Below are 72089 nucleotides of genomic sequence, written 5' to 3'. Positions count from 1 at the left end.
CCAGTTTCACTCGATAATTACATTTGAGAAGAGCGCAAGTGTTTTAAATATTTTTGTAATTCGTAATTTAAATATTTTTATATCTCAAAGCCGATGCATCGTATCAAAAAGTGGTCAAAGACAAATTTGTAGGAAATTTGACGGACTTTCCGAAAAAATACACTGAATGAAATAAACACACCACTTTTATGAGATTTTTTTATTTTAAAGTTTAAAATTCAAATTTAAAGGTGAGCCCTTGATTTTTTTTCGTTCAATTTTTTTGTGAAAATAGCCTGAGATGTTACAAAAAGGCTCACAAAAAATGCAGGATGGAGCAATTCACCAAAAAAATCGAAAACTCATTTACTGAAACTGTTTTTTTGAAAAGTGCACCAAACGTCCAAATTTTCAAAAACCAATTACGGGAATCGATTCTCCAGACAATTTTACATAAATGTTTCCATATTGACCACTGTCCTAAGTCCAATCCTTGAGAAGTTACAGCGGTTTTCAAAATAAAAATGTTGATAAGATAGGTTTTTTGATGGTTTTTGACAATTTATATGTGACAGACTTAATTTTTCAGTCTCCTGAATAGTTTTACCGAAAAGCTCGTCCAATTTCCCATAAGATTGTCTCTGGTCGCATTTCAATTGTAAGTATTGGCTCGCAGATATTTCTAAATTTTCACAAAAATTTTGAACGAAAAAAAACCTGGGCACACCTTCAAATTTGACTTTTAAACTTTTTAATCAAAAATTGTAATAAAAGTGGCGTGTATTTTCTTTCAGTGTATTTTTTTGGAAAGCCCGTAAAATTTCCTACAAGTTTGTTTTTGACCACTTTTTGATACGATGCAACGGCTTTGAGATATAGAAATATTGACATAACGAAACACAAACATATTTAAAACACTTACGCCCTTCTCAAATATTATTATCGAGTGAAACTGGCTCCATATACACAAAAATGGCTTACATAAGCGTAAGATAACATGTCTTCATTGAAATCGGAGAGGGTCCGGTACAACCGATTCCCTATTTGGCTCAGGAATTTTCTGATCGATCTGGTGCCTTCGGCAAAGTTGTAGATATTCATGAGGACAATTTAGAAAATAATAGGTTCGCGCATTGTTTTTGCCGATTTTCACTTTTTTGTTTGACAAAAAATCAATTTCTCAAAATTCACATTTTAATAATTCAAATTTTGATATGTTTTATGGAACAAAAAACCGCAACTTTTCAGCCAGAGAGAAGTATGGACAAACATTCTGCCGAAGAGTTATGGTTTTATGAAAAAATGTGTTTTTTTTGCAAAAACTAGAAAATCCAATCAAAAGAAATTTTGAACATTTTCTGAACTATGAAAAAAAATAATCAGGGATGGTCAATCATGGACACTTTTTAAGAAACGGAAAACGTTTTTTTTTTCAGTTAAAATAAAATTTTAGGTGTCCATAGCTTGAAAAAGGTGCATTTTATCAAAAATTCTTTGATAAATGCTATTCGATTGCAAATTTGTTTTAACAAAACTGGTTTGACTGGAATTTTTTTTTCCAAAACGCATTTTTTTTCAAAAGATTACTTGGCGCCAAAAATTTTATCAAAACTTCTCTATTTTTCAACAGTTGCTGTTTTTTTCCTCTAAATCATATAAAAACAATTCAAACCTACATTTTTTTGTCGAAGACACCAAATCGATCATAAAATTTATTCAAAAGTACAGATTTTCGAATATTTACGTACTGTTCTGTCCATACAAAAATGGCATATAAAATTCAAAAATCTGTGTCTTTTGTAGGAATTTGTTGATTGATTTGGTGTCTTCGACAAAAAACATGTAGGTTTGAATTGTTTAAGTAAGGATGTGGACTTAACAGAAAAAAATGATAAACAGAATCTTTTTTGCTTTATTTATAAATCGCTTTCTGCCAGGAAAAAAATATTTGATTTTTTTAATTTTCTGGTGCGTTTTAGGGGACAGAAAACGCCCTCTTTTCATAAAATTCCTAAAAAGGCAAAATTAATTTCAATAGTGATTTAAAAAAAATTTCAATAAATGGTTGTCTTTATATTTTAATGTAAAATTTAATTTGAAATCCAAAATCAAGTTCACCGTTTTCATGCCATTCCTATTTTTAAGATATTTTTCTAAAAATAAGTTGCAGTTTTCAATTTCTAAGTCCCCGTTTTTATGAAAAAATATTTTCGATAGGCTGAGAAAATCACCTTCATTTGACTTCTTTGTACTTTGTTGAAATGACCTTTGGTTGCTGACAAATTACCATGCAAAGTTAAAAAGTAGGAAAAAATGATTTTCTTAGTGTCCCAAATATATAACAACAAAGTTCCTAAATGTAAAACGTAAGAAATTGTCAAAGCTTTTTGGAAATATGTTTTTCAAAATATTAACAATTATTTTAAAACATTTAAAAAACTTATTTTTTCTGTTACCTAAAAATAGCTCTAAGCGGATCACTTTATGAAAATTTCACTGAAATACTCATTTATTGCATTTTTAATAACATAACCCGTCCCCTCTTTTTTAACGCTACGCTTGAGATGGATTTTCTCTTCCTTCCGCCACAATTGCTAGCAAAAAAAGGGGATCAACATCACTGACCATAACCCATTTCCAACCATCGGCATCACTTCAAGACCGACCCCGGTACGAGTGACGAAAAGAAAGCTCTCTTGACCTCTAAGCTTCTTAACGGTGATAATGTCCTCCACCTCTTACGCTCCCCGCCAAACTGGACCACTGTTATAGGCGGGATGATTTTGGGGTGGGTAGGCTGTTTCGTGCGTGGGAGTACATTTTCTAGTTTTTTGATGTAAACCCATTTTGGGGCTGGTTGGCCAAGTATTGGACAGTTTATGGTTATTGCAAGGGTTAAATTTGATGGGAAAATATTTTTTCAGTTAGTTGGTTAAGTGAAAGCATAATTCAATTACCAAAGTGTTGTCGTAAACTTGATCAAATTAAGTTAGGTTTAAAAAAATATAGGTATACAAATATCAGGTGCTTATTTTTAAAGTAATCAATCACATTCTAAACTCCATTTGTTTCCTTCAAATAAAAAAAAAAACAACTTGTCCTCTGCAGTTGATCCGATTATCTCCCAGTCAGATTTGTTATTCCACTTGTGCAAGGATGCAAAACAAAACACAAAAATCCATTCATCCTGTCCGGAATCGATTCAATCAAACTGGCAACAACACCAGCAACAGTGAAGGGAGGGAAAACATCAAAGCTTCAACTAGATTATCTCCGTTCCACAGCATCCCCAAGTCTAGCAGAGAGCCTGGTACTACAAAGTCCTCGATATCCAGTGAAGCAAATCAGGAGAGATTTTTCCCACTGGTATCGGGTGAGATCTACATTGGAAGGAAAAAAAATCCACTGTGATCAGCTTTCTTTTCTTCATTCCAACGCGCAACACTGCCAAACTGGACTTTACTTAGAAAAAAAACTCAAAGCTCCCCTTCTTTTTCTCTGTAAGCTCTCGTCCGCGTGAGATGAATAAATGAAATTGAAATCATCCCGCCGACCCTCGCCAGCAGCAGCAAAAAAAGAAGATGATTGAAAGTAGATTTCAAATTGGCGACGACCTGCGACGACGACGACCGGAACGTGAGAAGCGGATTTAATTTTCGGGTGGCCACCGGAATGCAATCCGAGGTTGGCCACGGCAGCGGTCAGTTAACTGGAGGACTGCTGCACGTTCAATCAGCTTGATTGTGGGTGGTGGTGGCGGCTTGGTGGGTTGATTCAAATCAAAGGACGATCTGTCGTTGGAGACATTCCTGGCCGGGCTATTAGTTGAGGAGATTAAATTAAGTTGTGGAACGGTATTTGGAATTCAGGATTGTTTCCGATTGAAATTTGAATATTTCGTGCAGTTTTGGCAATTTTTGATTAAAAATATTTTATCTGAGCACAGGGCGATTTTAATTCTAGTCATTTGGAAGAAAACTAAAATAATCGCTAGATAATCGAGTTTCAATGGCATTTCCATTCGTCTAAATTTATGCTGGCTAGACCAGCAGTGAAATGGGGTTAAATAAGCTTTAAATTTTTTAAGACTAAACCTCAATTCAAAACTCATTTTTAGTTCGAAACAGTTTATGGAATTAATTTTATTTTATTGCGAACAAATTTAAATTAAAATTCCTCAAAACATTTATTAAAATTTGCATCGCCCTTTCATAATTTGAAAAATACCGCTACTCATATTTTGCAAACTGTATATTTTTATCAAGCCTGAAAGCAAAATTCATAAACATTCGTGAAATTTCATGATCTTTTCGAAAAAAATATCAATACTTTATAATACTTTATTTTTTTGAAACAGGACTAACATTTCAAAATGGCCAAACATTCAACATTACAAAATATTGTTTCGAAAAGATCGGAAAATTTCACGAATGTTTCATTTGTTAACATTGAATATTGGACCATTAGTTGCTGAGACATCGACATTAGGCAATGGAGGGTTGTTTGACTTATGGTACGTTCGTTTGAAAAGTCGGTGCCAGTTTTGGTTCAATCGAACGTCATTTGTCAGTGCGCGTGGAACTCGCATGAAACTGAAAAAAATATCGAGTGCGGCACTAGAGTTTCAGTTCCTAGATGGCGGCGAAACTCGTGCGGAACTAGCGCGAGTTTCTTCAAAGAAACACTTTGACAGCTCTGAGTGCGGCACTCAGTGTGGAACTAGCCATCAAACGAACGTACGTAGTAAACTTCAATTTTCTTGTTTCTTCTTCTTTAAGCTGCTGTATCTCAGAGGTCCAATCATCAATGTCTCTTAGACAACAGAAGAGAAAATTTTCTGAATCTTCTTGCTCTTGGTCACTTCAAATCGAAAAACTGAAATATTTCACTGAAATCAAACTTTCGGTGGCTAGATCTTGAAAACGAAGCACTTTATAAAAAAAAATCAAAATAGTAGTTTATGCAACAAGTTGCAAAAAAAAGATTTTTTCAGCACGAGTCGTACATTTATCTAACGAGGTTCACCGAGTTAGATAAATACGACGAGTGATGAAAAATCAAGTTTTGCAACGAGTTCCATACAACGTTTTTTGTAATTCCGAAAACACCCTTTGGACAGAATTATAGGACAAATGTCCATGCATTGAGTCAATGAATCGTTCAAATCAAAAAAATGTTGAAAAGTATAACTTTTCCTAACAAGTGCTGAAAAGTTCAACTTTTCAGCATCCATTTCAGTGCTGAAAAGTAGAACTTTTCAGCATTTGTTTTGAAAAGGGTTACTAATCGATTCTATTATTTTTGGTGCTGAAAAGTAGGCTGTTTCGTCGTTCAAGAATGACAGGAAAAGTAAGTAGTTTCACGACGGAATTGCAAAAAGTACTTTTCGATTGCAAGTTCTAATTTACATAAAAAAGAGGTAAAAATAATACTATGTATAAAATTTTAACTTTTCCAAAATTTAGAAAATCAAAAAATAAAAATAAAAAGTGTGGAAATTGATTTTTTTTCTATGTGCCTATTTTTTCTGAACTTTCTGAAGATTTTCGAATATTTACGTTCCGTTTTTGAAAGGACAGCTGCCAAAATTGAATGGAGACTTACAGGCTGAACCAATTACACACAATGGCTTCTTTGGTCATAAGGAAGGCCCCTACAAAGTTTGAGTCAATTAAAAAAAAACTGGTCGAAATCGGCCGATGGAGGATTGCTCAGTTTCATTTTTAGTATTTTGATTTGGTTGGTCAAGGAGGTCATATTTCAAAAAGTTTTTTTTTTCAACCGATTTTATAGCCTTCCTCAGAAGAACGCAAACATAAATTTGTCTTAATTTTAAGTCTAAGACATAAGGGAGTGTTCTTTTATTACGTAACGTAGTCGGGAAGGGGGGTTGGTGGCCCTGTTACAGTCCATAAAAAATATTAAAATTTGTATGGAAATTTTAATATTTTTATGGAGGGAGGGGAGAGGATCCAACTTTTTTTGTGTTACGTAATTAAAGAATGCTCCCTAAATTGTTTGTTTTATTCCATAATTTTTAAGGTCATTATCTGGGTGATGAATAGAGAGAATGCGTAACGTGATTTTCGAATGATCCCACTTTGTTTACATCTACAAAGTAGGAGGCTGTTCAAGCACAGCATGACTTTCTTCTTACTGGTAAATTAGATGTTTTATAATCCGTAGTATGTGTTTTATTTTGTCTAGTTTTTGACATTTTTTTGCTGGTAAATGTTGTGTGTTTAAGATTTAATCGGTTAGGAAAGGTTTTTCTTTTTACGAGCGACAAAGAACTACGGCGAGAATCTCATTCTGCGATGTCGCAGATATATTTCCTGGCTGATTTTGAAATCCTGCAGCTCTTCCTGGTCCAGCGAAAAAAACATCGCTAATTCTAGCGAAGCTGATCCAATAATCAGAGAAGATTTTCACTAAACCAGTAGGTTTTCAATCGGAATTAAAAAATAATGACAGCTTCTGGATGGAAGCATCGACTCCATAATCATCTTCCATTAATTCATAATTATACAAAATGACGATCTCGCCTTCAACTTTCTTAAGATTTCTTGACTTCAACTCCATGTCCTCAAAAGCCACACATTTTTTATTCTTGCAAAAAAAACAATTTTTAATGATCGATTACAATACTCTCTTCTTTTGGCGAACAGTAAATTGGTTCCACTTTGACAGTTCAAAATTGAGGCCGTTTTGCGAACCACTATTCAGCACCCAGGTCATTATATAAGGATTAAAGAGACATGAAGTGTTGTAAAATCGATTTTGGGTTTTTGAAAATAACTTTCAATTAAGTAATTTAACCCAAAAAAAAAAAAAGTACAATGCTTTAAGATTGGAAATTTAATTATAAATATTGAAAATACATTAATTTGATTATAACTTAGTAATTTTATCCAAAAATTAAAAGCAAATAAAATTAACAATAACTTCTGAGTAAAATTTTCACCAATATTCATAATGTGACTTTTTTACATCCTCTATAAACTTTGAAAATAATAAAAAGTTATTTGAATTCAACTTTTAACAACAATATTTACTCAAATACCATAATCCGTTTTCAAACCGACTATAGAGCTGAAATGAACCCCAAAACTCTGTAATGTACCGTCATCAGGGGTGACATTGTGTCTGGGGGGTGAGATTGGATCATATATAAATGCTGAAATTTGTATGACCTAATCTCACCCCCAGACTCAATGTCACCCTTGATGACGGTAATTCAAATGTACTGATTGTAACTTGAATAAAACAGACTTTGATTCAACTTTTTTTTTAAATTTTAATTGTAACTTTTTTTCCCGAATTTTTACTGCTGAATTGCACAACACTGATTTTTGGCATAAGGAATTTGTATGACCTAATCTCACCCCCAGACTCAATGTCACCCTTGATGACGGTAATTCAAATGTACTGATTGTAACTTGAATAAAACAGACTTTGATTCAACTTTTTTTTTAAATTTTAATTGTAACTTTTTTTCCCGAATTTTTACTGCTGAATTGCACAACACTGATTTTTTGGCATAAGGAATGACAATGTTTTATTCATGTTCAATAACATTTTCAAGCAGCACATAAGAAAAATAATGTCTGGAGAATTACTCTTTAGTTGCATCAAAGCACACAATAATGTTTGAGATTATTTACAGGATTTAATCGCGACCAAAAAATGTTTTTTTTAATTTCAAAAACAACATTTAGTCAGAAAAAATAATGAAAAGTTGGAGAAGTGCAGATGATACCGATAAATTGGCACAAAAAGGCTGCTCTACAAAGAAAAGTTCTAATTTTCTAAATATCGAGGTCGACCTTCACCAAATCTGCTCTTATTTGACATGGGGGTTATTTTGCATCAAAAACAAAGAATTCAACTATCCAACTTCAAACCTGATATCTCAAGAAATATTTAATTTAACCTCAGGTTTTAATTACATTTAATGTAAAAAACTCTCAGCAATCGCATCAATTTTTATCATATCTGGCAACACTGTGCGTAAATTTGGAGTTCGCCATTGGGTTCTACTTCAAAAATCTTCAAATTTGCATACCCAAAAGCTGACTTTTTGGTAAGCTTTCTCTTAGGAAATTAGGTTCAAAAATTAGGTTTTTTAAAAATCTAAGAAAATAGGGGGGTGCCAAGGCACTATGGGGTTTCAGGCGGCCATAAATCGAAAAACCGACATACTCTAATTATTTTTTTTTCGAAAATAAACATTCTAACTAAGAAAAATCCGGAGTTTGAAAGTTGTAGGTTCAAAATTCACTGAATTGCAGACCTTCAAGGGCGAAAATGGTAAGAAAAAACATGTTTTTTGACAAAAAAATGTTTTTTTTTCATAGTTGTACTGTGTAGCTGTTTATGTATTTTTTCCTGCATCATTATATATATTCAGAAAGGTAATTGATTCAACTTTTCAATAACATTTTACAAAACACACTTTTACAGGCTAAAAAAAAATAATAAAAATCAAAAAAGATGTATTTTTATTCAAAATTTAGTTTTTTCAACTTTGTTAAAGGAGTACTTTTTTTGTGTGCATTTGTGCGATCTGAAAATTTTGCAGCTTAAAATTTGAACCATGTCCTAACTTGTCTCCAAATTTCAAAGTGCACTTATGTGCACTTTTTGAGTTATGCCATTTTGAACATTTTGATTCATGCAAGAAAATTAATGATTTTGCGTATACGCTTGGTTAAAATCGCATTATTTACCTGCGGAGGCAGAAATGACGTACCTGCTATGTATGTTTTGAAATTGATTTGATATTCATGACTTTGTTGGTACTTAGGTACGTTTAATAAAATTAGAAATCCTATTCAAAGTATTTTACAGTAACAAGTCGTTGAATATTCATATCAGTTCGTTGTTGTGTTCTTTTGAAAGTATGGATAATACCGTAGTGTCTCTGTACGATATAACGAAGTACTATTCTGAAAACGTGAGAACTGCTTTCGAGTATATTTGTAAGAATTACAACATTGCAGAACCATCACATGATCAACTCAGGGAAAAACCACAGAGGAAAAACTACGCATGTTGTTCTGTAGCTTCAAAACGAGGCATACAAAAGCCCATAGAAGAAGTTCATATTTTAAGTAATCTAACGACAATCGGTTACATAGTGATTTTGATTTAGAAGAATTTATCGTGGAAAACGTGAATTTTGCAAGTGGATCAACAAAAATCGTGGACGAGAATCTATACAATGTTCCATAAAATAAACCGTCTAAAATTTAAAACACCGCAAAAATCAAATTTTACCTAGAAGGGGAGTGGGGGGGGTCTTTAAAGAGAGGTGGATTTTAACTCAAGAAGAAGGGGAGGGAGATTGAACGTAAATCAGAAACTTTAACATAGCATAAACCGCTATTCCGTGCATCAAATAGACAGAGCAAGAATATTAAAATTCACCACTTTAATGCATGTGACCTCAAATATATGTAAAAAAACGAAAATTAATTAATTTTTTTGGAAAAATATCAAAATTCATTTATTTTCATTATACTAAGTACAAACAACACAAAAAAGTCACAAAAAAGCAAAAAAATATTTTTGGCCGTTCGCTTGTATGAAAATACCCCATAGTGCAAGGGCGCGGGGTTGGACCAACTGTCACCAAATTTCGGATTGTTTTTGAGGGAAAAACAATCCCTATGGAAAATATGATCAAATTTAGTGATGGTCGATGTCGTGGTGGTCACTTGGAATGGAATGACTCATAATAATAATGATTGCAAGATCTTCCATGACTGAGAGATGATACGATTGAATTTGAGGAACCGTCAACAATACAGTCCAGACTCGATTATCCAAAGTTTCGACTATCCGAAGTTCGATTATTCGAAGGTTTGTATGAGACATTAAATAATCGAATCACGATTTTTTTTTCTATTTTTTTACATTTTCTTAGTTTTACAACAAATTTGAGCTCCGCAACCCCATTTTAGTAAAATTTATATGGTTTATTGCCTTAAAAATTGAATTTTTCAGTAATGCGCCATTTTGGTCGCCATTTTGGATTTCAAAATTTTAAATTACTTTAACTATTTTTACTACTATTTTTTTAGGACTTCGGAAAATCGAGTCTGGCTTGTTCATAAATGTGCATATAAAGTGAGAAAAAAGAGACGTTTAAAAACATTGCAATAATTAATTCTTAGTTTATTTACACACATGCAATATTTTCGATATCGTTTTTGAAGGAATAAAATCGTTTTTCAAATTGATGTTGCGATAGTTTTGGCTTAAAATTCTCAGTAACTAAGTTACCAAATACAAATAATCTTGGCCTAAAATTAGAACACTGCTTTTTAACATTTTTATAGTTTTAAAATTTGGTTACTGTAAGAATTATGTTTCAATAATTTGTGTAACAATATTTACTTCATTTTTTTAATGACTTTGGCATCCACAAAACCCCAATGGACCCATCTCGCTTCCAATCCCGATCATATTTTGTCATAGCTGTTGCACTCCAGACAAATTACACCTACGCATTGCATATCACCGGGCGCAGTGAAGTTTGCATGATCCCCAACCCACACGGTTCAACCAAAACACCACCACCTCCGATGGCACGTCTGCCCGGTCGATTCATCCGACCATTAATCCTGTTGGCCTTGGTCTATGAAGTCCGCAATCCAGAGTGCTCCGATAGTAGTGACACCATATTAGGGTGGTCCCTAACATTTGCTACAAATTAATTTATCATCCAAATTCATTTTGTAATTGAAATTTTAATTTTTTTGGAGCTCGCAGATTTTTAAATTTGTGGTCACCCCAATAACTGCCCCACGTGCAATTTGCCAGATTGCGCGCGTCCCCCCTCCTGGTGGCTTCGGATGAGGGAGGCTAATCCTCGACCTGTCACAGAGCGGCCCGTGTGGAATATGAGGGACATTCCGGTTGGCTGGCCAAATCACAATCACCGCCTCGTGAGCGGATGTTTATCCCTTTCTTTTCCTCCGGAATTGCCCCGGACGATGATGGCCAGTGATTTCGATCAGGCTCGGAATCGAATCTGCGGCCGTACCGCAGACATTCCCGACCAGAGTCCAGAATGTAGTGTGCGTTCCTGGAAGTCCCGGTCCGGCGGCGAAATTAATTTTTGGCGGAAATAGCGACGGGATTAAATTGTCGGGATTTATTTTAACCCCTCGGATGATTGATTGAGTCTAGACACCACCTCCTAGGCTGGAACTATTCCGGGGGGTTTCCTGGCGTGTCACGACCGGACCGTCGGGTCGGATGTCGTGCGTGTGCTCTGTACTGATGGATTACGGATTAGTTGATGATGCTGCCATGAAGGGTTGGGGCTTTGGTTTTTGAATTTCCTAGTCTAGGTGAAGAACTGCCTTTAGTTCGGGAGCTTGTTTTTATTCGTTTAGATTTAAAATAATTTCTAACATATAATTAACAATCTGATTACACAATTCCCGGGAAAATTCGTGACGTCTCACTACTTTAATTCAATGGCAGATCATATCGACGTCGTCGTGTTATCTTATCGCAACCGCCATTTCGACGTTCCGAGAAAAACGCGTTTTAATGTTTGACCTTGAATAAACGTAAACGAAAGTACGCAATGTAAACAATAACAAACACGTTTTGTTTGGCTGACCATTATGTGCATTGTCCCGAAGTTTGGTTGAAGTTGATTGCTGGAGTCCCGAGTTATAATTACAAATGTTTACGGTAGTCTAACTGTAACGTACGTCAAACGCGTTCTGACCTGAAATCCCTTTGGCCAGTTGTCGCACTTTCATCATAGCACGACAAGATTGAAACTAGGGGAGTTTGGGGTAATATGGACAGTGGGGGTAATTTGGACAACCCTTTAAAAATCACGTTTTCTTCGGATATAAAGTAAAAACGGCAATTTAAGTAATAAGGCTAGTACTAGTAATGGCCTAGGAGTATGGACAAACCAAAAAAGTTGGAATAGGTTAAGTAGTTTTGGTATAATATGTAAAAGTTTCCAAAGGCCGGTTGGCACTGCCTTAAATTCTAATATTTGGAGGTTGGGAAATAAGGTTTTGCAGGAGTTATATGGCAGAAAAGTGGACAATTTTTGTTGAAGGGGGTTGCTTGGACGATGCCTGAGATATGTACGTATAAAAATTGTGCATTTTATCCATTTTTATCATCAAAAATTGCAATTTATGATAGAATATGCTATGGGGGTAATTTGGACATGACTTGTGGGGTAATTTGGACATACCTGAAAGTCTACCTGTTAGGCAAAAAAAAGTAAAAAGCTGGTTTACAATAATATTGAAATTTGAAGGGCTACAGAATGTAAAATTTAAAAATGGATATTTTCAAGTTAATAAGTTCTATATAAAGATTGATTTATATAAATCTTAACGATACCTTAATCACTAAAAACTATACTTGTGCCTAATCCAGAATCAATGTTTAAATCATTTCAGTATTAATGATTAAATTATGTATACTTCACTGAACTATTTGTTATCTTCCTATTGAATAATAGTTCTAGCACAAAATCATTATTCAAACCTTTGATAAAATATTGTGAGCAAACACTTCAAAATATAATGCAATTGAAGGATAAAACATGCTCAAAAAATCAAATGTTAAACATATTCTTCAACATGTGTCCAAATTACCCCACAAAAAGTGTCCATATTACCCCACAAAGTATGTCCATATTACCCCACAAGGTATGTCCAAATTGCCCCATAAGGCATGTCCAAATTACCCCATAGGGGTGTTCATATTACCCCCACACAAAAAGGTGGGGGTAATTTGGACACCTTTTGATTATTGCGATAAAAATTGGTTTTTCATCAAAACTTATCGAAATGAATGACATTTTTCCATCAAATATGGTCTCTATTATCCTCTGGTGTCATCCACATTCCTTTAAAATATCCATACAGCCCGTGGCAGAGCAATTTCCTTAGGGTGTCCAAATTACCCCACACTCCTTTCATAATTAAAGTGACAAAAATGCACGGAGTTTTTTTTGGATTTCGTTGAATATCTCACGATTGAAATCGAATTTAGGGGATCTGTAAAGGTCAAAAGGTGAGGCATTGTGAGCTGCACAAAATGGCGTTCATAACTCAATTTGGTCCTAAAATGCACGTACGACAAGTTAGCACGACGGCGACGATATGCTGATTTACGATGGCAACTAAAATTTAGAACTTTAATTGTTTAATCCAAGTTTTGCGATCCTTATGTTTGACCCAATAATTATTTTTTATGTTAATGGACTGGCGTAACCCATTTTCAACCAAAGATCGAACTTTTTCGTCACCACGAAAAAAAATCGGAATGTGAGAAAAACAATTCTTCCTACAATTGCACCACCAAAGCGGTGAAACTGTTCGCGAACAAGCTAATGCACTTTCGACGTTTACCGACATCAACCAACCACCCAGCAGCCAGCCAACCCGTCGAAGAAGATTGATTAAACATTCATCGAGTTGGGAGCGCAGTTCCGCGTTCTCTCAATTCTCATTAATTATTCCGCAGGACACAGCGTGACAGCTTACATGTACCATAGAAGAAGTTCGTTGACTTGTTTCACTTCTGACGGGGGTGTAAATTGCTTACAACGACATTTTGTTGTGTTGGAATTTAATGAAGGAAAATTAATTCAATTTGAAGCCAGGTTTCAACATTTTTCGGTTAGTTTTTAATTTTGCTAAAAAGTCTCACCATACCAAAAACTCTACCCATCTGGTTAAGCTCATCACTCAACGCCACTGCCTTGGTGGCTTCCCACAAAATACCTTCAATTCATCAAAAGATCCGCTTCGAGGATAAACTGACTACTGCACCATTATGCACTGCAGCTTTGGAAACGCAAATCCTCCAGGCTGCCTCTTTCAGCAAAAGCTAGTCAAATGCTGCCGTTGCTGCTGGACTAAATGTAAAGTGAGTGACGACGGGGGAAGATTATCTTTTAACGACGATGGGAAACGATAAAGTGCTACGTTTACAAACCCGGACTAGGACCAGGAACTAACCACCAGAATTGTCGGGGAACCTGTTGGATGCCTACTTTTTAGTTAAACTAGTTTAAAAAAATATAATTTTCTTGTGAAAAACGATTCCAATATTGTCTTAAAATTAGTAAAACTTCAGTGATAACATACAAGAAACTGAATTTTGACATGGTAGTGAAGAAGTTGAAGTTGCGAAACTTCAAGTTTTTTACATTTGACCCAGCAGAGAAGGTCCCAGTAAAGATAGTCCTTCAGGGATATCCGGACCGCCCGATCTCCGTCCTGGAAGTAAACCTGACGTCAAGGTTAAGCCTCGAGAGAAAAAGTGCTCTCGAAATCGACAACGGTGACAGGTACGTACACCTTGTACCTCCTGTACTTCGATCGTGGGTCCGTCAAAATCCAGGACCTACGGTGGATCAAAGCACTGGACGGCTTCTTCGTGACGTGGCGATTCAACACGAAGAATCCGACCGACGCAGCGCAATGCCACCGCTGTCAAAAATTTCTACACGGTTCTAGAAATTGTAATCTTCCGCCCCGGTGTGTAAAGTGCGGTGAGACCCACTTCACCAAAAGGTGCAATCTTCCGCTGGGGGAAAACGCCCAGCATCACAAAGCGCGCGTGAAGTGCGTGAACTGCGGTGGAAACCACACGGCAAATTTCCGCGGCTTTGCCGCGTGGAAGATTGCCTTGAGGAGCAGGACAAGAAGAAGAATGCGCCAGCGTCCCGCCAACCTTTGAAGAAATCGAGCTCAACCGCTAAAGCAGCTGGCCAATACAGCGTTTCCTCCCGGTTGGGGAGGTTCGTGCGCTAGTTCACCGGGACAAGCACAAGATCTCTTTACGCTTCCCGAGTTTTTCACTCTTGCTGGAGAGATGCTCACGCGCTTTCGTGCCTGCCGACACAAGGCAGAACAATTCCAAGCTCTGAGCGAGCTTATGATGAAGTATATCTACAACGGATAAGCTGCCTTGTGTAGCGAAGTTTATCGACGTCGAAAGACAACACAAACTGTGATCTTGTTTTAAGCTTTTCTATTTCTATCCTTTTCCTTAGAAAATTTCGAAGTTTTATTTTTAAATAATTTTTCCTACTTTTGGCAAATCCATTGTTAGAATATCCAATTATATCAAAATGAACTATAGTACAAATCATAGTTGAAAGGTACTCCAAAACTCCATTAGGTTATAGGAATTTCGAAATTGTGAATTGATTATTTACTAATAAAAACTAATTGAATTGAATTATATTTTGAAAAGATAACATTTATATATAACATATATTTAAGATTCCGAAAAAAATTGTGAAGAGGGTCTTATCCACCAAAATTCTCTATAAAACTTCGAGGTTGGCAAGAGCAAGTTGCCGACATTGCCGATTAACAACAAAAAGAAAGGTCATGATATATTATCGAGAGAAAAATGTTTTTTGAATTCTAAATCTATGCATATTTCATTAATTATTTTAAAAAAAACCTGAAAAATATAATATTGTTCTTTTCCATTGAATTGTTAAAGCTATCACAACCGCTATAAAACTTATCAGCCAACACCCACATTAAAATCACTTAGTTGTAACAGCCTCCCCAGAACCTCGATAAACCCCACATAAACTCCAAAAGGACCTCCGCAAAAGGTTGTCACGTCCTATTTATAAAACCGACATAGGAGTTCAAGGCTTTACAATTGAATCCTAATAACATCCTAAAAACCTTTGTTAAAACCCAGTCAGGAGTTATGTCTTCAAACGTCTTATGCCAGACAGCTTTTATTCTGGCAAAAAAGTCTTCGATGGCGCTGATAAAATGATAGATATTGGAGGTAAATAAAATAATTTCAAAGCTTATGCCTCGCAATCCGTGCTTCAGATTCGGCTGCAGTTGAAATTTTATTGACAAATGTGGGGGAGATGCAATATTTTGCAAAAAAAAAAATGATAAAATTACTTTTAAACCTCTATGGCTATGCTAAAGATGTCAGAAAATCATCATTTACATAAGTGTTTTTTCATCAATCGGTCGGTCGGTCGGTCAGGTCAATCATATTCAATCAGACCACGCGTTTAACGCCATATTTAAGCATTACTATTTGGCTGCGTTAAATGCTCTTTTAGGAGCTTATGGTTTTAAGTGAGCTTTTTGCATGCCTAATGGCATTTTACAGCTACAATACCCTTGGTTTTAAAGAAGCATGCGATTAAACCGTTTGGCATGGCATTGTCATCTGGCTTTAAAGCCTTTATTGAAACTTCCATAAAACCTTATTAAAGGCCAGTTGGCTTTTATTTTCACCAGGTGTTATGTCAGAAGCATAATACCTTGTTAGAATCTATGTGTGTGTGTGTGTGTGTGTGTGTGGTAGCGTGGTTCACGGATATATGAAAAAGACAAAAGTGTTCTATTTCGTTTGCATCAACCGGAATTTCAAAGTTCTATGACCCCAGAAGCTAGCCTGAAAATTTAAGCTCATTTGGTTAAGGTTTAGTTGCTCCAGTTTTGATCTGAAGTTAGTATGGAACTTGATTCAATTTAATATGGAGAATTGTAACTTTTTACATGTTCTTATAGAAAATTTCCCAAAACCCTATCAAATTTTCCTATTCATAGGTTTCTTATAGGTTTTGATCCGGGGAACAACTTTGTAGAACATCGCAAAGTGCTAAGAATTGATCCTGGAAAGATACAGGATGTTTTTTAGAGTTTACTTTTTTCGGCAAAATTTCAAAATATGCTAAAAAATTAATCTGTATCTTTTCGGGATCATTTCCTAGCGCTTTGCGATGTTCTACAAAGTTGTTCCCCGAATCAAAACCTATAAGAAAACACTTACATGATAAAGTTTTATCGGGTTGAGGAAAACTTTCAAGAAGAAGAGTTAAAAAGTGAAAAATAAATCAATTAAATTTATTGAAATTCCATTCTAACTTCATATCAAAACTGGAGCAACTAAACCATAACCAAATAAGCTAAAATTTTCAGGCTAGCTTTTTGGGTCATAGTACTTCAAAATTCCGGTTGATGCAAACGAAATTGAACACTTTTGTCTTTTTCATATATCCGTGAACCACGCTAGTGTGTGGTCCAATCCAATACCCGCTAACCGGTAGCGATATTATGGGAAAGTATAGTTTGTATCAGACTTTGTATATGCCGAATGCTGATACAACTTATCTCAGTCCCGGGTATTAGGTAGTGATAGCCCTCGCGCTGCTTCCAACGACCCGTTTCAGAATGACAGAGCTCCTTGCGGTCCAATCCCGAGGTCGCTGGGCATTGTTCGGCCCCGCCTTAACATAGAAGCAAGCATCTGAAGGAAACTCGACCTATATTTAGACTTCCAATCCCGTCAGGCAAATCAGGGATCAGCGCGTATTTAATATGAGAAGATAACATGTTTCAACACTACGGATCAAATTCACTACTGGAGTGTAAACCTTCTGATGGCCGACAGCTTAGCGTCCCACACCACCAATCCAGAGGTGTGAGTTCGAATCCCACCTGATTCATTTTCATTTTTGTTCATATTCAAAGTTCAAATTCAGTGTGTAAGCTTGTGTAAGCTTAGTCTCTAATATCAGTGGGATTTCTTTCATTTTTATTCCTTTAGCACAGAACGACACCATTTTCACTTAAACTCCAAAATATGTAAGTTATGTACGGGGTTCCCGGGAAGCGGGCCATGTTGGCTGCTTCCCGGCCCGTGGGGAGGTTCGGATAATTGACTTCAGCACTGCACTGGTTGAAGGATGAAACTAGACTGCTTTATTATTTCAGAAAGAATGCTTCGTATGACAAGTCTGCAAGTGTTGGTGCAATACGGCTAGGGGTGCCAGGCCGTAACTACCCCATCGTTAGACTCGAATCGTCTCGATTCGACTTTAAAAAACTGTTTTAGTTTTTTTTTTCTGAGTTCCACTGATGTGCTCGAGTTGCTGCGGAGTTCGTCCAAGGGCGGATGCCTGACGTATCGAGGACATCACATTCCCAATGACTGTTCCAGGCTAGACGGAGTCCTGACGTGTCGAGGGCCTCACAAATCTAGTTGTCTGGAGCCCCGGGATGGCAACAGGAAGGATTCCTGACGTATCAAGGATATCACATTCCTAGCATTTGGTTAATGCGGCTCAGGCTCATAAGAATTATGAGAATTTTCTGGTTTGATTTAAACGATTTCTTGCTAACTTGTCCTACCAAACTTAATTCTAACAGCGATATTCGGTGTACAGTTTCTTAGTAGCATCCATCAGAATTTTCGCAGGTTAAGGCTTTTGGAAGGGACAAAAGCACTTGGGTTGAGGTTGAGCTATGTCTGCTCTCTCCTCAATCACGGCATAAAACCCTTTTTTTTTTTGTTCTTTTCGTTAACGCCACAATGATTACAAATTTTACAATTACAACTCATTCTTCATATCCATTACTACCTCTCCAACGCTGGTTAGGTTCATTGGGGAGAAATTAGCCTGGTTGTTTTGCACGTCTGCTGCTTTCCCTAGACGTGGTTACCAAGCGGGTGTTGAGTGAATATGGTGGAAGTCTAAAAGTAAAAAGCGTTAGAAATATCAAATAAAGGAAGGAATGAAGATGCTATTGATTTTTTTTTTTCGATGCTGTTTGCCTGCCAGTCCTCGGTTTCGGCTCGTGATTATCATCCTGATTCTCTATGGATCAAAAAATATTGGTTAATATTCGATGTTTATAGTGAAAGTAAAAGACAGATAACAGTAGAGATAGACAACTTACAACAAGTACACAAAATGTTACACAGAAAATGCCAATATAACGACTCCTCCATCGTCAAACAAAGGTGCATTTTCTCTTTCAGCGTTATGGTAGTCATGATGCTGTTTTTGTGTATTTGATACTTATTGTAAAAGTAAAAGGCGGATGAAAGTAAAGTAAATAGCTTACATTTAGTAAATAGAATGTTTAACAAAAATGCCAATGAAAATCTTCAAATTGGGGCTCCAATTGAGCAACACGACCATATGATAATATTGTGCGAATCGACTTCGGATAATTTGATGAAAACAGAATTAATTTCAGGAAAAATACATCATTCTTTGTAACAATTGCCCGTCCATTTTTTTTTTTTGTTCTTTTTTTTTGGGTTAGGGAATTTTAAAAGTATCGTGAAAACACAATGGTGAAAAATTGTCAAGCTAGTTCGTAATTTCAAATTACAAATTTCCAAGTTTGTAATACTAAATTACAAACATGAAAAAAAAATAAATATTTATATTGAATGTAATCTAAGATTACGTAATCCTCGATTACGATTCACTTGTACCCTTTGTATTTCCATGTAATAATGGATTACAATAAAATTACACAACGTCTCAATTTTTAATTTTTAATTTTTAATTTTTGATTTTTAATTTTTAATTTTTAATTTTTAATTTTTAATTTTTAATTTTTAATTTTTAATTTTTAATTTTTAATTTTTAATTTTTAATTTTTAATTTTTAATTTTTAATTTTTAATTTTTAATTTTTAATTTTTAATTTTTAATTTTTAATTTTTAATTTTTAATTTTTAATTTTTAATTTTTAATTTTTAATTTTTAATTTTTAATTTTTAATTTTTAATTTTTAATTTTTAATTTTTAATTTTTAATTTTTAATTTTTAATTTTTAATTTTTAATTTTTAATTTTTAATTTTTAATTTTTAATTTTTAATTTTTAATTTTTAATTTTTAATTTTTAATTTTTAATTTTTAATTTTTAATTTTTAATTTTTAATTTTTAATTTTTAATTTTTAATTTTTAATTTTTAATTTTTAATTTTTAATTTTTAATTTTTAATTTTTAATTTTTAATTTTTAATTTTTAATTTTTAATTTTTAATTTTTAATTTTTAATTTTTAATTTTTAATTTTTAATTTTTAATTTTTAATTTTTAATTTTTAATTTTTAATTTTTAATTTTTAATTTTTAATTTTTAATTTTTATTTTTAATTTTAATTTTTAATTTTTAATTTTTAATTTTTAATTTTTAATTTTTAATTTTTAATTTTTAATTTTTAATTTTTAATTTTTAATTTTTAATTTTTAATTTTTAATTTTTAATTTTTAATTTTTAATTTTTAATTTTTAATTTTTAATTTTTAATTTTTAATTTTTAATTTTTAATTTTTAATTTTTAATTTTTAATTTTTAATTTTTAATTTTTAATTTTTAATTTTTAATTTTTAATTTTTAATTTTTAATTTTTAATTTTTAATTTTTAATTTTTAATTTTTAATTTTTAATTTTTAATTTTTAATTTTTAATTTTTAATTTTTAATTTTTAATTTTTAATTTTTAATTTTTAATTTTTAATTTTTAATTTTTAATTTTTAATTTTTAATTTTTAATTTTTAATTTTTAATTTTTAATTTTTAATTTTTAATTTTTAATTTTTAATTTTTAATTTTTAATTTTTAATTTTTAATTTTTAATTTTTAATTTTTAATTTTTAATTTTTAATTTTTAATTTTTAATTTTTAATTTTTAATTTTTAATTTTTAATTTTTAATTTTTAATTTTTAATTTTTAATTTTTAATTTTTAATTTTTAATTTTTAATTTTTAATTTTTAATTTTTAATTTTTAATTTTTAATTTTTAATTTTTAATTTTTAATTTTTAATTTTTAATTTTTATAGAACTCTTTTGGTTTTGGATATTTCGTTTCAATCGCGTCAGCGCGACGACCATGTCAAAGCATTTTCTGCTGACCATCGTATCATCCACATATCGGCTACGTTCATACGCGGGGTTTTTTTTTCTTCACTTAAATTTACGGCAAAATCTAATTTTGCCCTATACTAAAACCTTATAGCCTGTGTCGACTACGATTTCGCAATATCGACACAGGAAATTGCTGGTTAACCAGACTTTTTGCCCTAAATTTATTGCAAAATCTAATTTTGCCCTATGCTAAACACTTATAGCCTGTGTCGACTACGATTTCGCAATATCGACACAGGAAATTGCTGGTGAACCAGACTTTTTGCCCTAAATTTATTGTACTAAAACTTAATAATTACTTACCTTAAGTCTCGGTAATCCTCCGAGACGACCGACTGCGCCAGTTATGTACGGGGTTCCCGGGAAGCGGGCCATGTTGGCTGCTTCCCGGCCCGTGGGGAGGTTCGGATAATTGACTTCAGCACTGCACTGGTTGAAGGATGAAACTAGACTGCTTTATTATTTCAGAAAGAATGCTTCGTATGACAAGTCTGCAAGTGTTGGTGCAATACGGCTAGGGGTGCCAGGCCGTAACTTGTATTCTTAGATTTTTCTTAAGCTTATGGCAACATTTCACTATGCTTCTAAGATATGCCCCGTGGCATTTTGGTTGAATCTGTGCATCGTAGCACTTACACCGAACTCTCAACTCTCAACTGCTAATTTCAACTTCCACTCTCAACTCTCTCCTACTTCCAACTCCCCTGATTCTAAATCTAACTTAGGCTTTTATACTCTGAAGCGTTTTTAGTCAAGACGCATGCGCAATATTCATCTCTACGGGAGTAGCTCAGCCACGTGCGTTTTGACTACACCGCGTTGATCTTGAAATCTTTCTGCTCGAAAATTCTCAGCAGGGATCCTGGCAGAGTTCATGACCCTTCTATTTTCGTTTTGTGCTTTTCCTTCCATCCTCCTACTGTGTATATTTATGTCTTAACCTACGTGCTCCTAGAAATATAACACTTGACTCGTGTCAACATGTGTTAATGAGTGCATCTGAAGATGTTGCACTTCGTCTGATTGTAAAGACTAATGTACTTCTGACAAATTCTTCCCTGTTGGTCGAACTAAAAATCTAAATTTATATTCTGATTAACTGAGGGTCGCTACATCAGTATTCCAAATTTCAAAGGTACCGACCGGGATTTGATCCCTGAACCTTCTGCTTGTGAGGCAGAAGCCGTAACCATTAAGCCACGGAGCCGGTACATAATACCTTGTTAGAATCTATTTTTTTAAAATTTCATCATCTCGGTACGAAAATCGAACTCACGACCTCTGGATAGGAAACCCAGCACGCTGCTAGTCGAAACTCATCCCCTACCGGTCAGTATTCCCAGTGAGCAGATTTACTCTTTTAAGGGATCTGACTCTGCCGAGCCAGACAGGAATCGAACCCGTCACCTTCCGCTTACGAGGCGAAACCCGTAACCTCACGGCCACGGTAGCTCGGCGAATGATTAGCTTTTGCTTATTGGTGCCAGCATCTGACTTTGTTATTTTATTATTATTATAGAGTTCTAAAATTTTATTAAAATTTTTGATTTTATTGTACGCGATAATACCAACTTTTCTAACGGCATGATTGACCAAAATATTTTAAAAGCTTTCTTTTAATGAATAAAAAAAAAGATTTTTGACCTTTCTGATAAAAATTGCCGTCGTTTTTTTCCGAAGGGACAAAAATTGGTCGACTTGTTGCTTTTTTTTATTTTTTTTTATTTTAATAAATAATATAAAATACTATAGTTTTTGTGATTCAAACGCGTTTCAACGTTTTTCATACAAATTTACAAATTGCTTTTAATACCCTTTTTACATATTCAAAAATAGATATCTTCATCTGCATTAATATTTTATGTGGCCTTTACAGGGATTGTTTTTTTTGTTCCGTAATGAAATTGCATGGCTTGCAACTTGCGACTAGAATGAGCAAATGCCACGCAGATTTAGGAGCTAACAAATGATGAGCATTAGTGAAAAGCTGTTCCAGCGGTATCAACATACCCTAGACTGAAATCTGTCACTGTCATTTGGTCATTTGGAAGGATTTCCAAAAAGCTTTCAAAAATGAGTGCGCTCAAGTTGCACAAGTTGAATGTAATGGTGTTGGGTTATGATTTATGGCTTTATTATTTAAAATCTTTTTAAAAAAAATCAAAAGACTCCATAGCTCGCCGGCAAATCACAGCACATAATCCAATAATTCATCAAATGCGAAAATGCGCCTCTCGATCTGCTCTTCCGGTTTGCTTCCAAACATCATAAATTTGGGTCATCGATTATATTAATCAAGTGATCATTTCCCTGCGAAAATTTTCCCACGCAAAGCCGGAAATGAGTGCATAAATTTCCGGTGTCGCACATCGAAACGCATTACCCAATTGCAGCATACTACACACACTCTGCCTCGTTCTACTGGTAGTGGTGGTGGTGGTGTGTATAAGCAAATAAATCTGCAATTTAATTTATGGGGCCGTGCTGTGCCGGGGCTGGCCTTGTTCGATAATAATTTAAAGTTCAACCTCGGTTCGTCCTGTGCAGAGGGGAACGTCCAAAGTCCACGTGGGAAGCTCATGGGAAAATATTTCAACAAGTCATCGAATCCAGGGGAAGGGAGAGCCAATTTTCACTTTTTGCTGCCATGTGACAGTTGGAGGAATTGGTAGACAAAACTGTAAAAAGAACTATTTTTTTGTTTTAATAGTAATTTTTGAGTAACTGAAATCTTAGTAAGAATAAAAATCATCAATGATTGTAAATTTCATTTTTTATTCTTACAAAAAATATATGATAGTAAAATTATTTTGTCCATCTCTTTCCCCACCGTCTCTCCATTGGTTTTTGCCACTCCTCGTCCATATGTAGGCGAAAACTGTTTTTGTTTACCAATGTTCACACGCTGCAACAACATAATCTGTGCGTGTGTGAGTGCGCGTCCTTGTTTGCTGTTCATATTTGCGCGCTGATCATAATATATGACATGCATCCAGCGCAGCACGGCTGTCAAACGCGCCGTGATTGAGACTGATGGTGGCGGGATAATTTATTGCACGGATATTTGGCGTTGGAGATTGGGGGGAACAAATTTGGTAAAGGGATTTTATTGGTAGGTAAGTTTGTTGATTGACGTTAAAAATAAAAATTTCTGCAATAAGTAGTTTTCCTTAAAAATGCATTCCAACAAATAAAATAAACTACGACCATTTCAAATATTTTTTGATCTCTTCAAAAAACTAATAATAGCAATAATAATAATAATAAAAAGAGAAAAAAGTTTTTTTTATTTTGTGGATTTTTTTACTTCGGATTATTGAATCTCAGGATAATTGAATCTTCGGATAATCGAATCACGATCTCGTTATCATATTTTTTTGGTCGAGCTTAAGTATGACCCATAAACTACAATAAAATGATAATGACTTTTTTTTATTAAAATACACTCACAACATAATTTTGACTAAAACGGGGTCGCATAACTCGAATTTGATGTTAAAAGTAAAAAAAAACGAAAAAAAAATTGTTTGATCTTGATTTTTCAAGGCTTTCAGATATTTTTCATTCCGATTTTCTGAAAAAATACGATTTTATGTTATATAACTTTTGTGTGTATGTGTGTATGTATTTGAACCTCAGTCTTGGCAGGACTTGGCCATGACCGTAGTATATTTCAACTGAGACCACAACATATTTCAAGAACCTTTGAAGCGAATACCTTTTTTCTGACCAACGATTTCGTCTGAAATTGTACAGGCATAGATCGGGCATGACTCGGGCCAGGCAATCCACGACACTCTCGTCCAGTTCATGACTATATGAGTTTGGCCCTGGGCTGTTTTTGAGACGGTGTTAGTAGTTATATAATGGTTAGATATGTTATACCTCGTGACATTATTTCGCCACCACGGATAAATTCAGTTCTTGAGCTTCAACTCCATGATGGCCGACTGTTTAGCGTCACAGACCATTAATCCAAAGGTGTGAGTTATAAGCCCACCTGATTCTTATAGGTTTTAGTTCATATTCAAAGTTCAAACCAACCAGGATTTGATCCCTGAACCTTCTGCTTTCGAGACAGAAGCCGCAACCATTAAGCCACGGATCCGGTCACGATTTTATGTTATTTAAATTTTTATCACTAAAGGTAAAATAAATAAAAAATACATCTTTTGAGCCATAGTGCGTGATGGTGCAATATCTGGTTTAGGAGATATGTATTTTTGAAAAACATGGGTTGAGAATAAACATTTTTTTAATGCAAAAATAAATTTGCTATCGAAAAGTCTCCTAATTAGCCTATAATTTTCAACTACTGTTTTTTTTTGTTTTTTTTTATTTGCAATGTTTAAAAATGCTTTTGTGAAATCTTCTCATCTTTTCAATCAAAATAATTTCAAAAACGTTACTTAATCCACCCTTAGGTAGTTGGGGCCTTCCTCACATTTAAAGGGTGCTATCCAAAATGCAAAAAGTGCTTATAACTTTTGATAGGGTTGTCAGATCTTCAATGTTTTGAACGCGTTGGAAAGCTCTTCTGAGTACCTATCCAACGATAGGTCGCATGAGAGATCTGGACAACGTTTTTATCAACATATCTGAGATCCGGCCTCCAAAATGCGTATAAATAACACTTAAGTGCTTATAACTTTTGATAGGGTTGTCAGATCTTCAATGTTTTGGACGCGTTGGAAAGCTCTTTTGAGTACCTATGCAAAGATAGGTTGCATGAGAGATCCGGACAACGTTTTTATCAACATATCTGAGATCCGGCCTCCAAAAAGCGTATAAATAACACTTAAGTACTTATAACTTTTGATAGATTTGTCAGATCTTCAATGTCTTGAACGCGTTGGAAAGGTCTTTTAAATACCTTTCTGAAAATGTATAGCTTGACGGGTTTTCTTACAAAAACCATCCTTTTTACAATCTTCCGGACTTTTGTTAAAATCGTTTTTTAACATAACTTTTGAAGTACTTAACTAAACTGCATAGTTTTTTATAGCGACTTATGGGACCCCAAGACGGATCGAATGACGCCAAAACGGACAAAATAGGTTCAGCCAATGTCGAGATAATCGAGTGCCAATTTTTTGAACAGCATCCCACCACACCACACATAGACAATTGAGAAGTTCATTTTTCGAGTGATTTTATAGCCTTTCCTCAGTAACGTGAGGAAGGCAAAAATTAAAATCAATCTTAACTTATGAGGTAAGGTATATATAAAGATTTTTATTCTAGTTTCATGGTTTCAGCCAGCTGAACCTCGCGGGCCATTTTGGCAACTTTTGTAGTATCGCGGGCCACATGTGAAAAGTAATTCAAAAATACTGAAATTCGCAAAATCTGTTTGAAACTTGAATTTTGATAATAACATACTTTTTGTTAATCTTAATCATTTGATTTTCAATTGTAATGGAATGATTTCCAATTTAAAAATTCACTTCACATCATATTTTTGTATGGTCTCTTGAAAATACTTTTGACATTTCAAAATCATCTTTGGTAGTAAAATTTCCCGTGCATTAGTGAAATTTTCATAGCTTTCGATATTTTTACCCTACTGAATAAATATTTCTTCAAATTTTAAGATTATTTGAAAAAAGTTTTGCAAACATATTAGGGTTGAACTTTCTGTTAAGCTTGAACCATTTTGCAACTTTTTCAATATTTCATTCATTTGATTTTGAGTTATTTTGAATAAATAAAAAAAATTGACGGTTGGAACGCAAATCAGTTCAATACGGAGCGTTGGATCAAGGTGCTCTTTATTGCATTGTGTTCGTATAAGTCCAAGGAATGTTTTTACGCCGAAAAGTGACAACTTTGATAAACCATATTTTTATTGGCTTTTAATCGAATCTCGATTTAAAGAGGTTTTTTTTAATAAATGCGATTCAGTTATGTTCTACATTTTTGCATTTCCAGAGTTTTTTTTCTAAACGTCTTAAAAGCTATGGTATTTTTGCAGAACCTTTTCAAAAAAGATATCTCCTGCTTGATTGTAAATATTAATCCTAGATAGAAAATATCGTTCAATTTGCTTTTTTTGAAAACATAAGATTCCAAGAAATCTAACATTCATCGGAATTGGTTTGTTTTGTATGTAGTTCTTACCACTTTATTGGTGTATTGATATTTGTTTTCTAATTTTGGGTTTCATACAAATAATTTCCCAAAAATTAGGTACGTTCGTGATTTAATTAATTAATCCATATCCAGAGCTTTTAACTTCGAGCATCGTTTTGCAAAACTTTTTTCAATTCTTTTGCAAAAAATGATTTTTCAAGAAGAATCCATAACACTTTCTGTTATTTTAACTGTATTTGTTATAAAAATGGCATGAATTTTGTTATTACCGTCTGCCCGGAATGAAACAGTTTTGAACAAGCTGTTTATTTTCGTTTGGGAGCAAAGGGTTGTGCATATATTACGTCCAAGGATTTTCGGGATGTCAGAACCCCCCCCCCCCCGCGTTCACTTTGTCACTTACTATTCCTGTATTTTTAACATGGGCCGCCCCAGACCTCATTCTCTCTCTATTCATGGACGTAATTTTGGAACGAACCCAGCCTAGAAAACAAACTATTTTATGATATAATACATGCTGTTGTAATTTTTTTTTCCGATTTGCAAATATTCAAATGAATTCTTTTTCATTAAATAGATCATCTAAAAAGAGTTTGTTTTAAATACAGCTCAGACTCGATAATCCGCAGTCCTCAGATTTTTATTTTCAGATTGAAATAAAATATTTATTTTTAAGCTCAAAGATCATAGATTGTTGTCCCCTTCTCTTGAACTCCGATGACAAGTGCATTTTAAGTGATTTTCAGGACATTCTTCGCAACCCTTTTTCGCCAACGACATCATATCCGCCAGTCATCATGTAGCTACATTGTTATGCCAATGCAATGCGACTGGTTGATGGATTTGTGCTGAAGTCGTAAAATCACGAATCAACTTGTAACCCAAAATGACATACGACCACCCTTACAGTGAGAAAAGGGGAAAGAAAAAGCAAAAGGACATAAGTGAAAAGATTTTTCCTGTTCCTTTGGGGTTGAGGTAGGGAATAGTAAATTTGCAAATCCACAAGAGGTTGGAAATCGAAAAAAGATGACGTAATCCGAGGAGGGGAAAACCTGCCACATCATCAGTCAAATCAACGGACATGGTAAGTTGAGTCATAGAATGACTTTTCACTATGGGTATTTATTCTTTAGAAATCGCCTTTCATATTTTCCTAACATAATTAGACAAAATAGTGTCTTGAAATGACTATAAGAAAACAGTTCTTATGAGCAACTCTCTACGAAATCGGCCAATTTCGACCATTTTTATTTTTTTCTATTTTTTGATTTGGCTCAAACTTTGTGGGGGCCTTCCCTATGACCAAATAAGCTATTTTGTGTCATTGGTTCACCCATACAAGTCTCCATACAATTTTGGCAGCTGTCCATACAAAAATGGTATGTAAACATTCAAACAGCTGTAACTTTTGAGTGAATTTTCTGATCAATTTGGTGTATTGCAAGACTAACATTTTAAAAGGGCCAAACATAGAATATAAAGCTCTTTTGAAATGTTAGTCTTGATTTAAAAAATTTCAAAATATTTTTTTCGAAAAGATCGGAAAATTTCACGAATGTTTCATATATTAACATTGAAAATCGGACCATGAGTTGCTGAGATATCGTCATTAGAAAAATGGTGGGTTGTTTTGGTGAGATTTAGAAAACTTCAATTTTCGTGTTTCTTTTTCTTAAAGCAGCTGTATCTCAGCAACCAGAGGTCCAATCTTCAATGTCTCTTAGACAATTTTATAGCAAATTTTCTGAACTTTTCAAAAAATATATTTTTAGAAATGGTCACTCATGGTCACTATTTTTAAAAATCAAAAAACTGCACATATTTCGCTAAAATCAAACTTTCGGTGGCTATATCTTGAAAACGGAGCTTTTTATCGAAAAATCTGTAAAGTACTTTTCGATTGCAAATTCAATTTTGCATTAAAAAATAATGTCAAACTTGTTTTTGCATGAAACTTCGATTTTTTTTCCAAAAATCACTATTTTTTCAAAACATCATAACTCGGCGTCAGATTTTTTGACCATGTTTCTCTATAGCTCAAAAGTTGCGGATTTTTATCCCCTAAAACATATCAAAAAATCTCGAAAATCAAAAAATACGTATTTTGGGAAATTGAGTTTTAGTAAAAAAAAAGTTGATTAAAAAATCTGCAAATTTTTTTTCCGTGTGCCTATTATTTTTTCAAAAGTCCTCAACAATACCTACAACTTTGCCGAAGACACCAAATTGATCAGAAAATTCACTCAAAAGTTACAGCTGTTTGAATATTTACATACCATTTTTGTATGGACAGCTGCCAAAAATGTATGGAGACTTGTATGGGTGAACCAATGACACAAAATAGCTTATTTGGTCATAGGGAAGGCCCCCACAAAGTTTGAGCCAAATCAAAAAATACAAATAAAATCCATTTCCGGTTTTGGTAGAGAATTGCTGTTATGAATTTTCACTAAATTTCAACCTCAACCTGGTAATTAAAGATAAATGCCAGATGGCTAACCTGTTTATCTATAGCTTCCACTCAAACTCCCATTAGACACGCTTAGTAATGTCGATAATTAGAACGGCAAATGTTGCCGGTCGTGCTGCATTTGACGGAACCGCAACGCTCTGTGCCATGTGCATCGATTCGATACGTCACTCAGAGGAAAAATGTAGAACAGCCGCTCAAGAGGCCGCACGCGACGGGAAAATGGGAAATTCTTTCGTCTTTTCTTCCCCCTAATTTTCCGGGAGTTTGCGAGAGAGGATTCCACCGTCACAGCAGAATCTTCGTGAATTTTGTTTTGATCTGGGTTTTCCCACTCGTTTTGAGTTCATTCATGAGAGGAGTTCATGCTTTGGGAAATCGTGCTGAATTCTGTTTACCGAGTGAATTTGTTTTTCACGAAACTCATGAAATCTATCAAAACATCACTGTCTCACTGTTCACCCCTCATACAGTGACGTTCACTCACGGTTGGCTCGGGAAAACTCGTCGTCGCATCGCGAGGTGTTCATTTCGGGCCCAGTTCATCCGAAGGCGGCCCTGACCGAATCGTGGCCGAACTGTTTTTTTTCCGTTCAACGTTGAGGTCGGTCCTTCGTGTGCGTCTGCTGGTGACGGAACGCGGTCAGTTTACCGCGTGAAGGTCGTCCGTCCGGTTCGGGGTTCTGGAGGTGGAGCGTTTTTCAGCCACTGGAATTTTCCTATAGGAGGTTTGTTTTGGTTGAGTTTGCATGAACTTTGGTAATGTCTAGCAACACAATGCAAATGGGCCTTTGTGGGGATGTAAACAAAGAGTGTGTCCAGCTCACACTACAGGATCTAGCATGACAGGGAATAATTGTTTTTGTTTACACACCCACAGTGGCCCTTTGGCAATGCTTTGCTAGATGTTTGGGCAAATAGTGTTTTGACGTATTCTTTCATCTGTGCTGCATAGAATACCATAATTGTCCCACCTGGATTCTTGTGCAACTGAGAAAAACGCATTAATGTCCTTCCAGAGGTCACATACAGAATTTCTTACAATGTTACTCGTTATTCGATTATATTATGTATGAAATAATACTTCTCTATTGTTCGTTTCTTGCAAGGCGTCATCCACAAATACCGTAGCATTGCGCAGGCGACCATTTTTTTTTCAAATTTTAGAACGCCAAATTTGAGACAATCGCAACCCCTCTCCCCAAAACGTATTGTGGTTTTTGGATGGTGCCTTAAAATGCTGCGTAATTTAAGGATAATGCTGAAACCTTCTATATCAAAATGAATGAAACAAAAACTAGGTTCCGACTTGTTGAACCAATATTGATGATTGAAAGCAGCTTGTTGGATGGAACACCCAAAACTGGACAGCACTCGTTCGAGAGAATTATGGCCTCAAGCCGAGAGAAGGGATATCAAATCAAAAAACAAAAAGTGTTGTATATGGGAATCGAAGCAGGATCCATTGACAGACTAACTAAATGGCTTTAGTGTCTCGGCGACCACAGCTTGGTGCAAAAGAATGGCCAGAAGTCTATGTATGAGGATTCTTAGAGATTTTCTATTTCATTTATCGAATGAACACATTTGATTTGATGGTGTGAGTTGGTGGCGTTATTATCTCAAGTTCAGCATTTTGTTCAAAATAAATTTTGGAGGAATACTTCTCTCGACCCTATATTTTCAGTGAACTTAAATTGCCCAAATTACAAAGGGGCCAGCTATGCGTTTATGAACAGAGTATTATACTGCCCATGTTCATATGCAAAATAAGCATGTAAAGAAAAACGCATTTGAAGGATTACGGTCATTCGATTTTTTTTGTATTTTTCAATCCGGCTGAAACTTGTTTTGGTACTTGCGGTATGCCCAAAGAAGCCATTTTGCATCAATAGTTTGTCCATATAATTTTCCATACAGATTTGGTAGTCCATACAAAAATGATACATGAAAATTCAAAAATCTGTATCTTTTGAAGGAATTTTTAATCGATTTTATGTCTTCGGCAAAGTTGTAGGTATGGATAAGGACTACACGTTAAAAAAAAATGGTGATTTTTAATTTCACTTTTTGTCACTGAACCTTGATTTGCAAAAAAAAACTATTTTAATTTTTTTTATATGTTGTAGGGGAAACAAACGTCAACTTTGCAGAAATTTTCAGAATGGGCCAAAAATTTTTTACCGAGTTATTTGTTTTTTAATCATTACTGATTTAAAAAAAATATATTGGTCGTAAAAATTTGCAATAAAAAAGTACTTTAGTACTTTGCATGGCAATATCTCAACAACTAAGTGTCGTATCAACAAAGTTCATAGAAGCAATATACAGAGAATTTTCTCAGCTTCTCAAAAAATATTTTTAAAATTAAGCAAACGTGGAACTATTTTTAAAAAATGAATGACTGCGACTATTTTCAAAACAGTTAAATTAAACAAGAGTACCTTTTGATTGCAAATTAGATTTCACATAGAAAAATGTAGCTGAAAACTTTTTTCGACTAATATTTCGATTTTTGTAAAAAATCAGTGACAGTGCGTGGCCGAATGGTTACGCTGTCCGCTTTGTAAGCGGATGATTCTGGGTTCGATTCCCATCTGCTGCAACCTTCCATCGGATGAGGAAGTAAAATGTTGGTCCCGGCCTTGGTTGTTAGGCCGTTAAGTCATTCCAGGTGTAGGAGTCGTCTCCATGCCATAAGTACAAACAACACACCAAACCAAGCCTACTCCGGTGGAATCACTGGCGGCGGTTGGACTCGCAATCCAAAGGTCGTCAGTTCAAACACTGGGGTGGAAGGCTCCTTGGAGTAAAAAGAGGTTTGGGTGCTCTCCCCATTCAAGCCTTCGGACTCCTAGGTTCGAGCAGAAACTTGCAGTAGAGACCACAAAAGACCCGGGGGTCGTTAATGTGGATGGTTTGATTTTTTGATTGAAAAAACCAGTATTGATTCGAAAATGTATAAAAATGATTTTTTGCACATTTTGGAAATTTCTGAAAAGTGTATAAATAGTGTTTTTTTGCAAATCAAGTGTTAGTGGCAAAAAGTGAAATTCAACTTTGCCGAAGACACCAAATCGATCCAAAAATTCCTTAAAAAGATACGGATTTTTGAATTTTCACATATCATTTTTGTAAGGACAGCTGCCAAATTTGTATGGACAAACTAATGATGCAAAATGGCTTCTTTGGGCATACCGAAAGCACCAAAAAAGTTTCAGCCGGAATAAGAAATACAAAAAAATAATTAAAAAACCTATTTCGTAGATAATTGCTCATTTTTTTAAAAGGCTATTGTCTTTCATATGTTTCAAATTCAAAGTTATTGGCTGCATAGTAAAAAAAATGGTAATATTTGATCTGAGAATGGAACTGAGAAGTTTACATCAATTTCTTTTGAACTAGCCTTTAAGCTTATTTATTTCTATAAATTTTAAAAGTAAATGTAAAAAGTACACAGTGAAAAAATGGTGCTATTAATTTATCTGGGAATGAGTACATTCTTTATGTCAAAATAGTGTAGTTATTAGGGTGCCCAGAAAATATGACCCCCTGCTCCACAAGCGAAAAACGGGTTTTTTGGGTTATTTTAAGCATCTTTGTAAATTTTGAGCGACATTGGATGTGATTAACCCATTGATACTCGAGCCTAAAGTTGGTGAAAAATATGTTTTTCATACAAAAATGACTTTTTTAAATCGCTAATAACTTTTCAGGATCGAGTTTTACAGTTTTGGCATGTTCTACAAAGTTGTAGAACAATAAATTTTCAATAAGAATCTCACTTTTGGGAATATTTGGATGGAAGTAGCGCACCGTGCAGACCAAACCGTAAGAAACTTGGGTTTTCCATACATTTTTTCGATTTTTCCCATACAAACTTCACCTCCAAGTATCAATGGATAAATGTTGACCGATTTTGCTCATATTTGGCCCAGTGTCCTAAAATAGGTCAAGGAACAATATTCAGCTTGTGGAGCGAAGTTTAAAAAAAAAGTCCCATATTCTGGGCACCCTAGTAGTTATCCATCTGAAAATGTTTAAATTTAATTTTTGTTTATATTACATCGTAAAAGAAGTAAACACTTTCCAGACTTTTACAATTTTCACTGTCAAAAAATGGCAAATTATCAATAAATACATGATAACAAATAAATATCTCTAAGTGTAATGTCTAGTTTTGAGCTGTTTATTATAAAAAATGTTTGAATTTGGAGTCATTTTTTAATTATTGCTTCATTTTGATGTAATAGTACCTGTACCTCAATTTAGACTAAATATTTCCTCTTTTTCGAACAGTATCATTCTAGAAATTTATTGAATCATGGAAAATGTTAGCTTGCTACCAACTGAATTCCATTAAATCAAGGTTGAGTTTTCGAAAGCCAGCTGTGTTGTACAGGATCAACTGGTATTTCAAGGGGAACTTTTTTTTGCCCTGTTACCTCCAGCTCCTTAAGCCGGGTGACTTAGTCAGATCAAACGAAAATCCAACCTCGGTTGTTGCAACGAAGGTCCCCCCAAAGTCTTTGCAACAGTTTTACTTTGCTTCCCTTCGATGAGAAAATCTCTCGGTGGGGGGTCTGTCGAAGGAAAAAGTTTTCCACGATTGCCACCCCGCTGTTTCTCTTTTTTTTTCCTCAAGGGAAAACAATAGATTTATCGGATCTTGGGCGGATGGAGAAAAATAAAACATGGAGCTTTACGAGAGGGGCGAAAGCACATTGATCAGCCACTTCAAGTGCTGATGATGAAGCGGCTGATGATGTCTGAAAGTGAATTTCCATAACAAAGGCGAACGGTTTCGGAAAAAAAACGATTTTTCTTCCATCGTTAAGAAAGGTTTTCTTCGTTTTTTTAATGTAAGTATTTTTTTCTTGCAAAAACATATTCTCGATAGGAATCTGTGTGCGGTCCACCCGCTCAAGAAATGCAAATTGAATTCAAGAAAAAAAAAAAAGATCCAAAAAACCTGGCAAAGGATACCCAAAAGCTGTCATCAGCATCCGGACGCACACCGGCTAAAGATGGAAATGACGCCTTCAGTAAGATCCAAACAGTTTATCTAAAGTTCATTATTGTTCGGATGAGGAGGGAAAAAATACCGGCTCCAAGGCTTGAGGAAAAAAAGATGATTGATTAGGGTCAGTTTTGGGTAGGAAGGCAGCAGCAGCTCCAACGGCTATGTTTCAAAATTGGTGAATGCTGTCGAAACATGACAGGACTACAGAATTTACAGATGATGAGGACACCGCGACATGTTGGCAAACGACGAGGAAGTTTTGAGGAGGATTTGTTTTGGTGTTTTCTTTTTTGAAGAAGAACAAGGTTTATACTGAGGATTCTGGTTTGTTGGAAGATATAGTAATATTTTTATTTGAGAATAACTTTTGAATAAATATTTTAAGAAATTGTTTACAATGTTCATGAAAATACGTTTCTTGGGTTTTTGTCGCAATTTACGATTTTGTATTTAAAATTATATAATCAATTACCTTGAATTATGGTAGACCATAACCTTCATATCTACCACTCAAAACAGAAGATGATTTTCTTCAGCCAAGAAGCCTCAATCGAGGCTTAGATGATGAAGTAGAGAAAATGCCGTTTACAAGCACCAGAATATATTTCCTTGTTCGCATTCCAAAGAAAAAAAAAACTCAGAAGGAAAATCTCGGAAATTCCCCGCAAAAATCGACCCACCCAATCAAGATCAAATCGGCGGCAAATTTCCTGGAAATTGCGAAATGATTTACGATGTTCGACTCGTCTGGTGGTACCAAAAATTCAAAGAACTCGTCGAACATCGATTTCAGATTCATATTGCATGAGATGAATCGTTGCTCAACTGGTTGAACATCAGCTAAAAATGTCTGCTTTCAAGTGAAAATATGTCGAAAATGGAGGGAATCAAGCTCGCAAAGAAAAATAAAACCCCCAAAAGATGGGCTCGATCCGAGAAAAGGTCAATCAAATTTCGTACGCAATCATTTGTGCGAAACTTTGCACTTATATTTGAACTCTCGTCTCACCCTAAAAAATAGCTGTGGGAGACAACGGGCGAGCCCGCACTTATCACACCCTTGCTCGCTGGGTTGGGCGCCGGGGTTCGAGAGGTCAGTTTTATTGAATTTTGCGACCAGACAGTGTCGGTAGGTAGGACTTGGAGGGTGTTTCTATTTTTTGCTGTAGGCTGAAATGTTTTTTTTTGTTAAAGAGAATCGTGCGGCAACAAGGGCGATAAAACACAATTTGACACTTTGAAGGACGCTGGTTGAGAAGAAAAGGGGATTGCGAAAAAAGGACGACCCTTGATGTCGGTTTGCAGATGGAGCAATTTCTTTTTGATTTGTTTTGAGGGAATGTATACTACTTCTATACCTTTCCTCAAAATAGATAAAGATACAAGAAAAGATTTGTATGTTTCAAACTAATTTAAACTAAGAATGTCAATATACAGTACTTTGTGTTTTTCGTAATAAAAATTGTTATATGATTAAATAAAATATTGTTTGTTGTTTCTTTTTGCGAAGCTTCAAAAGATCTCATGTACGGCTTTGCTTGTATTCTTTTTGAGACAAATTCATTCATTACATTTGTTTACTTTCATTCTAGATTCCATTGCTGCTAATTCGCCTCAAGCACGTGAAACACCCCCCCCCCTCTCCCTCAAAGTACAACTCCAACAAGCCTTACAATTGGTCTGCTACTGTCGTTCCAGTGGGTGAAAGCGCTCTGAAACGTGAACGTGCACGTGGGGTTGTTATTTTTAATCCCAAACTAAGCTTTACTTTTACATTCCTCTCAGAAGACTCCCACCGTTGGCGGTTGAGGCGGGTGCTGAAATTTTGTTTTCGCATGCACGATTCTGCTTTACACGTGGAAACGGTTGTGGGGCTATTTGTGCTATTTTTTTCAAAGTTGAGAATTTAAACACTTCCGGTTGATAGTTTCAAGAAAGCAAATTTACAAAAACAAAAAACAAAAAACAAAAAACAAAAAACAAAAAACAAAAAACAAAAAACAAAAAACAAAAAAACAAAAAACAAAAAACAAAAAACAAAAAACAAAAAACAAAAAACAAAAAACAAAAAACAAAAAACAAAAAACAAAAACAAAAACAAAAACAAAAACAAAAACAAAAACAAAAACAAAAACAAAAAACAAAAACAAAAACAAAAACAAAAACAAAAACAAAAACAAAAAACAAAAACAAAAACAAAAACAAAAACAAAAAACAAAAACAAAAAACAAAAACAAAAAACAAAAACAAAAACAAAAACAAAAAACAAAAACAATAAACAAAAACAAAAAAAAAAAAAAAAACAAAAACAAAAACAAAAACAAAAACAAAAAACAAAAAACAAAAACAAAAACAAAAACAAAAAACAAAAAACAAAAACATTAAACATTAAACATTAAACATTAAACATTAAACATTAAACATTAAACATTAAACATTAAACATTAAACATTAAACATTAAACATTAAACATTAAACATTAAACATTAAACATTAAACATTAAACATTAAACATTAAACATTAAACATTAAACATTAAACATTAAACATTAAACATTAAACATTAAACATTAAACATTAAACATTAAACATTAAACATTAAACATTAAACATTAAACATTAAACATTAAACATTAAACATTAAACATTAAACATTAAACATTAAACATTAAACATTAAACATTAAACATTAAACATTAAACATTAAACATTAAACATTAAACATTAAACATTAAACATTAAACATTAAACATTAAACATTAAACATTAAACATTAAACATTAAACATTAAACATTAAACATTAAACATTAAACATTAAACATTAAACATTAAACATTAAACATTAAACATTAAACATTAAACATTAAACATTAAACATTAAACATTAAACATTAAACATTAAACATTAAACATTAAACATTAAACATTAAACATTAAACATTAAACATTAAACATTAAACATTAAACGTTAAACATTAAACATTAAACATTAAACATTAAACATTAAACGTTAAACATTAAACATTAAACATTAAACATTAAACATTAAACATTAAACATCAAACATCAAACATTAAACATTAAACATTAAACATTAAACATTAAACATTACACATTAAACATTAAACATTAAACATTAAACATTAAACATTAAACATTAAACATTAAACATTAAACATTAAACATCAAACATCAAACATTAAACATTAAACATTAAACATTAAACATTAAACATTAAACATTAAACATTAAACATTAAACATTAAACATTAAACATTAAACATTAAACATTAAACATTAAACATTAAACATTAAACATTAAACATTAAACATTAAACATTAAACATTAAACATTAAACATTAAACATTAAACATTAAACATTAAACATTAAACATTAAACATTAAACATTAAACATTAAACATTAAACATTAAACGTTAAACATTAAACATTAAACATTAAACATTAAACATTAAACGTTAAACATTAAACATTAAACATTAAACATTAAACATTAAACATTAAACATTAAACATCAAACATCAAACATTAAACATTAAACATTAAACATTAAACATTAAACATTACACATTAAACATTAAACATTAAACATTAAACATTAAACATTAAACATTAAACATCAAACATTAAACATTAAACATTAAACATTAAACATTAAACATTAAACATTAAACATTAAACATTAAACATTAAACATTAAACATTAAACATTAAACATTAAACATTAAACATTAAACATTAAACATTAAACATTAAACATTAAACATTAAACATTAAACATTAAACATTAAACATTAAACATTAAACATTAAACATTAAACATTAAACATTAAACATTAAACATTAAACATTAAACATTAAACATTAAACATTAAACATTAAACATTAAACATTAAACATTAAACATTAAACATTAAACATTAAACATTAAACATTAAACATTAAACATTAAACATTAAACATTAAACATTAAACATTAAACATTAAACATTAAACATTAAACATTAAACATTAAACATTAAACATTAAACATTAAACATTAAACATTAAACATTAAACATTAAACATTAAACATTAAACATTAAACATTAAACATTAAACATTAAACATTAAACATTAAACATTAAACATTAAACATTAAACATTAAACATTAAACATTAAACATTAAACATTAAACATTAAACATTAAACATTAAACATTAAACATTAAACATTAAACATTAAACATTAAACATTAAACATTACACATTCTGTCTCTTTTCATTTCTCAGTAACCCAAATTGCCTTTAACCTTATTTAAGATATGCTTCTTCTTCAATTTTATTTTTTTATGCTAAAATATGTGATTATTTTTTTCCATTTTTATTTAGTCATGTCAGAATAAATCATGTGTTGAATTTTGTTCTAAGACTTTAAAATTGAATTGTTAAAGATTAATTTTAAAATGAAGTATTTTAAATACCTTTTTTCTTATTTTTAAACTCAACATCCAACTCAACTGGTTGCAAATTTCCTGCCAGTTTTCCACACTCCCCCGGCCGGAAGTGTTCGCTTTCCGGGGTGGTGAGGGAGGGGAGCAGCATCATGTATTTATTTTCCGCTGCCTGCGTGTAGATTTGCGGTTCTCGGGGACATTGCAATGGGAGTGCGCTGAGCGTCCGCCGGAAAATGTGGAAAACGAGATAGGGGAAAGAAAAGAAGCGCAAAAAAGAAGACTCTTCCTTCGTTCATTCTCTCTGTCTGCGGCTTTTCCGAATCGAGCTTTTTTTTCCACAAACGAGCACGAGCAAGGGGGGGGGGGAACTAGGATGCTGCCACGTTCGGAGTGTTGCATACCTTGCGGGCGCAGCCCAGCTGGCGTGAAGGAGGGGGAAAGCGGGTCGGAGTTGGTAGCTGGAGAGATGAAAACTCATTAGAATAGATGTAATCAAGGTGAATGCGGAATGAAGTAATGAAAGGCAAAATTTAATCCTTTTTTATGGCGGGCACAATCTTATCTGGGTGAGGAAGGACGTGGGAGAGGGGAATTTGCCAGCTTTTTTCTTGGCCGGGATCGCCCCACGACCTATTCAGGGCTTTGCTTGTTTTGTGTGGGCCCAGTTTCAATAAAATTGTTGAACGGAGCTTCATTGCTTTTCCTTCCTTTGAGTTTTATTTTCCAACCAATATTGCGTCTGGAAAGTTAATTTTTATTATTTTACGAGACTCTTTCCGGAGAGCTTTTAATTAGCAGGTCACGGGATGGGATCAAATAAAAACAGATTGGTTTCGATTCCGGGAGGATAGAAATCTTGCATTTGTATTAAATTTGAATAGCGTTTTGGTATGAGGAATGGTAAAATGGGCTTGAGCTTTGGAAAATTCAAAATATCATCAATTAGGATTTTTTTCAGGGCTCTATTGTCGAGTATCATTTGATCGACTTCAACTTCGGCTTCTTGAGATTTAGCAACTCCGACTCCAGCTTTCCAAAAATATCAGACAGTGTTGACGTTGACTTCAACTCCACATTTCTATTGTATTTATTAATGTAATAAATTGTGATACAATCCAAATTTTGTTCAAATTTTATTGATAACGATCAAAACAGCAACCAACAGGCAAATTCATTTACGCTGAAACATTTAAAAAAGATGAATACATCAGCAGCATAAAACAGCAGCTCTTCCCGGAAAAAGCACACACACGAGCCCAAGGATTCGACAGCGAAAAAAGGTGAAAACTTTTCCGCTTGTAAAACTTTTTCGGTGCGCGGAAAGCTTTCACCAACAAAGAGCCCCTTGCGAGGTGTGCGCGCATTTTGTGGAAACGGAAATCCTTAATGAAGTGGAAATTTAGCTATTATAAGCATCCTCCCAACAGGTTTTCCAAAAGTCTGTGAGTTCGTTTGTGGGCGAACTTTTCCAGCGCGAAATGAGGCGCTGGGTTTATTTTCCTGACGGATTTTTCGCATCGCTTCGGGATATTGTGGAGTTGGAGAAGAGGAAAAACGCGTATTTTATTCCGGGGTTGTACAAAGACACGACGATGAAAGAGGACTTGAGGTCAGTGTTTTTGAAGGATTACCTTTTGGAGCGAAGTAATGTCCGAAATGTTTGACTTTGAAATTTTTGTTTGTTTTTAGCTTTTTAATGTCTTGTGTTTCCCACTATGCATCGAAAGTAAGATAAATTGAATCCAGAATCATTAAAAACGTTAACCGAAATCTGATCAACTCTAAATATCTCAAATCAGAAATTGATATCATCAACCTCAAATATGCTTCAAGCTCAATTGGAAAATCGTTTCTTTGATCAACCGCAAAAAGTTTTCCAATCTCGCCGTTCCTTTGGAAAGCTTTTTGCAGGAAGTTGACCCAACACCACACCCCGGTCAGAGATCACTTATGTTTCAGGGTAAAAGTTACGGAATAGTTTTTTTTCTGCACCCAAAACTGGCAGCGCTAGTCCGAGGGAATGATGGTCTCGAGTCGAGAGAATAGTGGTACCATTCAAGGACGCAGAGAACACAGCTTGAGATGGGCGATAGAACTATTCTCTCGAGGTTCATTTGCAAAAAAAGTTCATCCGTCAAACAAAAAACCAAAAGTGTCGACAACGGGAATCGAACCAGAGACCTTTGACAAACCAATCCAATGACTTAGCTGCCTCGGCCACCACAGCTTGGTGACCATGGAGAAGTCAGAAGTCGATGTATGACACTTGTTGGAGATTTATTGATTCAACTAACGAATGAACTCATTTGTTATGATGGTGTGAGTTGGTACCATTATTCTATCGATTTTGGCACTGAGCCCTCAATAAATTTTGAGAGAACGATTATCTCGATTCTGAATTTTGGGTGTGCAAATAATAATTTTCATTACGGGTGATTTCTAGTGGTTGATTGAGCTTTGGTTCAATCAAACGTTGGAGGTTGAATTAAAAAAAATTGTTTTACAAAAATGAACCCTCTAGCCTTAAGCATATCCCAAGTTAAGACTACGATGGCTGCTGTCGCCCACTTTAAAGTGTGTGTGTGTGCGAGGGCGTTAACTTTAGCACGTCCTACCAGCTGCTTAGAAAGCGTCAGCAACAAACACGCCCCCGCTCTCACCCTGAATCTGATGGTGGAGACCAAAAAGATGCGGGTGAAAATTGCCACTCGTGGGTGTGGGTTTGGTGAAAATAGGTACGCTGAAAATATTGGCCCCAGACAGACGAGGGGATAAGCGGTTTGTGACGACGGATATTTATAGATAGTTGCTAATATTACTTCTTCATGTTCGACAGATCATATTTTTAAAACAAAGGTAAATCAAGAACATTTTAGGGTTTACATACATGTAGAAAATCGAAAAATTTCAGCTTACAGAATTTTTTTTCAATGCACTAAAAAGATGATTTCCAATCACTCCTGAAAGTTTCATGGCGTTATTTCACGAGGGTAATTCTCCGCCAATCACACAACAGTTGCCCCGACCCCTCTTCGATTTGAGTTAAACTTTGTCCTTAGGGGTAACTTTTGTCCCTGATCATGAATCCGAGGTCCGTTTTTTGATATCTCGTGACCCCTTCTATTTTTGAACTTGCCAAAAAGGGGTGTTTTCAATATTTTGCAGCCTGAAACGGTGATGAGATAGAAATTTGGTGTCAAAGGGACTTTTATGTAAAATTAGACGCCCGATTTAATCAGTGTTTTTTTTCGGAATTTTGAGTACGCCATCAAATCGGGCGTACAATTTTACATAAAACTCCCTTTGACACCAAATTTCTATCTCATCACCGTTTCAGGCTGCAAATTATTGAAAAACACCTCTTTTTTGCATGTTCAAAAATGGAAGGGGTCGTACCGCTCCTACGTCACGAGATATCAAAAAACGAACCTCGGATTCGTGATCAGGGACAAAAGTTACCCCTGAGGACAAAGTTTAACGCAAATCGAAGAGGGGTCGGGGCAACTTTTCCCGATTTCGTGTGAGTTGGTAGAGAATTACCCACGATTAAAGTGAGTAACAGTCGTTCCAAGGTTAAAATTTTGTCGAATTTAGCGAACTGTCAAGCTATCTGAGCATTTTTCTTGAATTACCGAGTTAAAGATAGGGCAGCGAATGACCAAGAAAGTTAAAGGTGCCAGATATAAATGAAACAACAACAATCGAATTTAATACCGCCATCTCGAGATTGGATGGACCAAATTAGTTGTAATTTGGGGTGGAGAATGTCAAGACATATCCCGTGCGCCCGATTTACAAACATTAAGATTTTATTTTAATGAAATACATGAAAATATTTTTAATCTTTTTTTAGTTTTGAAAGTTTGAAGTTTTTGAAGTTTTGAAATTTGGTCTTTGCGATGCACACGGGACTGGTTAGACGAGTCTTTACCAAAATGGTGAGCAGATTTCCCGAGCAGACGGAAATAACTTGGGAATAACATTATTTGATATTTGAAAATACTGGGCCAGTAACATTTTATGTTATTTATAACAAGATTTGTTATTCGTCGTTATGAATATTTTGTTATTGGATTGTTATTGTAATAACAAACTAATAACATTTTTAGTTATACTTCGATCAAATCTTTGTTATTATTTTTTGTTATTTTAACAAATAATCCGATCATCCCAATAACAGTTGGAGGTATTCTTCCTTAATAAAAAAATGTTATTTTAAAGTTGTTTTGGCTCTCAACCAATAACAAATTTTGTTATGATAACGTAGACTGTTATTGAACTCTTATGCAAAAATAGATTTTGCAGGAAAATTCCATAACACTTTTTGTTAATTTAACAGTATTTGAATTTTGTTATTACCGTCTGCCCGTGTTGGTCAAAGTAGTGTTGAGATATCGTGACACTCCTTTTGTCTGGACCAAAGAGCTTATGTCTGAAAATATGTTTTAAACCACCCTAGCACGGTGTAGGTCACCCTAATGGCCAAACAAAAAAAACTTTTCCAATCATTTTGGCCAGGCAACCCCCAAAAAAATTAGATGCCCGATCGGAGAACTTTGGGATTATGTTCTTTTCGAAAGGAATTGCTGTACCCTCTTCATTTTTTAACCGAATTCGATAGTTGAAAAATCGGTAATGTTTAGATTGGTAAACCATCTGTCAAAATGAACTAAAGTTTACCGAAATAACCGTTTTTTGGTAAATTTTAGCCGAATTCGATATTTTTCAGTTTACCGAACTGTTCAGGAGTTGAAAATTTGGTAAACTATACCGAATTCGGTAAAATAACCTAAGTGTGTATGTTGAAAATTCAATAACTAATAAACACATGGCACGGTTAAAATATTGCAAAATATTTTTAAATATTTGTTGACTATGGTTAATGTTTACGTGAATTTCACATTATGAAAAAAGTTTTTTTTAAAACAACAAAGTAAAGTTGTTGGAACCAACACTGGCCTCTCCACCCTAGATCGTCTAGTGCTGCATTCAGTGCAGTATAAACAAAAGCCCCCCGTCTGTGGAGTAACGAACACAACGTAGGATTTGTTATTGTTTACATCTGTGATAATTTGTGCTGTTATAAGATTGTAAAGTAACCTGTTAAGTAAAGTGTAATGAATCGATCTCTTCTGATCCAACCTCCGACCAGACAAGTCGTCTGGCGGAGCCACCAAAACAAGTTGTTTTCATTCAACCCGAAGTCTGGTCCGCTCGCCCTCATCGTTGCCGCTGGAAGAAGTTGGTCGCCGGTGGATCCGGTCCTCTCGGAGTCGGCCCCTGGCTGAACAAAAGTTGATATTTCGAAACAAATTGGCAATTTTTCGGTAATTTTTTACCGAATTCGATATTTTTCAGTTTACCGAACTGTTCAGGAGTTGAAAATTCGGTAAACTATACCGAATTCGGTAAAATAACCTAAGTGTGTATGTTGAAAATTCAATAACTAATAAACACATGGCACGGTTATAATATTGCAAAATACTTTTTAACAATGGTTAATGTTTACGTGATTTTCACATAATGAAAAAAGTTTTTTTTTTAACAACATTGGCCTCTCCACCCTAGATAGTCTAGTGCTGCATTCAGTGCAGTATAAACAAAAGCCCCCCGTCTGTGGAGTGGTGAATTGTTAACACGTCACCAAGTGACGTAACGAACACAACGTAGGATTTGTTATTGTTTATATCTGTGATAATTTGTGCTGTTATAAGATTAAGTTGAGTGTAATGAATCGATCTCTTCTGATCCAACCTCCGACCAGACAAGTCGTCTGGCGGAGCCACCAAAACAAGTTGTTTTCATTCAACCCGAAGTCTGGTCCGCTCGCCCTCATCGTTGCCGCTGGAAGAAGTTGGTCGCCGGTGGATCCGGTCCTCTCGGAGTCGGCCCCTGGCCGAACAAAAGTTGATATTTCGAAACAAATTGGTAAAAAAAAACTTGTTAGGTGGCCATCCATAAACCACGTGGACACCTCACAAAATACGCACCAACAAGAGAGTAGCATATAATTGCCAACAAATGAACAAAATATTTGTAGGAAAGCAAAAACAGAAGAAATGTTATTTTAAAAGAAGAAACAATGATCTTGGTATTTGATTCAAATATTATAAGTCTCAAATTATAAATTTTGTTAAAAGTTAGTTTTTTTAGTGTCGCCTATTCACTCTCATATATATTTTAAAATGTTAAAAATAAGTGATTGAAGCCTATTAAAAAAGTTATGCTTGGTTCTAAAAACTCATTTTTTTTAATATTTTTTTCACAAAAGCTTAATTTAGAAGCAATAGTTTCTGATGTATTGGACGTTCAACCCACCGGAAGTCGCATACGTGTACTTTGTACACATTTTGCAAGGGCACTTTTATGAAACCCCAAAACACGCGACTTCCATAAGGTTAAAAATGAGGGCCAATTAGATGACACTGAAAAAAACAAATTTTTCACAAAATTTAAATTTCTGATAAAAAAAAAACAAAATATAAAACGAAAATTGCAGAAAGTTTGCTTAGCTAAAACTTAACGAAATATTTTTCGCATTTCGCTCATAAAATATTTTTAAACTGAAAAAAACCGGAACATTTTTCGAAAAAACACCTTGAATTGCCTATAACCTGAAAACATAAAAAAAACTGTGGAAAGTCATTTATGATAGCAATTTGATTTGATTTCTTTATCTTATGATCACTTTTAGATATTTTTTTTCAAAAAAATATTTCTTTTTAAACAGATTTTGCATAATTCTAAACAACACAGAAAAAATGTTGATTTTATAAAGGTTGAAAATTTGGTTAGTTGAATATTACCTCTCTTTTTTGAGTAATTTTACATTAAAAATGTGTGAAAAAGTGAAACGGAATCGACGTAACACCTTATAATGTGGCCCTCTTAAACCTTGCGGTTTCGTCAACGGATCCACAGGCGTGTATCGTTCTTTTTGCGACAAGACTCTGCCTCCCGGGTCTCCTAAGTGTGAAGGTATGGGCACGGGGAGAGGGCACCGAATACCTATATTTACACTTAGAATTTTTTGCGTCCGCCCCGGGATTCGAACCGGCGACCTCTGGATTGTGAGTCCAGTGCGCGGTCCGATTGATCCACACAGGCAGACACGCCTGTGAACCTGATTGAAAATTCGTCATCACCAGTTCCTGATGTAATAGAACACATTTATTTTGGCATAAAATCTGCCATCATTCCCTGATGAATATTACCATTTTTTTCTGTGTATAGTGCAAAAGATGGCTTGTTGAGTCCCCTAGAACATATTAAAACAGTACATATTTTGGAATTTAACTTTAATAAAAAAGTCAAATAAAAAATATGGATTTTTTCCGGAACTTATTTTGTTTTCTGAAACGTCCTAATCATAAACAACAACTTTACTAAAAACACGAAATCGATTAGAATATTTCTTCCAAACGCAGAAAAAAAGTTTAATTTTGCAAGGTTGAATATTACATCTTTTTTGAATAATTTCACATAATTTTTTTTTATAAAGTGAACCTGATGAAAATTCATCATAAACTGATAATACACATTTTTTGACAAAAAATCTGTCACCATTTCCTAATAAATATATTTCAAAGCCCGCAAAATTGCATGGAGTCTTGTACGGAAAAATTAATAATACAAAATGGCTGGACAAAATTTCATTCAATTGATAAATAAAAGCAATGAGACGAACATAGAAAAAAATCAATGAGGACTTATAATTTGATATCTAAAATAGATTTATGCAATTTGATTTAAATGCTTTTTGATGACATTTTGAATAGTTATCAATTTCTAGTCATAATATTAAGAACCCCACTAATCATCGACAAAATCTATTGAGCATATTCAAATGTTCGATAGCCTCCTCTCTCCCTTTCTGAACCCATATCATTCGTCGATCCAAATTCAAACAACTGCTCGAATCATAACTCATCCTTAACAACCCCCTTTGCCTCCCCTCCTCACACGTGATTCCCGTGCTCGAAGATACCGATCGGATTATTGCACACGTAATTGCTTTTGCCGCGTTTTCCCTGATTTCCGGGAAAACGGGAAAAAACTCTTCCCGTTCGTTCTCCGCGGAAAATTTCCCCCCAGCACTCGAACAAAACCAGCTTGGCTAAGCACGAATTGGACGGAAAAATTTAAACGAACGACTTTTTGATATTGCTTTGCGAGCAGTTCCCCAACCAACTGTGTAGGGGCGCTCGTATATCACGTAAAATCGTAACCGGGAGGAACCTGCGAGGAGCGGCGAAAAATGGCGACTTTTGACATTCCTGAGTTAGAACAAAAAAAGTGGGTTTCAGAGAGTGCTTAAAATTCAATTTTGGGTTTGTTTTTTTGTTGGCCTCCCACGTAAATCCTTTTCCGCAAAAGTGGTTCAAAGGGACCGGCTTGTAGCACGTGGAGGGCACTCGAAAGTGCTGGACTGTCTGTCACGTGGAGTGTGGGCGGTCGGTGAAGCTGAAAGTGATTTTCACGTGCGATAGAAAATTATTGAGATGGGCTTGTTGGCGATGGAGAGGAAAGGTTCTTTTTTGTAACATTTTTAAACATTTATTATTAAAGTAAAAAAAATGTGATTTGTTATTTCAAATTGGTTTGAAGGTTTAATCAGAGTAATGCAACAACTTGAAACTGAACGTCAACGATTACGACAAACGAATTGCTCTTTTAAAATGTCATTGTTAGGAAATTGCCTTGTGATAAATTACAAATTTAATTCCCTCTCATAGTGTCTCACAAAAGTGTAAATGAACATCTAACTGGCAGGTAGCTATTTCCAAGACATGTTTTATGCAAAGAAACACATCTAGCGAAACTTTGCCGGGTTTTGCTTCTGTCTACATGTTTTTTTTTTTGCATGATGAAACTTCAAAACTCAGCCGGTACAAAAACCGAGCTCGTACAGCCAGCCAGTCGTCAGTGTGTGTGTGTGCAGAAGCAGTTTTCCACTCTTCCATGCGAAAAGAAACACGTGTTATGTGCACTTGGTTGTCTTTTTTCCCCGGTTTGCACTTCCTCTCTTAGTTTAAGTTGCATTCCTAGAAGTCAGTGTTGGCAAAATTAGTTTATTTGTTTTTTCATTAATATTTTTTGCGGTAATTTTTCAATATTTTTGAGTTACCTTTTTCAAAAAGTTACCATATCACAAAATTCGATATAAACCCCTGAAATTTCCTTCAAATGAACAAATGGGCACGATCTCTCGTGAATATGTGTGTGCATTTTAACACATCATGCGACATAGAGTCGCATGATATTTTCCACATGAGCTTTCGGAAAAGAAAACTTCTTCTCAGACACACATGCTGTGAGTTTAGCCGGGTGTCTTCCCCGTCCCCCTCTTTTCTTCACAAAGACTGTGCCGGCACGTTGGATTACAGTTTGAATAATTTATGGAATTTTCTTAATTAAAATATCAAAAATGAATATCACCATCCATCACAAGACGGCACCATTTTTTTTGGACAAGACGGTGCCAGAGCAAAATTCGTAAAGCATGGAAGTGTTTTCTGGCAAAACTTTCCTCTGAATGGCATAGTTTTTGGAGGTTGTTTTGTTAAGATCCAAAAACATAGCTTTATAGAGGGGAAATTGTTTTACGACAGTTTTGCAGCTGGGTTTATTAGCAACGAATAATGCCCGTTTGTAGGTTGAATTCTATGACTATGGTTTAGTTTATAAGTAAAAATTATTAAGAATGTTCCAAAAATATTTTTCCCAAAACTTTAATGTGTTTTTATATGAGAAAGGAAGCTAAAATGAAACTAGTTAATTTGAACTTAGATAATATTATAAAATTGTGTTTTTTGATAATTAAAAATAAATTCTAATTATAATTCATTGCTTCTATTTATCGTTGCATCGTTGAAAAGCTGCTAGTTAACTGAATGTATGAATCAGTCCCGTAATTTTTTGTTTGGCCAGTAGGGTGACGCGGCGCTAGAGTGGTCCCTAAAATCACAATTTACAAAAATCACAAAAACCTTTTTTCAAATCATAAGTCAGCGGTTCAAATGGCAACCGATTTAACTGTCTTGGACGCAAACGAAAGGTGATTCGTTGACTTTTGAAGGAAAAATAATTAAAAGTTTAAAAAAATCTACCCTAAAATTTGATAAAAGTTTACAGGATTCCTCGGATAATTTCACAGAGCATATTGAAGAATTGGAGATTTAAACACGCACGTTCTCCAGATAGTTTTATTGATTTTTCAAACTGGGGTGTTTAAACTTCAAAATTTTAAAAGAAGTAGAAGTCTAATGAGCAACTCTCTACAAAATCGGCCGATTTCGACCATTTTTATTTTTTGTATTTTTTTGATTTGACTCAAACTTTGTGGGGGCCTTCCCTATGACCAAATAAGCTATTTTGCGTCCTTGGTTCACCCATACAAGTCTCCATACAATTTTGGAAGCTGTCCATTGTGTGATTTAAAAAATTTCAAAATATTTGTTTCGAAGAGACCGGAAAATTTCACGATTGTTTCATGTATTAACATTGAAAATCGAACCATTAATTGCTGAGATATCGTCATTAGAAAATGGTGGGCTGTTTGGGTGAGACTTAGAAAACTTCAATTTTCGTGTTTCTTTTTCTTTAAGCCGCTGTATCTCAGCAACCAGAGGTCCAATCTTCAATGTCTCTTAGACAATTTTATAGCAAATTTTCTGAACTTTAAAAAAAAAATTCAATATTACGCCCATTTTAAATGTTAGTCTTGATTTAAAAATTTTTAAAATATTTTTTTCGAAAAGATCGGAAAATTTCACGAATGTTTCATATTCTAACATTGTAAATCGGACCCATAGTTGTTGAGTTATCGACATTAGAAAATGGTGGGTTGTTTGGGTGAGACTTAGAAAACATCAATTTTCCTGTTTTTTAACCTTTGCATGGCAATATCTCAGCAACTAAAGGTCGTATCAACAAAGTCCGAAAAAGCAAAATATAGAGAATTTTCTCAGCTTTTCAAAAATATTTTTTTCAAAGGTGGGCAAACATGGGCACCAATTTTAAAAAATGAAAAACTGAGACTATTTTCAAAAAAGTTACCTAAAAATGGCTATAACTTGAAAACGGTGCACTTTATCAAAAATTCACTAAAGCACTTTTTGATTGCAAATTCCATTTTACATCGAAAAATGAAGTTGAAAAATTTTTGCGACCAATATTTCGATTTTTTGAAAAAAATCTGTATTGATTCAAAAAATCATAACTCGGTCAAAGATTTTTTGCCCATTTTGGAAATTTCTGAAAAGTTGGCATTTTATTTCCTCTAAAACATATCAAAAAATAAAAAAAAAAATAGTGTTTTTTTGCAAATCAAGTTTTAGTGACAAATAGTGAAATAAAAAATCACCAAAATTTTTTTACCGTGTATAATTTTTTTCAGTGTAGTCCATATCCATACCTCGATCAGAAAATTCCATCAAAAGATACAGAATTTTGAATTTTCACATATGAGCAGTTCTCTAGGATTTCGGTCATTCGATTTTTTTTGTATTTTTTAATCCGACTGAAACTTTTTTGGTGCCTTCGGTATGCCCAAAGAAGCCATTTTGCATCATTAGTTTGTCCATATAATTTTCCATACAAATTCGGCAGCTGTCCATACAAAAATGATGTATGAAAATTCAAAAATCTGTATCTTTTGAAGGAATTTTTGATCGATTTGGTGTCTTCGGCAAAGTTGTAGGTATGGATACGGACTACACTGGAAAAAATAATACACGGTAAAAAATTTGGTGATTTTTTATTTAACTTTTATCACTAAAACTTGATTTACAAAAAACACTATTTTTAATTTTTTTATTTTTGATATGTTTTAGAAGGCATAAAATGCCAACTTTTCAAAAATTTCAGGTTGTGCAAAAATCACTGACCGAGTTATGAATTTTTAATCAATACTGATTTTTCAAAAATCGAAATTTTGGTCGTAAAATTTTTCAACTTCATTTTCGATGTAAAATCAAATTTGCAATCAAAAAGTACTTTACTGAAATTTTGATAAAGTGCACCGTTTTCAAGTTATAGCCATATTTAAGTGACTTTTTGAAAATAGTCGCAGTTTTCATTTTTAAATTAGTGCACATGTTTGCCCAGTTTTGAAAATATTTTTGAAAAGCTGAGAAAATTCTCTATATTTTGCTTATTTGGACTTTGTTGATACGACCTTTAGTTGCTGAGATATTGCAATGCAAAGGTTTAAAAACAGGAAAATTGATGTTTTCTAAGTTTCACCCAAACAACCCACCATTTTCTATCGTCAATATCTCAGCAACTAATGGTCCGATTTTGAATGTTAATATATGAAACATTTGTGAAATTTTCCGATCTCTTCGAAAAAAATATTTTTGGAATTTTCAAATCAAGACTAACATTTCACAAAGGCCAAACATTCAATATTACGCCCTTTTAAAATGTTTGTCTTGATTTGAAAATTCCAAAAATATTTTTTTCGAAAAGATCGGAAATTTCACAATTGTTTCATATATTAACATTGAAAATCGGACCATTAGTTGCTGAGATATTGACGATAGAAAATGGTGGGTTGTTTGGGTGAAACTTAGAAAACATCAATTTTCCTGTTTTTAAACCTTTGCATTGCAATATCTCAGCAACTAAAGGTCGTATCAACATAGTCCGAATAAGCAAAATATAGAGAATTTTCTCAGCTTTTCAAAATATTTTTTCAAAACTGGGCAAACATGTGCACTAATTTAAAAATGAAAAACTGCGACTATTTTCAAAAAGTCACTTAAATATGGCTATAACTTGAAAACGGTGCACTTTATCAAAATTTTAGTAAAGTACTTTTTGATTGCAAATTTGATTTTACATCGAAAAATGAAGTTGAAAAATTTTACGACCAAAATTTCGATTTTTGAAAAATCAGTATTGATTAAAAATTCATAACTCGGTCAGTGATTTTTGCACAACCTGGAAATTTCTGAAAAGTTGGCATTTTATGTCTTCTAAAACATATCAAAAATAAAAAAATTAAAAATAGTGTTTTTGTAAATCAAGTTTTAGTGATAAAAGTTAAATAAAAAATCACCAAATTTTTTTACCGTGTATTATTTTTTCCAGTGTAGTCCGTATCCATACCTACAACTTTGCCGAAGACACCAAATCGATCAAAAATTCCTTCAAAAGATACAGATTTTTGAATTTTCATACATCATTTTTGTATGGACAGCTGCCGAATTTGTATGGAAAATTATATGGACAAACTAATGATGCAAAATGGCTTCTTTGGGCATACCGAAGACACCAAAAAAGTTTCAGCCGGATTAAAAAATACAAAAATTAAAATTGAAGAAAAAAGACCGATTTCGTAGAGAATTGCTCATATCATTTTTGTATGGACAGCTGCCAAATTTGTATGGAAAATTATATGGACAAACTAATGATGCAAAATGGCTTTTTTGGGCATACCGAAGGCACCAAAAAAGTTTCAGCCGGATTAAAAAATACAAAAAAATCGAATGACCGAAATCTCAGAGAATTGCTCAAAAACGATCAAATCTCGTAATTTTTAATGTTTGGATTGATGGTCGGTGTAATGATTTTTTATTACATTTTTGTTTTATCAGCAATTAATGATTTGGCCTAAAAAAGTTGTTTTTGACAATTCCAGTAGGATAAAAAAAAACCATGTTTTTGTTCATGCATTCAAAATTCAACACTAATTTAAGCAACATTTCGAAAAAAAGCAAAAGCTCAAGCTTCTGTTCACTTTGCATACCGAAAGCTTATCCTGAATCAACAAAGACAACACCGTTGGAGGAACGGCTGCAGCACGCATATGGGAAAGCGTACGCCTGATTGCGAAAATTACCCAATATCCATTTTCGATTTGGCAATCGGGAGCTTTTCTTTCTTTTTTTTCTGCCGCCCTCCCCTCTGGAAAAGTGTTCATCTGTCTGTCTGCTCGAGTCCTTCTCCAGCAACAGTGGCATCCTTCGAATATTCCCAAAGTCCTGCAAATCCGGTGGAGAGATAGAGGAGGAAAATCGAAAACGAAAATATTCAAATTTAATAGCTAATGGCATTTGCAGCCATCTGCAGCAGGAGCTCGTTGGGCGAGGAATAGATTTGGGGGAGGATTTGCTAATTTGCGGGTGGTGCTGCTGCTCAGCAGTGGACGGGTTTGAATAAATTGCACAAATTGTGGCATTTCGATTGGGCTGATTTTGGCGTTGTTATATTAAATTTTGCCGGGATTAGTTTTTAAAGGTTCGATTGGGAGAAACGCGAGGCTTTTGTTACTGGATTTAATAAATTTATTTTATGATTTTCCATATGCTTTTTGAAGTCGTTTTCAAGCATATTTGTAACTCTATTTTTTCTAATTCAAACGGCTCTAACATCTCGAAATCAATAACAAATGTTCAAGTCTTCCCAACATTACCAACAAAGAACATTTCCTCCTGCGGCAATCCAACATTCCAATCGCTGAAATCGAAATCAGAACCAATGTAATATACCTAGGTAACAGTATTATCCAACCCGCGCCAGTTGAGCAGCTGAAACGAGCTGAGAAAGCCCATTTCACGGAACAATTTATTACCGGCCAACAATAAACCATTTATTGAATTCCATTCCGGCCTCGATTCCGGAGCTCTGATGATTCACGATGATTGTTGCTGGCTTAAGGATGCATTGCTTTTTTTGTAGTTGAGTTTTCCGAGAATTGAAAAATAACAAAATCTGTTATTTTTATGGGTTTATTTTCTGAGAAAAAATATCTAAATTTATATGAAATAGTCAAGTTTTTATCTCACTGTTTAATTGATTTTTTTATTTTTAATTTTTTTACATTTTTATGAATTTAGATAAAACGTCCCCCCCATTTACTCGAGTCCCTTTTATCTCTCCCCGGCTAGCCAAACTGTCTGGGGGCACTAAATTATGGCGAAATATCCGATGATAACTCACACATTCCTGCCAATAGTCTCTCCCACCAGAGGGGTGGGGAGGGGGGGAGGGGCGAATGTCACAAGCACAGTCACACACAGCAGTCATTAAGAAGACCGCAAGAAGATAGCATTTGTGACATTTTTCGAGTGGCTCCCTTCGTCTGGTGGCGGAAAATTGCTCACATCCACCCACTCATACTTGACATACTTGAGCCATTTCGCAGAACGAGCATCAGAATAAATCAATAAAATTAAATTGATACTTGGAAGAGGGACTGTTACAACGTCAATTCACTCTATGCCCGCATTGAATGGTTGTCACGGCAGCAGCAGAAACTATACGGTGAAAGCTAGACGGATTGCACTTTCGTTAATTGAATTCTTGATATTTGACCACTCGAGTGAGAGCTTTTTACGACTTGTGAGTTTTGATTTGATTCGCTGAGTAGAGTCGTTTATGACCCTTTGGACATTTTTTTGGCGATGGAGCGACATTTTCCGATTACGTGTGAGTTGGCGGAGAATTACACATCGAGCAATCCAAGAATGAACTTTTTAAACTTTTTTGTTTGGAGAAAAGGGTAATTTGTGACTATTGATGTGCTACAGTTCAAAAATAACTCAAACAGCTCTTATTTATGCTAATTTAAATTCTGCTGTATGTATATGTGTTCAGAGATATTCACGCTTGATCATAACTTCTTTCAAAATACTTTACGTTAAAAAAGTTTAATGTTTTTTAGTCCGGGGTTGCGAATGAGCGAGCGCTCACGGAAGGCATGCTCGCTCCAGCTAGAGCGTGAGTTTTTATCAGGTAGATCGTGCTCGCTCGCGCTCACCGGAGCGTTTTGCGCTCTCGTGACCTGGTGAGCCAAAGTAGGCCATACCCTTCCCCCCGGACCTGTCTCTGATTACCGTATTTTTTTTAATATAAGGCCTATTAATTCTAAAATATTTATATTGTCAACTTTAACTGTAGGTCTTCAAAATGATTTGACCCTTGTGAATCCAACCTATTTTTCAAAAACAAATTAGCTATTCCAATTACTATATCAAAAAAAAAAATAGTTCACTAAGTAATGTTTCCACTGCCCTGCTGCGTCTTAGGCAAAAAAAACTTTCTTGAAAACGTAAAACGATTGGCGATACTTCAAAAATAAGCGCTCTGTGAGCGAAATATGAACGCGACCGTGAGCGTGGAGCAAACGCGAGCGCGTGAGAATCGCAACACTGATATTTAGGCAATACTCATTTATTTAAAAGTGTGTGTTAACAATTTCTTCATTTTTTTGCTAAAATTCAGGAGGAAAACATGTTATTTCAGAACATGGAAGCCTTCGTTTGTTTTTTTTTGTTCAAAGAGGTGACATTTTAAATATTTAAAAATTTTGGAAACAACTTTTTTTTAATAATTATTAATATTTGTTTTTTTTTTCTTTACAGAAACATGCTGTGATCATGCCTTCATCCCTTTGTGATAGTCTTTGACCTCCAAGCTTGAAATTAAAGATTTAAGTTTAAAACTTGGCTTTTTGTAAGTGATTATGGGATATTTTGTTAATCACGGCGAAAGACAATGATTTTGTATTGAGTCGTAATTTTGGATTATTTTTAGTTAAATTTTAAGCATGAATCATAAGTTTCTGATTATGAATTACTTATAACTCTGAGTTATTTTTTGATATCAGTGTTACAAATGCACAAAAATTAAAATTTAAAAACTGGTTTTCTCCGCATTTAGCGGAATTAAAAATGCAGTCCCATTTTGCCTTCCTCTCCTCACTGAGGCGAGGCTATAAAATAACTCGAATTTTTTTCTTAAATACGACTCCTAGATATACCTTCACGTATACCTATCGACTCAGAATCAAATTCTGAACAAATGTCTGTGGGGATGTGTGTAGACATGATTTTTTTCTACACGATTATCTCAGAATTGGCTGTACCGATTTTGGCCGGATTCGCCCGATTCTGTTCGTTTTGGGTCCCCTAAGACCCTTTTAAATTTAATTCTGTTTAGTGAAGTACTTTTAAAGTTATGCCATGAAAAAGTTTTTTTTTGTAGCTACAAAAAAGGGTGATTTTAGCATAACCTCAAAGGCCGGGTCTTTCTGCTTACACGCGAGAGTCGCGCAGCCCGGTTGCCACATTGCCTAAGCAGTGTCTGCGTATCTTCTGGAAAAAGTCTGTATTAATTTTGTTTCTGAATACATCATTTTGTCTCGGTAAAGATTTACACGAACTTTTTACTGAAATATACATCTCATGAGACATTTTTTCTAAGACTAGGGGGACAGCACGCAATTCCATCGTGCACCTAATCTTGGCAGCCCCCTTTTCTCTTTTATTTTCTGCACAGACTCAACTCGAGGGGAAGCATGAACTTTGGGGTTCCCAGAATCACGTGCCCTTTGAATTTTTCAAAAAAATAGTTTGTCTGGACCGAATGGGTTTTCTCCAATGTTTGTATGGAGAATTATTGCTGTTTGGTTCTCCTACATATTGCAAGCAATTTTTGGGTTGTATGCAATAGCGACGGATAATGGAATATCGAGGCTTTGGATTACTACTCTTGTTTATCAAACCTAGAATAAATCCTGGTAATTTTCATCGTATGAAAATGAAATGTATTTGAGATTTTTTTTATTTGTTCAAAAACCATGCAGTCTCAACAACAATAACTCCTTAACTATTCTTTTAAAAACGATCTCACTCTTGTTCCAGCTTCACCATTCCTTCGAACTTCCTCGGTGCCTTCCCGGAATTAATCTGGAAATGGCTGACGTTTATCTTCCAGCTGGAAAGGTTTTCCCTTTTCCAGCATGTCTTACGTCAACGGCTGCCATCTTCCACCGACTCATCATCACCGCCGTCTCCACAAGGTGTCAGCGCTAAAGGAATGTTGCTGAAGCAGACCCCAAATTCGGCTTTAAATACCTACGAGACGAGTGGGAAGGGGATTAGAATACAAGGAGGTCCAGTAAATTAGTGAAAGCCACTAGGAAAAGCGAAAACGAGAGTCATTTTGGTTAATAGCTTTTCTCTGGTGAATTTTTCACCAACTAATGGCAAGAAAAGTGCCACGTCACACATCCACCCACACACTCGCCCTGTGACTATTCGGGAATTGAAACGACGAAATGTGGTCCGAAGACGCCAAGTCATGGCTGGTTTTTCGCAGCAAGAGTGTTCCGGTCCAGGTCTAGCGAACTCTCCCATCGCCGGGGGGAGGAAACAGAGTTGTTCCAAATAGGGCTGAATCACGCCTTGTCTAGTCGAGGAAGGTGAAAGAAGCAAAAGAAGCAGAAGAAGTTTTGTGGTTCATGAAAACTCTATTCATTTCTTTTCACTACTTTTTGTGGTCTCTTGGGGATGCGGGGGAAATTTAAGCTAAAAACCTACCTGAACCTTCCGTTAAATCCTGAAAGGTAAGCAATTGGAGAAAGAAGAAGCTGAAAGAGGGACGAATCCATTTGAATGTTGAATGTTGAAAGTAGAGACTGGTCGAAATTTGCATACATTAGGGAGCAACACTGTTATGTAAAACTGCTTCCGGGAAACATTTGTTGGAATTAAATTCCCAAACTGCTGACGAAGCAAAGCAAACTCCTTAGTTAAGCTGAATTCGTTTAAGCTTGCACCGCGTTAGTCAAATTGATTTATCAAACACAAGACATAAATCATACGGTGGTAGTGCTGTCTCAATCGGCCTTCGGAGAAGGCCACGGTTTTAATGAAAATTCATTACCGAAGCCAGATAAATCAAGCCATAATTTGAAGCGAATGGCGTCGCTGCGATGCCACTAGGCCGTTAATTATGGATCTCTTAAATAAGCCGTAAATTTTTGGTTCTGCTGCGGCGATGCGGAATTTATGGCCGATGCAGAGAATGATGTTTTGATTTATCTCAAGTTAAAGATTTGAATATAAAATGTAGGATAAGAAATTATTCGGTATTTGATATAAAACAGTGTTTTTCAACCGTAGAGAAATTTCTCTTTAGGGAGAATGTGAATGCAAAAAAATGCATTTTCTCTAAATGTGGTTGCAGAAGACATTTCTTTATTCTAGTTTTCTTTTTTTACAACTTGGGTTTTCTATCATACATTATTTCCTAGATGTTTTCACAATTTTTACAATTATGATGAAAAAAGAAAAATTTTTCACTGGCAAAAATGTCAAGTCTGTTTTCAGGGCATTAAAATATACATTTTCATTTAATTACAAGGTAAATTTGAAGACATTTGGTTTTGCCCTTGCCCCTTTTGCTATATTTTTCAGTTCTTTTTTTATATTTTTAGATTTAATTGACTGTTATTTACTTGAATCTTGAAATTTCTTGCAAAACTTTCAGGAGTGATTATCCTCTTTTTAATAGATTTAATACATTTTAAGTAATATGAAATTGCAAGATTTTCTACATGCATGTAACCCTTTATAGTTGTAATATGCCAGAATATTCAAAATTATTTTCGCATGTTTTTCGAATTTTTGAGTAAGTCATCGAGTTGGGCATCCAATTTCACATAAAAGTCCCTTTGATATAAAGTTTCAAAACCATCGCCATCGCAGGCTGCAAATCATTGAAAAAATGTCTCTTTTCGAATATTAAAAAAAAATGCAGGGGTCATACCGCCCCTCTGTCACGAGATATCAGGGACAAAAGTTACTCCTCAGGACAAAGTTTCATGCAAATCGAAGAGGGGTCCTTGCAATTGCTGTGTGAGTTGGCTGTGAATTACCCAAGAGTATTTTTTAGTAATATTAATTTTTTCATCAACTTTTACTTGAGTATCAATGCAATGATTTTTGTGAATTATAATTTGTTAAATTTTGTTACAGACGTTTAAAATATGTAAAACAACAACAGTACTGAAACCTCTGCTTGTGAAGAGGTAATTTTTTCCTAGTTACCATACAGAAATTATTTTCAAATTTTAACAAAATCTGTTATTTTGAGAACAATTATACTTATCAATTTGGAATCTGTGGGAAACTTGTAGATTTTAATGAAGGGAATAATAATTATTTGATATGTAGCAGGACGACGTCGTCGTGCTATTATGTCGCACCCGCCATTTTGACGTTGACCTGTTTACGTTATTTTTTGTATAATTTTTTGTATAACTACGTTATTTTTTGTATAACCCTTTCAGACCTGATGGGTCATATATGACCCAAAAATGAAAATTTCCAAAAGTAGCCTATAATTTTCGTATGGTCATAATAATCAGTTTCCCATAATTAACTCAATTTTTTTTTTCAAAATTCAGGCTTGATAAAATTTATTATTTGGGATAAAATGTAATTTATGAACCTGGAGAAGAAATTTCTGAACGTATTTTTTTCCGCACCAGTTGGTCACCCAAGTAGCAAGCTAAACATCGCTTTTTATTTTTTTGTTGAACAATTGCTGCACAAGCGTTTTTATACGTTGATTATTGAACAAGTGTCATAAAATTTGGTCCATTGTTCTCATTTTGATCACAAAACCATTGTTCAACATGGTTGTGTAACACAAATGCCAAATCTAGCAACAGATTACGAATAGTTCAATTTGAAGTTTATTCTGACTCAAATGGAACATGCTTTTAGAACTCAAAAAGCAAAATGACATTTACAGACATGATGTTCCATTTCAGTTTGCTAAACATGATAAGATAGTCGATCTCACCTTTGGCTTCAGCTGGGATTTCGCGTAAACGAGTTGTTTATTTGTAGGACACGTTCGTGTTTTAAAAATCGAGCAAGAAACAAGCACAGATAGTTCTAAAAATAGAAACAGTTAATGTTCAAAAGAAGTTTTGGCAAACTGTTAGTGAACTTGGTAAAACCTTTATGACCGCAGACTTCTTATTGACGTTTAAGCCTGCTCATCCAACATAACTGTGAATTATCTCGTGGAAAGAAGCAGACGCGCGCCCGGACTTGACATTTGGAGTGATCTTGGGTTCGATACTTGCCCTTAGCAGGAACCAGCAGCAGTATTAGAGCAAGCGATGTTAAATTAACACTCAAACATAATTGAAAAAAAAAAATCCCCAGAGGCATAATTAGGAAATTGAATGATTTTTAATTGTTGATATTTTTTATTATCCATCATTCATATTATTATCATTCATAAATGGCGTATCCCTGTCCAAACTAATTAATAACAAAAAACTAGTAGTTAAAGTATCGTAAAGCGACATTACTCACAAATAAAGGATTAAAATAAGAAAAAAAAACTTTTGAGCGAACACCTTAAACATATTTTATGAAAAGCCTGTTTAACATACTTGTCTGCCACGGTATGTTCTTGGACGGTTATAAAAACTTTTGCCTAACTCCCTCCTGAATCTTAAAGGCAGAATGTTGTTAAACGGTACTAACGACGTTTTCCAACTCGGTTCAGAATCTTATAGTCAAAAGTTCTTATGACATGTTCAACAAACGTTCTCTATGCAAGTAGGACGTGCGCTGGTAAAACTTAATTAAGCCACGCACATTTCTAACAGGTTAAGAGATGTTCAACAACAGAAAAACGTGCGTTTTTTCCAGCGTTCAAGAGTTCTCAGGGACGTTGGGAAAACATAGTAAATGAGTTCAACAACAAGTTCGGAAATCTTTTGGCGAACAAAGTGTGCTACTTGGGCAATTTTCTTCAATTTTTTTTATTACTAATCGTTTCAGTTTTGGTTTCTGGTTCGCACTACATAACATTTTTAGTGGAGGGAGGGGGTGAAAGGTTGTGTTTCGCTTCATGTGTTTAGATTTAAAAAGGTGGTTTTCTATGTGCCAACAATAAAGCGTCCAATAACCTGATGACGATATATCAGTAGCTTTTGGACCAATTTTTAATGTAAAAAATGTAACATTATGATGCCTCTGTACTGTCTTATGCTAACTAGATAGGAAAACCAGCAAGCTCAGTACAAGATGCTGTGATTTTTTTGCTTTTAAAAATCATTCAAGAAAAGCGTAAAAAAATATTAGAATCAGAATAAATCACGTTACAAACTTGTAGGTATTAAAATATTCAACTCATGAAACTAACGGTAAGCAACAAAAACATAAATATCACTGGCTTCAAAATATAAAAATCCGTCGCGACTTAATGTCCCAAACCGAGGCCAGAAACCTTGTCACATCCGACACCGCAGTTAACATTCCATCGCTCTCGCACACATTCGACGCGTCGCGTAAATATCTCTCGTCGTAATGTTTTCAACGTCAAAATGAAGGAATGCAAAGAATAAGAAATCCTAAACAGTTGGAAAAGTTTCCGAGTCAAAGAAAATCTCGTTCGCCTTCATCTGAAAGGCCTTTCCAGACATTGAGGGGGTGAGGGAAGGATGGGTGCAGGATCACTTTGATGGGGTGCAAATTCCGTCCCAAGACCAGCGAAAGGACGCGTCCTCTAGGTGTCCTTCCCTAATCAGACTAAACGAAGACATGCGCCGGAAGCCGGAATTTAAATGTGTGCGTGTGTGTGTGACATGCCTTTTATTTTTAATACCACTTTACGCCCTTTATTGGAGATGATTATCTGCCGGAAGCCGGATTTTGGTGCCCGAGGGAGGTTCCCCGAAATGGTTCCGATGAGGGTAATTTCCGTTTTCTCTCGTCGGAATTTTGGTGACGGAGGTCGAGGACGCTCATAAAGCCGTTTATGCGCGGGATATGCGGCACAGCTTTCACTGACAGTATGTGTGTGATGGGCTTTTCTTTAAAAATGGCCGAGGGTTGATATTGTTATCATCGTCGTGGTTGTTGCCGACATTGACATAATGCTTCCTTTTACTGAAAAATGACGCCAGAGGCCCTGAGCCATCTTTGCAAAATATTTAGGTTTTGAGGTAACAGCATTGTCTTATTTGAAAGATATTGTATATGGCAGATTGCCAGTTTTCAAGGAGAACGCCATTAATGCACTTTTAAGATTTGAGAAAAGTGCTGCTCAAACTTTCGTTTTAATGTAAATTAGAGTGACAAGGAAAAAAAAATATTTTGGAAAATCTCAAGAGATACCCTGGCTCGATTCTTTAGACAATTCGGGATTAAAAGCTCAATAATTCCGGCAGATGGCGCAGAGCATCGAAGAATGACGATTCAAATTTTCGCTGTTCGGTTATATAGGAATGCAAACTTAAAATTAAATTACAGCTCTTAGAACAACTTTTGAGAAAAAATTCAAGTAGTACGGAGCTTTTAATCGCGAATAGTGAGTAAATGTGCCAATTTTAAGCCAAATCGGTTTAGGTTTAAGGGTCGCTTTTTATCGTTGAAATTTATCTGGGGAAAGTCGTGAAAATGTGGGTATGTGGGGAAAAACATCGCTTCAGTTTTTTTTTCTGCCAGCTGGCGTGGGTCTCGAACAAAATTGCCCAAGCGTGAGATTCTTCTAAGAAATTCAATTCACTACAACTTTATCGAAGGGTGCTAAGAGATCCGTAATGATCCTAATGAGTTACTAGCATTTTTTTAAATCACCAAAAATAAGGATTTATTCGGAGCGTTTTGCAAACTTCTGCAAAGTTGTAGGGAATTGAATTTCCTACAAGAATCTCACACATGGACACTTGGGTGAGACCCGCGAAACCTGGAAGAAAAAAACTGAAACGATGTTTTTCTGCATACATTTTTGAGATTTTCCCCACATAAACTTCAACGATAAAATGCGAACCCTAAACCTTAACTGATTTGGCTCAAAATTGGCACAGATTCTTATTTTACGTAAGGAATCGAGTCAGTGATCCCTGATGTCGATTTTTTTATTGTCACCCTAATGTACATCGTTTCGTTCTAGAACAAATTTGTAAATGATTATAAAAACCCGTTTTAAATAGATTGCTCTAGAGCAATTCTCAGGAATTTCATCAACCATTTTTTTAAGCACCAGAATATTTCTGTTAACGATTTTGATAAAAAAAAATTATCTTAGCCAAGTATTTCTTTGAATATTAAAAAAAAATCAAGCACATTATAATGCTTTCGCAGCTCAGCATGGCATGTATGTAGATAAAAGCCAATATAACGAGTTTTTGCAGTCATTGGGTATTATTTAAATTTTATTGAACAAAATATAATCAGCTCATTGCAAATTTTATTGAAACGGCGTTGTCCTTCTGCCTCAAGTAAGAAGTTTTGATTTTTGGGAACTTTTCAATTTTATTGACCAACAGGCATTAGAAAATGAGTTTTTTTTTGCAAAATAAAAAAGAATTTAAGGACATAACAGCTATTAAATATCTTCGGTAAAAATAATGTTTTATAGTAGTTTGTTTAATGAATTAAATCGCAATGATTTTCAACAAAATTGTGGGTCTCGTGGCGCAGGGGTAGCGGCTTCGGCTGCCGATCCCGATGATGCTATGAGACGCGGGTTCGATTCCCGCCTTATCCACTGAGCTTCTATCGGATGGTGAAGTAAAACGTCGGTCCCGGTTTCTCCTGTCTCGTCAGAGGCGCTGGAGCAGAAATCCCACGTTAGAGGAAGGCCATGGCCCCGGGGGCGTAGTGCCAATAGTTTCGTTTTCGTTTTCAACAAAATTAGATTAAGTCTTAAGCTATTAAAATATTTGAGTTTGATCGGCTACTCAGTCTGGGCAAAGTGAAACGCTGTTTATGCTGTGTCCGACGTTTTGGCACTGATTGGCGTCGGACACAGCATAAACAGCGTTTCACTTTGCCCAGACTGAGTAGCCGATCAAACTCAAATAATAACAACAGTCGAACTCTCATCAATTATAAGCTATTAAAATATTTCACAGCTTTCACATGAATTTTTTATATGATAAAGTAACATAACTTTGATAAAAAAGTCAGGTATTTCCAGAAAATGTATCACGAAATTTTATGGTTTTGTTTGATATTTCCCATGTAATTATTATTTTTGCAATTCTGTTGTCAAACTAATTTCTGTCATTCTCGCATGAAGACAAGCCTACTCTATTAAAAATAAAAGTTTCGAAAAGTGATACTTTTTGACAAAAAAGGGTGCTGCAAAGTTTAACTTTTTGGCACTTGTGTTGAAAAGTTGTGCTTTTCAATATTGGGTTGATTTTATCAGTTAATTGACTAAAAACTAAGATATTTGACTTAAAATTCCATTCAAAGGATGTTTTCGGAATTGCAAAAATGTTTTATGGAATTTGTTGCAAAACTAAATTTTTTCAGCACTCGTCGTATTTATCCAACTCGGTAAACCTCGTTAGATAAATGTTGCATAAATAATTATTTTGTTGCATTCTGCCAAAAGTTATTCGTTTAAAAATGTCATGCTAAGAGCAATCATATGATTAAAAAAAGACGCTCAGAAAATGTTAGAAAAAATCGTCATGGAAATATATACTTTATTGACGAAAAAAACAGGTTATTTTAACATTCATTGTAGCGCCCATTAGAGTGCTGGAAACTTCATCTTCACGGTCAGTCTTTGGACTTTTTAAAACTTTAAGATGTATACGAGTACTAGGGTTTCTCGACATGATCGATTTTCAGAACAGGCATAATAATAGTTTTTTAATTACCGTCAGTAGGGGTGACTATGGGTCAAAAAACGGTACACCTCTCGTAATTGCTTAGTAACAAAAACAATTTAAATAACATCGAAAATCTTTCAACGTAGATTTGTTCTTAGATAGTTTACTAACATTTTCCCAAAATATGGTGGATTTTGATGAACACTACCTTAAATGCCAATAATTTGAAAATTGACCCAATCTCACCCCTTAGAGGGGGTGACATTGGGTCAAATGAAACTAAAAATGATGCTCAAATTCAACGATATGGTAAAAACAAGTCATCCAGCAGTGTTTCTTGTTTGAGGGAATCGTATTGACATGCTACAATGTTTGAAGTGGAGATTTTCAAACATTTGGGTTGTTTTCGAGCAATTCTAACAAAAATATTAGAAAAATGATTTTTTGAGAGGTCAATTTTGGCCAAAAACGTACTCTAACTTTAGACAGCTGCCAAAATAACAGGATTTGTTCTAGGGACGAGATTTTTTCAGCGAAGTCATCTTAAGATGTCCCCTACACAACCCTTTTAACAGAATTCAGTTTCATTGAGAAAAACCTGAGAAATGATAAAATCCGTAAAAAATCACTTTGACCCAATCTCACCCCCCAGACCCAATGTCACCCCACTGACGGTAAGTGAAAAATTAAAATTATAAAAATCAAAATGTACTTACAAATTTCTGGTTCAATTACCGGTCAGACCCAATTTCTCCAAAAATTTGGGGTTGTTGTTTGGGGACTCAAATGGAACCGAAAAATTCCTGTTTTGATTGAATAAGTCCTTTTAAAAAATTTCATACATCTTCAAGCCGCCCCTATAAGGATGCATTTGGTCATCTTTTTGTAAACATTTGTGAAAATTAATTGTTAAATTTTGTTGAATTATTTCCCACTTCCTTACCAATAGATCAGATTTGAATTATTTTCCACTCCCTACCCATTATATACACCAGGGGTGCCCAACCTTTTGGCCATGCGGGCCGGATCTGATATTTCTGAAGCAGTGGCGGGCCGGAACTGATATTTGATAAAAGTTGAAAAATTAAACACATTTTTTTCAATTTTCTTATGATTGGGTTCCTCTAAAGTAAATACATAAAAGAACTAGTATTGCAAATATGATTCATATATCTTTATTTTAAGAATGAAAAACAAAGATCACATTCAAAAATGTTTTTATTTGACTTATTTCAATTTTTGTTGGTTTGAAATTGTATAGATATTGTTTTTGACGATTGCAATTAAATACCTTGGTATATTTTTTTGTAAAACAAACATTAAAATTTCAATAATCGTTGCAAATTTTTGAAGTTTTTGATAAATTTCTTGATATTTTTAAAATATTTGCAGGAATCTATTTTCAGTATGATTAATTTGATTTTTTAAGCTTTTTTTAAACTTTATCACTAAAAAGTTATTTTGGAAAAATATATTAGTTTGGCTTAATTATTTATTAAAAAAAGGAAATAAAAAAAAAAACAATTTGAAGTAAACAAAGTAAAAACTGAAAAAAATACATTTAGTCTCTTTTTGTAAATTTTAAGACAACAATCCATGTTTTTTCATAAATTTCACAATTATACAAAATAAATAATTTTGGTTTTCCTGCACAATTTTTTAGTAAAAAAATATCAATATAAAAATTATAAAAATTAAATTCAAACATGAAGAATATTCTTATAGTGTGTGTGTGTGTGTGTGGTCCAATCCAATACCCGCTAACCGGTAGCGAAATTTTGGGAAAGTATAGTTTGTATCAGGCTTTGTATATGCCGAATGCTGATACAACTTATCTCAGTCCCGGGTATTAGGTGGTGATAGCCCTCGCGCTGCTTTCAACGACCCGTTTCAGAATGACAGAGCTCCTTGCGGTCCAATTCCGAGGTCGCTGGGCATAGTTCGGCCCCGCCTAAACATAGAAGCAAGCATCTGAAGGAAACTCGAGCTATATTTAGACTTCCAATCCCCTCAGGCAAATCAGGGATCAGCGCGTATTTAATATGAGAGGATAGAGATAACATGTTTCAACACTACGGATCAATTCAATGCTTGAGAGTAAACCTTCTGATGGCCGACTGCTTAGCGTCCCAGACCACCAATCCAAAGGTGTGAATTCGAATCCCACCTGATTTATTTTCGTTTTTGTTCATATTCAAAGTTCAAATTCATGATTCCAAATTTCAAAGGTACCGACCGGGATTTGATCCCTGAACCTTCTGCTTGTGAGACAGAAGCCGTAACCATTAAGCCACGGAGCCGGTATTAACATGAAGAATATTCTTATAGTATGTTAAAATTTGATCTCAAGCTGTTTTTTTTAATTCAGACAATAATTTTATTTATTTTATACTTCATGAGCAGCCTTAAGGGCCGGTCATAGAACTATTTTTGGGCCGGATGCAATGGCTTCAGGGGCCAGATTCGGCCCGCGGGCCGGACGTTGGGCAGGCCTGATATACACTATTTGCCTTATAGGGTGGTCCAAATTTGGGCATTCTCGGGGCATTGACCCATCACTAGACTAAATTCCAAATTTGAGCTCATTCTTACCACGGGAACCCCTCCTTCTAATCACATAAAGTTTGTTTCGGAAAAATTGTCAGAATGTATGGAGAAAAGCAATTGTTTCAGTTTTTACCTGTGGAGGGTTCAACAGCTGTCCAGTCTTTAGCAGTTCTCAGATGTAGAATCTTCATTGAAATTAGAAAAACTTCCTCCAAGACACCATATTTTCAAGATTTTTTGCTGAAAACATATTAGCTTCCGGTGCAAATGGGGCAACATAACAAGCAGGCAGACAGGCAAGCGCGCATGGACGTGCACTTAAAAATAATTATTTCTAGGTAGCCCCTTACAGCCATCTGCGCAAAAATAGACATTTTCAGAAGCTAATAACATTTCAGCAAAAAAATTCTAAAAATTTGGTGTCTTCGGAAAACTTGTTCCAAATTTAATGAAGGTCCTATATCTAAGAAATGTTAAGAATTGGATAACTATGGCGCCCTCCTCAGGTAAAAAAGTAAAACATTTGCTTTTTTTTTGCATAAAAAATAAGCGAATTTGATAACCTATATTTAATAAATTTCTCCAAACATTTTGACGATTTTTCCATACAAGCTTCGAGCGATTCGAGGGAGGGGTTCCCGTGGTCAGAATGCGCTCAAATATGGAATTAAGCCTAGTAATGGATCAATCTATGATTTTAGGGGGTAGCCTCGAGAAAGCCTGGATTTGGACCACCCTACTGCCCTTTTTCGAATGATCAAAATGCTTAAAGTTAGAAATATTTGAAACCTATAACAATCATTTTTGTAACTTTAAGATATTTAAGCAGTACCTTTGTCCGAGAAGTTGATTTAAATTCAAGATTTTCAAAGCATCTTAAATTTAAATAAAATCGCTGATGTCAAGTAGGGTAGGGTAGTCATCAATGAGACACTTTTGGTTTTCAACTTTCAACGATTTTTCTATTTTTTCCATTAGCATGTTTTAATGAGCTTTTAGTTGCATTATCTTTCTTTTGATGTGTTCTAACATTGACCAAAATATGAGAACGATCCGACATCTACAGCCAGAGTTATTCAACTGTCTCATTGTAGACGCACTTGGCAGGAACAATGAGACAGCTGGGGAACAATGAGACACTTTACGAAAATCAAAATTTTTCTAGCAAAACATCATGTTTTTGTATTGTTTCATTGCAAGTGATTTGCCTTGAACATTTTAGAGCAATTTTGCCAACATGAAACTTTTAATAACAAAAGTTACACTAAAACGTATTGAAATTTTGTAAAATCCATATATTAATACCAAATAACTTAGTATTTTTGGATAAATCAAGTTTAAACTCTATAAATATGCCAAAAATCACTTTTAATTCATGTTTTGAAAGATTTCCATCGATTTTGAAAAGTTTATTGAAGAAAAATCAAAGTGTCTCATTGTTACTCATGGGCTGAAATGAGTGGGGAACAATGAGACAGCCCTGGATTCTGGGTATATTCTAAATTTTGGCCAAATCTAATGAAAGGACATTGCAGCCCAACTTAATTCTTATGGAACGTCGAAATAAATTTGAAGAAATATTAGTTTTGGTGTAAATGGCAGCCTACGAGCGAAAAAGTATTTTTTGTCCATAATTTACTTTTACACCCCATAATCAAACATTTATGAATTACTTTTCAAGGGAGCGCCCATAACTAAAGCCACTTATATGGCAGACGTGTATCCAGTAGACACACCTTTCCCCCAAATATGAGCCTGATTGGTTGAAACTACGACTTGTGAGAGCCATTTTATCATTGTTCCCCGTGTCTCATTGATGACTACTCTACCCTACACCTTTCAAGAATTCAAGATATCCAATCTACCTTAGTACGTTTTCCCAAGAAATTTAGTGTAAAATACCTTCAACGATATCACACGTGTTCCCACTCCGATCATCGCTCAAAATTATTTCCGCTCACTCTTTTTTTCTGATTTTATTCAGCACACATTTCCGCAATCCCACCCGCATGGCGGTGCAGGTGGGGGATGGGGAATTGGGAAAGGATTTCCGGCTCGAAAAGCAAACTTTGCTTCATCAAACTGATAGGATTCACTTTTCGGCGTACAACTCGGAACGCTGAAAAACCGGGCACGGGAACACGAACGATCTGCAACAATGGAAATCCAGCACCACCACCATGGGCAATACCAGAGGGCGGGGTGTACCGCCAGGAAAAGCATACAAATGAGCAAAGAAGCTTTTCCACCTCACCCAACAAACTCATACGTGCTGGTTGTGGTGGGGTGGGGGTTGGCTGTGTGTGTATGTCGCATTATGTTCAATTCCACTCCATTTTTCATTTTCCATATTACTCTTATTCTCCTCTGGCTGGTCATGCCAGAGTTGAATACGAGGCAGGAGCTTTTAGCATTCCACATTCGTTTGGGTTTGAGTTTTATTCGATTTTTTCTTCTCGTTTTTCGATTTGTTTTGCACAATAGAGAATGATTGAGCTTTCTATTCTATTATTTTTATTCAAAAACATAACTTAAATATGGCTTTACTATTTTAAGTACTGCAAGTTAATTGCATTTACGAAGGATTTATTTTAATTTTGGTTAACTTTCATTGAAAAAAATTAAGATTTATTTTTTTTATTTCACAAACAATTTGTAATGTGAACTTATGTTTTGTTTTTTTTTTTCAAATCTATACTGAATGAAAACTAAACAAAAAAAGGAATCCCATTGTCTGTCACTCCATTCTGCTTCGATTATCCTTTGTTGAATTTGTGATGGGTGATAAACAGTTCTGTTGGGGGAGGAAAAAGAAAGGGTGGCTCCACCACCCAGCCAGCATAAATCAGAGTGATGCCAATTGTCAGGCTTTTTTCTCGAATGCTTCTTTTTTCCGGAGGAGGTTGAATCTCAACTGTTTCCATTCAATTATTTTATTACCCAGATCCAATTTCCTCGTTCCACATACCAGAGTTGGGACGGAATGCTACAGAGATTTGGGTATCGATTTTTGGTGTGTTTGTATGGTTGAAATTCTGTTAAAATAGACTTTTGTTAGGCAAGTTGGTTTTTTTTTTGATAATTTATCTAACGAATGTTAAGTATTTTGTATTGAGATAATGTTTTGTTAATATTTCGAATAAATTTAATTTAAAATTATTGCCAGGATTTTTTACTAGAAAATTTGAGCAAATAATTGTATATGAATGGTATTGAAAGGGTGAAATCACAAGTTGATCCCCAGGAAGTGGTCAGTGTCCAGTGGGCTCAGCATCGTCCACAGTTCTCTTCAATAGCAATGGTCTTCAATGAGGAGGCAACGAAAGAAAAGCTCGACTGGATGATGCATTGACTTACGGTCCATTTCGTCTGAAAGGGTTTTAATGCCGGTAATCCATACCCAGAATGTGAACTGATGACGGATTTCCGGTTTTGATGAACAATTGAAGTTTTGTGATGGGGATTGGTTTGTTTTCAGAATTTTCTCTTTTCTAGACCCAAGCAATAAGTAGACCTTTTTATATTGTTTTTGAATATTTTACTGTTATTTTAGAGTTTTTTTTAAACATTTTTCAAAACTAAACATAAAATTACAAAACCATCGATCAAACCAATTTCAATCAAACTAAAAGTGATACGTCACACACTTTACCTTCTCGTCTCCGTCAAGTGTGTCAATCCAATTTGAAGAAGGAGAGAGAAAAAAACTTTTTAGTTGTTCCATTAGGAAAATTGCATCCAATCTTTCCGTCTACCTTTTTGGAAGTCAAAAATCACACACATTTTTTTGTCTTGAAAACTTTGCACGTTCCATGAGGAGCGCAAACTTTTAGCCGTCAAAAGTCAGTCCGGAAACTTTCCTGTTTCGTCCCACGGTGACGGAAAATCCAAGTTTTTCTACTCACCAGACGACAATGCCTGCCAGATGAAACGCTGAGCAATAGTTAAGTTGATGCAAGTTTAATCACTTGATACAATTATGGATTATGTTTATGAAGAACAAATATTTTCATAAATAAATAAATTGATGAAAAGTCTAATTATTCCAAATATTGTAAAAATTTCAATTGTTGGCACTTGATTTGGAATCAAAATTTTGAGATCTTTTGTTTTACTACTTATTTTGAATCATAATTATTTGATTTAACTATTTGTAAAATCCATATTTCCATAAAAACAATTCAAAAATTTAATATTCCACGTAAAAAATCTGTTTTTAGACGCTCAATAGTTCGATAACAAGCAATCTGTTAAGTTCAGACATTTATTTTAGTTAATCAGAAGTTGTCTAATCGAAAACATTTTCCTTGATGCAAAATTATAATAATTTTAACTGTTTCTCCAAAACTCACGCTTCAGAATCAATTTTTAATTATGCTGAAAAAATCACAAACTTATGGTAAATTGGACGATAATTCCGGTAAAAGTATTTACGAGACTTAAAAATTAAGCCCGTCATATAGAAATTGCCAAAAACCACAGAAAATGGTCAAAATTTATGTTTTTTCAACATTTTTACTTTAAAACCGCTGAATTTTCACAAAGATTGGTCTTCGGACTATGGTCAATCTGAAGACTTTTATGTAAAATGAGAATCGATTTCCACTATCGGTTTTTAAAAACTTTGACGTTTCGACCTCATTTGAAAAAAAAAAAAAAACAGGTTTAGTGAATGATTTTTCTATTTTTTAGGAGGTACATAACATTTTGCATTTTTCGTGGTTATTTTTTTAAATATTTTTTCCTTAAAATTTAACATTTAAAATTCAAATCGAAAAATCTTATTGAAGTGTTGTGTATTTTTCTTTCATTTTTTTTTTCAGAAAGCCCGTCCAATTTCCTACAAGTTTGTCTTGCAATGGCTGCGAGATACAGTAATTTTTAAATTACAAAATACAAAAATATTGAGACAACTTACGCCCTTCTCCCACGTCATTCTCGAGTGCAACTGGATCGGGTACAAAAGAACCAGAAAAAAATCTGATTTGAACTGGAATTGCTCTATAAATGAATCATTTCAAATTAATCTGTGTACTTTTTATAAACTAAAACACAACAACAATAAATTGAAAAAATAACTACATAACAAAAATTGAATTTATATAAATCAAATCGAGCCTTAAATTCTATTTATGCGTATGAAGACATAAGTTTATCATAAGTTTGGATCTACAAAGCATTTTGAAGTTTGATTACCTGTGAGCAATTTAATTGAAAAAAGGCAATTAAAATATTTAAAAATTTGTATCTTAAGAAAGTATTTGCAACTGAAATTTTTTCAAAGTTTTGTCCCCCCCCCCCCCCTTCAAAATGATCAGGAAACAAAAAAAAACAAAATAGCATCAAAATTTCAATGTTATTGCATTAAATCAGCTGAAAAAAAATTAATGTGCATTTCC

The 72089-nt window shown here is 34.5% G+C and overlaps 1 protein-coding gene and 1 long non-coding RNA gene across 2 annotated transcripts; one reads left to right on the top strand and one right to left on the bottom strand.

Annotated features, from left to right (window-relative positions):
* Positions 1-17722: 17722 nt before the first annotated feature.
* Positions 17723-21815, bottom strand: LOC119767517. The gene is made up of 2 exons (XR_005277562.1): positions 21010-21815; positions 17723-18637 (listed from the first exon to the last, which is right to left on the bottom strand). It is a non-coding gene; the product is annotated as an uncharacterized LOC119767517 (long non-coding RNA).
* A 2833-nt stretch (positions 21816-24648) lies between these two features.
* LOC119765997 lies at positions 24649-56699 on the top strand. Its single transcript, XM_038250309.1, has 3 exons — positions 24649-24689; positions 29920-30000; positions 56405-56699. The coding sequence occupies exons 1-3, from the start codon at positions 24649-24651 to the stop codon at positions 56667-56669; spliced, it is 387 nt and encodes a 128-aa protein (XP_038106237.1). The 3' UTR covers positions 56670-56699.
* The last annotated feature ends 15390 nt before the right edge of the window (positions 56700-72089 follow it).

This window comes from Culex quinquefasciatus, chromosome 2 (assembly GCF_015732765.1).
Source record: "Culex quinquefasciatus strain JHB chromosome 2, VPISU_Cqui_1.0_pri_paternal, whole genome shotgun sequence".
Taxonomy (NCBI): Eukaryota; Metazoa; Arthropoda; class Insecta; order Diptera; family Culicidae; genus Culex; species Culex quinquefasciatus.
This window is presented reverse-complemented; position numbering and strand designations above follow the sequence as displayed.

Coding starts and splice junctions, on each gene's coding strand:
- LOC119765997 (XM_038250309.1), top strand. CDS start 24,649: ATGGCCGACTGTTTAGCGTCACAGACCATTAATCCAAAGGT. Junction 24,690..29,919: donor CAGACCATTAATCCAAAGGT/GTGAGTTATAAG, acceptor GAACGCGGTCAG/TTTACCGCGTGAAGGTCGTC. Junction 30,001..56,404: donor CTGGAATTTTCCTATAGGAG/GTTTGTTTTGGT, acceptor CTCTTGTTCCAG/CTTCACCATTCCTTCGAACT.